Here is a 63062-nt window from a genome sequence, read left to right as displayed (position 1 = left end):
TAACCCTTGCTGCCTGGAAAATTAGAAGTGAGCGGAAGCTAGGAGAAGACAGGAAAGATGAAAAGTGAGAGAAAGACGAAGCCTGGAGGGATAGAGACACAGGAAAAGGGAACTACCGATTTCCCCCGGGTGGGTCAGCCCGGGGGTGCCGTCTACGTGAAGCAGAGGCCAAAGAGGTGTGTTGCCTCCGCCGGGGGGCCTTAAAGGTCCAAACACCCGGCATCGGCTTAACCCCCAGGATCCTCTTTTCCCCGGACACGGCTAAGCCGCGCACGGCTACACGCGGGAGGGTCGTGGTGTCGGGTACGTGGTGCTCGGGTGCTCGGAGGTGCTCGGGTACGTGGTGTCGCAACGCACCAAACGCCTGCTGACGCAGACGCCCCTGCGGGGTTAGTCGTTGGAGCTTAGTCTGGAAATCAGGTGTGAAGACAACGACATCTAGGTAGCACAAACACGTATGCCACTTCAGACTACGCAAGATGCTGTCCATCATACACTCGAAAGTAGCGGGCGCATTACATAGGCCGAATGGCATGACAGGAGGAGGAGGAGGAGGAACATTATTATTGGAGAAACCGTTGCGCGGTTTATTCCTGGGTGGTTCCCTCTGACAGGGCTCCACTGGCGATCGCGGCTCGCCGGGCCTGGTCGAGGGTCGCCAGTTGGCTTCCCAGGTCCAGTTCGGAGAGTCTCGCCTCCCAAGACCACGTAGTGAGTGTGTGTGTTGTGACTCGTGGCGAAATTGCGTCGCCCGGACGGTCGGTGCATTCGTGTGTTTTGTGCGCGAGTGTCGCTGTGTGGTTGCTGCACCAAGGACATGTTCTGGACGTATAACTGTCTGGGTAGATTGCGTGTAGACGAGACAAGTGTGGGTATGTGTTAGTTTGCAGGCGGCTCCAGTCCCTTGCCTGGAGTTTATTGAGAGCTTTGTGTGGGGGAGCGTATAGCGTTCTTCCGAGCCGTTGGTCTTGTAGTATTTGTTGACCTGTCATTAATAACTCGTGGCCAAACTTAGACATAGGATTTCAAACGTCACTAAACAGGCCAACGATTATGCCCTGAAGGTTCATAGGGACAATTGGCGCCCGTTCTGCGATTCGCTTAAAGGCACGCTAAGCACCAAAAAGACATGGAACATACTCCGCAGCATCATCGATCCTTCAAACACCAAAACAGAAACAAACACAACCCTACAAAAACTCGTTGGCGAATATCCGGGAACCGAGGATCAACTCATACAGGAACTCCAACAAACGTACACGGGAATTCGGACCGGGCATGCGAAACCATACCCTCAATATCCGGGAGCTCCGAACTAGATACTTGATGCACCCATCACGTATGCGGAGGTATACGCGGCAGCACAGAGCTTCAAGAAAAACACGGCACCGGGTCCCGACGGGATCACCAACGCCATCTTGAGAAACCTAAGCGATGAAACCCTGCGAGCCTTTACAAAGCAGCTGAACGAAGAAATATGGGCACCGGGCGGAACATTACCCGAGGAATGGACTACAGCTCACATAGTCCTTATACCTAAACCAGGAAAACCGCGCAGGCTCGATCAATTACGACCGATCTCGCTTACGTCTTGCCTAGGCAAGCTTCTTGAACGAGTTGTACTCACTCGAATGGAACAACACATGGAAGAACATGGACTACACCCCAATTGCATGTACGGATTTCGCAAAGGCATGTCAGCACAGGATGTCTTCCTCCTCCTCAAGGAAGAGGTCCTCAACCCACAACCGGGCAGCAACAACAACATACTCCTAGCCCTCGACGTAGAAAAAGCATTTGATAATATAGCACACGAAACCATCCTAGATGTCCTCACCGCCATAGGATGCGGAGAGCGAGTATACCATTATGTCGTGGCTTTTCTCAGCTACCGCAAAGCTCGCATCGGCATAGCAGGCGTACAATCGGACATATATGATCTACCGCAGAAGGGTACTCCGCAAGGGTCAATATTATCTCCTTTCCTCTTCAACATCGGACTTGGAAAACTTGCTTTACAACTGGAAAACATCCCAAAACTCGGATGTGCCTTCTATGCCGACGATATCACTCTATGGGCAACCAAGGGTTCATACGGCGACAGAGAAAACACGTTACTCACAGCTATCGGATACATCGAGTCATACCTAACCACAGCAGGAATGAGGTGTGCCCCACACAAGTCGGAGTACCTTCAAGTCCGGCCTAAGCAAACTAAGGAACATCGAGCCCCGCCAATACATCACGAGATTTCCGGGCAACCTATAAAGCGCGTCCCGACCGCACGCATACTAGGTATGCACATCCAGGAGAACAACGGCATAAAGCTAGCCTCAGAGAAATTAAATCACGTTATAAGAAGCACCGCATCACTCATCGCCAGAGTAGCGCGCAGCAAAGATGGTTTCACAGAGGACGAAACCTTAAGACTGGTACAAGCCCTCGTCATGAGCCGTGTCACGTACGCGCTACCGTATCAAGTCAAGCGCAACAGCGAGACAGAACGCATGGACACTCTTATAAGAATGGCGTACAAAACGGCCTTACAGCTACCTTCAAGCACAAGTCCAAAGAAATTACTAGCGCTAGGCGTATACAACACCTTTGAGGAGCTAGCAAGTGCCACGCTCATAGCGGAGAGGGAGCGCCTCTACAAGACTCAACAGGGAGGACACCTTCTTCAACGGCTAGGGTACCCGCTGACACCTCAGTACTGCAAAGAAGAAACACAACTCTTGCCTAACCATATAAGAGAGAACATTGTAATGGCATGACATTAAATTCGTTTAATCAGTCCGGAGTGACGAAGGCGGTTTTCGAGTGGTCAGCCTCTGCCATGGGGACTTGCCAATATCCAGTCCACAAAGCCAAAGAGGAAAGGAAATCGGCACCTTGCAAACAGTTAAGAGCATCGTCTATGCGCGGTAGGGGATATATGTGTTTGCGCGTAATTTTGTTAAGGCGTCTGTAATCTACGCAATAGCGAATAGAACCATCTTTCTTTTTTACGAGGACGATTGACGACGCCCACGAGCTATAGGACGGCTGAATCAGCGCCACGCCGACGCCTATCGCTCAGTTGGTCGTCAATGACAGGGCGTTGAGAAGCTGAGACATGGTAAGGACGCTGCCGGAGTGGGGCGTGCGAACCGGTGTGGATGCAGTGCGATAGTGTGGTGGTGCGGCCGAGATAATGTTGATGGCAGTCGAAAGAGGCGGTAAATTCGCGCAGCAATCTGATAAGTTGCGCGCTTTGTGTGGTTGTAAGATCGCCGGAGATTGACGGATGGAAGCACTCCTACCACGGTCGAGTGGCATTGTTGAGGGCGCCGAGGGACATCGAATGTGCGTCGTCGGGAGCATCGAAAAGCATTGAACAATCCATAGTTTGCGCGCAACCGAGGCACTCTCCGCGATGCAAAGCAATCGGCAGAAAAGACACGTTGTACACACACATGACACCACGGACAACGCTGAGGGCGAGGACGGAAAAGAACAACGGATGGGAACGGCGACGGATGAAGAGGTCACATGGCGTGAATAGCACGGTTGCGTCTCGTGCTGATGCGCAAGATACGGAGACGCGGGCGGCTGAGTGAGGAGGAATATCAGTATCTTCTTGCCACAATATCTTTTGTAGACGTCACAGGATCTTGGTTCATGGCAAGAAAAGACAGCTGCACCTCGACGCGGGCACAGTGAATAATGGCATTGTTTGACGAAAGGAAGTCCCAGCCTAGGATAACATCGTGGGAGCAGGACGGCAGCACAACGAATTGAACGACATGAAGCGACTCCTCGATGACAACACGTGCAGTGCAGACTCCCAATGGTTCGACAGGCTGTGCGCTCGCAGTACTCAAATACACTCCGGAAAGTAACGTCATTACCTTTCCTATTCGTAGGCAAAGTCCCGCGCGTAACACCGAAATTGCTGCGCCCGTATCGTCCAGTGAAAGTGTCCGAATCCCTTCAACGCATACCTCAATGACGCTGCAGGGGTTATTTCGAGGCCTTTCGCAAATCGAAGGGGACTCAGCTCTCGCCTCGGGAACTATGACACCTTGTTTATTTATTTTGAAATGGGTTTTATGTAGCTCGTTCGAGGGATCGCAGGTAGCTCTAGATCACGAGTCCTAGCGCTTCGCATCAACAACCCGCGCTCGTGTCTCGCGCCGCAGCGTTGGCAGTCCGCACAGTGCCACATGCATATTACCCGCTAGAACTTCCCCCGGGGCGAAGAGGAGCCATCCTGGTGACCTAAGGCGATGATACGATAAGGGGGTCGTGGTACGGCTTCAGGCGGCTGACGTGAACAGTCTCGCGGCCACGGCGGCGTTTGTCCGAAGATGGCGTCACCGGTTCGACCACATAACTCACAGGCGAAGTACACGCGACGATCCGGTACGGACCTTGATATTTCGGGGCAAGCTTTGGGCTAAGGCCTGGAGCTTGGAAGGGCAGCCGAAGCCAGACGTGAGAGTCCACGGCGAAGGACTGTGTGGGCCGATCGTTGTCGTGGCGATCTTTGCGGATTCCTTGGGTATCCGACGTGAACGAGCGAGCCAGTTGGCGGCACTCTTCAGCATGGCGAGCAACTTCGGAAAGAGGGGTGAATTCAGAGGCATCCGGGTGATATGGTAGTACGGTGTCGAGGGTAGTGGATGGTTCGCGCCCATAAAGAAGGAAAAATGGTGAGAAGCCTGTGGTAGCCTGAACGGCGGTATTGTATGCGTACGTCACAAAAGGGAGGTCATCGTCCCAATTGGAATGATCCGACGCAACATACATGGTGAGCATGTCCCCAAGGGTGCGGTTGAATCGTTCCGTTAGACCGTTAGTTTGTGGGTGATACGCCGTAGTGGTGCGGTGAATAGTGCGGCACGCGGCGAGTAGCTCATTAATAACTTCGGACAAGAAGACACGGCCTCGGTCACTGAGCAGTTCTCGCGGTGCGCCGTGCCGTAAGACGAAATGCCGTAAGATGAATGCGGCGACGTCGCGAGCAGTAGCCGAAGCAAGTGCAGCAGTTTCAGCATATTTTGTCAGGTGGTCTACTGCGACAATTATCCAACGATTTCCGGTAGCACTGCATGGAAGAGGCCCATAAAGGTCGATGCCAACCCGATCAAAAGGACGTGCAGGACACGGTAAAGGTTGCAGAGGGCCTGTCGTATGAGAAGATGTCTTGCGTCGCTGACAGGCTGCACATGACCGAATGTATTTGCGGACATAAGAATACATGCCGCGCCAGTAGTACCGCTGGCGGAGCCGCTCGTAGGTTTCCAGGACGCCAGCATGAGCTTGTTGTGGGTCTGCATGGAAATACGTGCATACGTCGGAACGCAAATGGCGAGGGATGACTAGTAGCCATTTGCGACCGTCGGGCTGATAGTTTCGGCGGTACAAGATGGCGTCCCGTAGCACGAAGTGGGTGGCTTGGCGACGAATGGCTCGAGGGCATGTAGACGTTGAAGAACTACTAAGAATGTCAATGAGAGACACAATCCACGGATCTTTTCTCTGTTCAGACGGCATGTCAGTAACAGCAAGCGTAGCAACCAGGCACTCTATGGATGAAGGTGGCCTTTCGTCGGATCGCATGGGCGCACGGGAGAGCGCATCTGCATCAGAATGTTGGCGCCCGGATCGATAAATGACGCGAATGTCAAATTCTTGGATCCGAAGAGCCCAACGTCCAAGACGCCCCGACGGGTCTTTCAGTGACGCAAGCCAGCAGAGCGCGTGGTGGTCTGTCACAACGTCGAACGGACGGCCATACAAGTAAGGACGAAATTTGTTTAAGGCCCAAACTATAGCTAAACATTCTTTTTCCGTGACAGAATAATTGGATTCTGCCTTCGTGAGAGCACGACTCGCATATGCAACCACATATTCTGGAAAGCCAGGCTTCCGTTGTGCAAGGACGGCCCCAAGACCAACGCCGCTGGCGTCGGTATGAACTTCAGTCGGTGCACTCGGGTCGTAGTGGCGTAGAACAGGCGGTGAGGTAAGCCGACGACGCAAAGTGGTGAAGGCTTGGCCACACGCCGGAGTCCAGTCGCGAAGGGCACCAGAGCCAGCCAGGAGCTTCGTCAGGGGAGCGATGATGCAGGCAAAATTGCGCACAAAGCGGCGAAAATAAGAGCAAAGACCGACGAAACTGCGGAGCTCTTTCACTGTAGTCGGCCGCGGAAATTCTGCGACAGCACGAAGTTTGTCAGGGTCGGGAAGGACGCCGTCTTTGGACACGACATGGCCAAGTATGGTCAGCTGGCGGGCTCCGAAGCGGCACTTTTTCAAGTTAAGTTGAAGGCCGGCGGTGGTAAGGCAAGTAAGAACATCGCGTAGACGAGAGAGATGAGTCGTGAAATCAGGGGAGAAAACTACCACGTCGTCTAAATAACACAAGCACGTCTTCCATTTGAGGCCTCGTAGAAGATTGTCCATCATCCTTTCGAACGTCGCGGGTGCATTGCAGAGGCCGAATGGCTTTACGGTAAACTCATACAGGCCATCAGGCGTAATAAAAGCTGTCTTGGAGCGGTCGGATTCATCCACTGGCACTTGCCAATAGCCCGATCGCAAGTCCAAAGAAGAAAAGAATTCGGCACCATGAAGACAATCTAGGGCGTCATCTATGCGCGGTAGAGGATAGACATCTTTTCGTGTAATCTTGTTGAGGCGACGATAGTCCACACAGAAACGAATCGAGCCATCTTTTTTCTTAATGAGTACTACAGGAGATGACCAAGGGCTGCAGGATCGCTTGATAACACCACGTTCAAGCATGTCTTCAACTTGCTCGGCAATGACACGACGCTCGGTGGATGACACGCGGTACGGACGCTGGCGTAATGGTGCGTGGTGTCCCGTATCAATGTGGTGAGAGACGGTACTTGTGCGGCCTAATGATGCTTGGTTGCAGTCAAAAGAGGCGTGAAAATCATTTAAAAGAGTAATAAGCCGCTCACGTTGTGTCGGCTCGAGGTCATCGGCAATAGAGCGACAAAAAATTACCGACGATTACGTTACTTCCTAATGCGAAATTTGAGCGCAGCAAAATTTGGCCTAGGCCTCGGCCGCCTGAACGGTAGAGTCTTCTCTGCGACGGCGATGAGCTTCTGCTTCAGCCTCGCTTACAGCTGGTTGCTCTCGACGGCGGCGATGAGCCTCCGCTTTTGCGGTGCGAACGGCAGGGTCTTCTCGGCGGTGGCGATGAGCTTCTGCTTCAGCCTCGCTTACTGCTGGTTGCTCTCGACGGTGGCGATGAGCCTCCGCTTCGGCGGCGCGAACGGCAGGGTCTTCTCGGCGGCCGCACTTAGCCTCTGCTTCGGCGACGCGTACTCCTGGATCATCTCGACGGCGGCGACGGTAAGCTTCTGCTTCGGCGGCACGCACCTCTGGATTCTGACGGCGACGGCGCTGGGCCTCTGCTCTGGCAGCTCGTTTAGCAGCAGCAGCAGCAGCAGCAGACGGAGGACTTCCATCGGTCGTCTCGCTCATGGCTCAGAAACAACTGGCAGATAATTTCGCAGTGGCGAACGGCAGCGGCAATTTCGGCTCGGGCGGTGCACATATACAGATCCGCCGCCACCGATCTGGCTCTCTGATTGCTACCGCACAGGGCGAACGGCAGCGGCAATTTCGGCTCGGGCGGTGCACATATACAGATCCGCCGCCACCGATCTGGCTCTCTGATTGCCACCGCACAGGGGTTGCATTGGAGGAGCGAAGAAAGGAATTAAGATCGAGCCGGCGCTTTGACAACCGGAGACTCGCAGGAAGAGGGGGGAGGGGGCGGCGTGTACACCCAGCGGCAAACGATGGGGGCAGAAGCGCGCGCAGCAAGCGGACAACACGATAAAGGGAGGAGGGAAGAGATAGCAGCGACTGACTGATGCCGCTGACGCCGATAGTGAGTCAACCCCAGCTGCGGAGTTGGTTTCAGGGACAACGCCGCCGATGCCGACAAAAACAATATGATACCGTCGCTTCCGCAGCGCTAAGAACCAGGTCTAGCCGTGGGAAGGTGGTCACGTATTCGTCGACGTGCCGGGGACTACGTGAAATAACCGGCGCGTCGGCAACTGAAGAGCACCCTATCCGCCACACAAGAACAGGGGGGGGGGGACCCTTTCCTCCTCTTTCTGCATGGCGGCGACGGTGTTCTATGCAGTCACGTTATCTTGACTCTCTAGCGGCGTCAGCGGCATCCAGCGGTATCAGTGGGTGGCTGCTAGCGCTGGGGGGATGAAAGGGGGGCGGAGCTGGTTACGAGGCCGACGACAACGCCGACGACGACGCGAAACCCAGGAACGGACGCCAAAGAGCTGCGCTCTAAAAAACATCCGGTGGTACTCGGTTACATGGCACATGGGGTGCCAGTGCTGTTACGTTGGCAGTATCCACGTCGTCGGGAACAGCGAAATGCACAATAACGTCAGCGTCCACAGTCTGGATGGTACCAATAGTCTCGCCACAGTGCAAAGCCAAAGTGTACGAATTTGGGTTAGAAATCAGTATTTCTGCAGCCCCATGGTGAACCGTGAGGAGAGCGAAAGGCAACAATATAGGCTGGCGGCGAATGAAGACGGCAGCGGGTGCAAACATGACCGTCGCTTCGGCAAGCGATGCGCATGAAAGAGGGACAAATACCGCGCTGTGAGGGGGAAGGTCAGTATCTGAAGCTACACAGATCCTGGTTACATCATGAACTTGAAAGTCGTGAGATGGCATATCGCACAGAACGGAGAACTGAACCTCAGCACGTGCACAGTCAATGACGGCGTGATTGCGCGACAGAAAATCCCAACCGAGAATCACATCGTGGGAGCAACAAGTTAGCACAAAGAAATCAATCGGATACAAAATGTCTCGAATCAACACCCTGGCAGTGCACATAGCGACTGGCTGAACTTGCTGTGCACTGGCTGTTCTAAGCAATAATACCGAAGGCATCATGGTCACTTTCCGTAATTCACGGCAGAGTTTCTCACTAATCACAGATACAGCAGCACCTGTATCGACGAGGGCAAGACATTGGATGCCATCAACAGACACTTCAATAAAGTTAGCGGGGGAAAAACGAGGACTTTGATGTTCCGACGATGACGCAGTTCGTGCCTCAGGAACTGCGGAAATCAGTTTTCCGCCTCAGTAGTACTGGCACTGGGCCTACGACGCATGGGTGAGAGTGAGCGCCGACGAGGGGAAGGTGAGCGACGAGTATTGTAGAGCTGTGACTGCGGTGCTGATATGTCATCAGCAGCGTAGACTTCCGGTGGTGGTCGCTGAGGCATACGTTATGGTCGGAAGCCAGAGCTGGGTGGTCGCGCGGTGCCCACGAAGGCCGGCAAGCGCCGGCGGCAGAAGCGCGCTACATGTCCCGGTGTACCGCAGGCATAGCATATTGGGCGGTTGTCAGGAGTACGCCAAGGATTTGTGCCTTGCTGCTGTGCGCTGAAAAAGGGAGCGACCTGCTGGCGAGGCGAGGGCGGATGAGAGAACACCGGCTGGAGAGGCGCTGAAGGCGGAGGAGAGAATCCCGGCAGACGAGGCGCCCGTGCAGCGGCTTCAGCATACGTCAGAGGCGCGGCCACGGGAGCCGGCTGACACGGAGGTGGAAGAGCTTCGGTCACTTGCTCTTGAATTACCTGTCGGATCGCTGGAGCCAAATATTGAGAAGGCTTCTCCGTGGTCGGCAAAATCGAGAGCTGTCGCGCGACCTCCTCGCGCACAAATTCTTTCATTTGCGTCAGCAAAGTTGTGTGGTTGTTGCCAATAACCAATGCTGCTAACGAATCTTCCGTAGGCGGTGGGCGCCGAGCTAAGATGCGTTGTTTCCGCAGCTCGTCAAAACTTTGGCACAAGTTGATAACTTCGGCCACGGTACGCGGATCCTTCGCTAGCAACATTTGAAATGCGTCCTCATCAGTGCCTTTCATAATGTGTTTTATCTTGTCCTGTTCCGCCATTGACGGATTCACGCGCTTACACAGGTCAATGACATCTTCGATGTAACTTGTGAACGTTTCACCGTGATGTTGCGCGCGCCCCCGTAAGCGTTGTTCTGCGCGAAGCTTGCGCACAGCGGGGCGCCCGAACACTTCTGTGAAACTTGTCTTGAATCTGCTCCACGTTGTGAAATCGTTTTCGTGGTTTCGGAACCAGAGGTTCGCGACGCCGGTTAAGTAAAACAGCACATTGTGCAACTTTGTGACGCCGTCCCACTTCTTATGCTGGCTCACCCTTTCGTAAGATGACAACCAATCCTCCACGTCATGATCATCGGTGCCGCTAAAGATGGCAGGAGCACGCTGGCGCAATGCACCGGAAACGATGACCGTCGGAGGCTGTGGTGCATCTTCCTGGGTGGTTTCGTCAGGCATGGTCGCAGCAGTCGGTAGCGTCCGGCTTCGGAGTTCCAGTTTTCGAGGTTACCCCGCAGCTCCACCAAATGAAATGGGGTTTATGTAGCTCGTTCGAGGGATCGCAGGTAGCTCTAGATCACGAGTCCTAGCACTTCGCATCAACAACCCGCGCTCGTGTCTCGCGCCGCAGCGGTGGCAGTCCGCACAGTGCCACATGCATATTACCCGCTACAATTTATTTGTTTAACAATGTCCTTACAGGCCTCGTATGAGGCATTGGGTAAGGGGGGCGTTACAATAAGATTAACAGAGTATGTAGAACATATAAAAACATAATAGACATACATTATTAATTGACAGTGAAAAACTATATGCCTATCTTATACAAGTATTAAAGCATTGTACAACATAACAAGGTCTGGAGTGTACATATTAGAAAAAAACAAACGATACAGTTTCTTTAATGAACAATGAAAAATAATGTTGCCACTCTAGTACAAATACTAAACAATACTAACGAATACAAGAAAATAAGCGAAATGAGCTCATAAAGAAGAGAGCACATAACGGGAAAAAAAAGGGAAAAAGCATCGTGCACTTTATTGAAGTTACGCGGTGGAATATGAAATGATGAGCTGGCGGAATTTATCGGGATTAGGTTCGGAGACGATGAAATCAGGAAGAGCGTTTCACAATCGAATGGCACGAGGAAGCGCCGACCAGTTGAATGCATGCGTGTTCCCGTAGATGCGTGTGAAGCTGAGGTGATTATGTAATCTGTGAGGTGTGAAAGGTGCGACTTCAAGCCGTAAAGAAGATTTTCTATCCGCATGAACGTACTTGTGAAATAATAATATGAGTGCAAAATCGCGTCGAGTGCTTAGTGGCTGAATTGAAACATCAAGTTTTATTTTTGAGATGCTTGAATTGTAAGTGTAGTTACGCGAGATAAACCTGGCGGCCCTATTTTGAATTGATTCTAGTAAGCTGATTAGGTTGTTATGATGGGGTGACCAGATTGGGGAGGCAAATTCGAGCTGGGGGCGAACAAACGTCTGATAAGCTAGCTTACGGCTGTTAGAGGGCGAATTACGTAGATTTCGGCGTAAGTACCCCAGTGATTTTGAAGCATTAGCACATATAGCAGTAATGTGATGGGCCCAGGAAAGGCTTGGTGCGAGATTAATGCCTAAGTATTTGTAGGAAGTAGCTACAGAAGTTGGCTTATTATTTACGTTATATTGGAAGGAAGAGATTGAGTGTTTACGGGTGAAAGACATTACTTTGTATTTAGATGAATTAAGATTCATTAACCAAGTGTTACACCAATCGAATATGAGATGAAGGTCGTTTTGAAGAATGAGGTGGTCATCGGGGCTGGTTATAGGGCGGTAAATAATGCAGTCATCTGCGAATATTCGCACTCGGGATGTTAAGTTATTAGGAAGGTACAGGGCTTGGCCGGCGTCTCATCGGTGAGATGGAGCGGCGGCGTGGGGAACGACGAGCATGCTTGAGGACAGGGATTTCATTCCGGCGGCACAGGAGAGTGTAGTTGTCCAAAGGCGTAATATGCAGCATACGGCGGACAACGTGTCCCGGGATACCACAATGGTAACAAATTGGGCGGTTGTAAGCGGTGCCCGAAGGATTTGGCTGACGTGGCAGCTGTGGTGCAGGCGGTCAGAAGGGAATCGGGGGCGGTCGCGCAATAGCTTGGAGAGGTGGACGTGAAGCGAAAGGTGGCCTTGCAGCGACGTCAGTGTACGTGAGGTGCGCCGCGACAGTAGGCGGTTCAGTAACAGCTGGCAGGCACTCCGCGACTTGCTCCTTGATTACGCTCTGTCCCCCTGGTGTCAATGAAGAGTATGGTTGCGAGTTCGTAAAGGGCGTCAGGGAAAGCTGCCGAGCAACTTCTTCTCGTACAAATTCCTTTATCTGGTGCATTAGAGGCAACTCGTCAACATCTAGCGTCAGACCTGAGACAGCGGCGAATTCTGAGGACGGATGTCGTGTGACTAGTCGCTGCCTTCGAAGTTCGTCGTAACTCAACACAGCGCAATGACGACAGACACTGTGTTCGGGTTTCGGGCGACCAACATATGAAAGGCATCGCCCTCAATTCCCTTGAGGATATGGCTGATCTTGTCGGCTTCCGGCATCGTTGCATCGATTCTGTTGCACAGATTAACGACGTCTTCGATGTAGCTGGTGAAATTCTCACCTGGTTGCTGGGCGCGTCCACGCAGGCGTTGTTCGGCCTGAAGTTTGCGGACAGCAGGACGGCCAAACACTTCCGTGAAGGTGGTCTTGAAAGCCGACCATGTCGGGATGTCGGGTTTGTGGTTACGATACCAGAAATGTGCAACGTTGCTCAAGTAGAAAATAACGTTTTTGAGCTTTGCCGTATCGTCCCAGTGGTTGCACGCGCTAACTCTGTCGTACGAGGCGAGCCAGTCCCAGACGTCCTGTTCACAGGTACCGGCAAAAATAGCAGGATCCGGCTGACACTTCAAACCGGGACAGATGACAGTTGGTGCTGTGAGTGCAGCTTGTTGAGCTGGATCGTCAGGCATGGTTCGAGAAGGCTGGGCAGCATTGTCCGGCATGGGCCGAGATGGTTGAAGGGTTCGGCAAGAAGAGAGAAGAGAACGAAGAGTTTGATAGGCCGGGCTGTGCTACGATCACGCTACGATTATCATCAATCGCCTGTAAATAAAACCATTTCTTCGCAACTCTTCGTAACAGTTGTAGTGGAGGTGTGGGGTAATCGACACCCGAAGACGGAGGCTGAAGCAGAAGTTCTTCGACGGAGCCGTCACCTTGCTGGACTCCCACCGAATCTACCGGAGTTAAATATGTCCCACGACGCAGACGAACAACGACCCATTCCAACAGCTGCGCCGACAAGTTCCGTTCTACAACTGAGAGTTGTAGAACAGAACTCGAGTTCTTCGCCGGAAGATAGGAGGAAGACGTCGAGGAATGGCTCATCCATTATCACCGGGTGAGTTCCGCCAACAAGTGGAACAGCGCTTCTCAGCTTTCGAACGTCGTGTTCTTTCTAACCGATACTGCGTTGTTGTGGTTCGACAATCACGAGGAAACGTGTACAACATGGGGAAGATTTGTTTCCGAAATCAAAGAGTGATTCGGCGACTCCGCGACGAAAAAGAAAAGCGCAGAACAGACGCTACTGCAACGTGCGCAAGTGCCACGCGAAACCTGCACGACCTACATTGAGGCGGTAATAAAACTGTGTAGGATGGTAGACCCTGGAATGTCTGAGGAAGACAAAGTCGGGCACATCCTGAAAGAAATTGCCGAAGACGTTTATAATTTCCTCATCGCAAAGGAAAACCTGGCATCCGTTGCTGACATCATTCGGCACTGTCGCACTTTCGAGCAACTGAAAACGAGGCGCATCACGCCGAAGTTTGGCAGGCTAGCCAATGTGACCACAGTTGCGAGCGTGGACAGCAGCCAGCCCCTCGATCTGGCATCAACGATACGACAAATAGTTCGGGAAGAGCTCAGCCTGCAGGCGCAAGTGACACATCCAGGCACTCATAGCTTCCGCCTACCATCAGATTTCGAGCCAAACGTGGCATCCTTCTCCCCGTATCCTGCAGCGAGGGGCACTGAGAGTTATGAACTCGCGCCCCGACAGCAGCCACGTCTCTACGACAGAGGCCCTACTTACGACGCTCGGCCACAACGAGAGCAGCCGCGTTTTTACCCCCGAGGCCCTGTGACTTCTGTCAGGCCGCGACAAGAACAGCACCGACCCTACTACCACGACGCGACTTATGAACGACATAACGGATTTCAGTGAGCAGCAGAGACACGTTATCCACATGACAACGAACTTTCTCACCGCCCGCAGCAGCCTAGCATTCGTTTCGAGGAAGATGCTTTGAACCGCGACCCTCCCGTGTGCTACAACTGCGGTTCCACAGGCGATATAGCTCGGTATTAGCCCCGAGAACGAACGCGAGCGGCGCTGCGAGCGCCGCTCGCGTGACGTCAGGGCAAGGACTCGCGCCTCTCGTCTGCTACAGTTCGGGCGTCGTCCGGGCGCTTTCTGCGGTGTTTTCGGATGTTCGCCCTCGTTCTCTCTGCTTGTATACTTATGGTGGTCGTCTCAAATATATTTTTACGACGTCCTCCTTTGCGAACACTTATTCAAAGAGCTAATTTCTTAGACAACAATGCAGCTGTCGAAGGCAACGCTACAGTGCCAGCCGAAGCGACGCAGACCAGCCCATTGCGGGTTTTTCATGCGCGGATAGACAATCGCAAAAGCATAGCCTATAGGAATCCAGTTATGATACCACACCTGCCGCGGTGCAACAAGTATGTCACAAAGCTGGCTATACATGCCTTCTACAGCAGTAACGTTGATTTTATTCCGCTAAAATAGGTTTGCTCACGACGAGTAGTTCATGGTATAGTATCGAATTTTTGCATTTCCTCACAGAAACGCTCGGCAGTAGCACGGGGACTTAACTAATACTGGAGCTTAGATTCTACACGCCTCACTTGCTTCTTTAACTGCCTGTCAACATTAGGCGGTTCTTCACGTGTTTATTTTTTTTAAGCGGCGGAAATTTGAAGTAAAGCTAATGAAGGCTTGCAGCGATTTACAGAGTACAAATAGGAATGTACCAATATATATTTCCTTTTCCGTGTTACACGTTCAACTCACCTCTTTAGGGCGCGTTTGTTAATGATTAATAATGTAAGTTATGTTCCTCTTTTTTTGTCTATATTACCAAGTGTATATCATTTATTTATTTCAATGCCGCAGTGTGTTTTGCATTGTTATTGTGGAAATATTTCACTGTTCTTTCATATATTGTATAACTGCAATGTTTTATGGCCACTATATAAATGTAATTTATATGGCGCTTGATGTGTTACCCCATGCAGCCATATTGTACCTAAGGGGGTGAGGTTACCTCAAGCCGCGTCTGTGCGACTTTTTTCCCTCATCCACCTCCACTTACCACTCCTCTGTACATGTGTGTGTGTAAATGGAAATTAATAAATCAAATCAAACTCACTTGAGAAATTTACTGGTGCTTGCTGCTTGAGGAATATACATGACGAATCTGTTTGGCGAACTGACACAGGCTAATCGGCCCAATTTTTTTAGTGAAGTATGCCTGCTGGACCGCATAGCTGCAGCCAGAAAGAAGTCGAAGCGTCAATGATTAGTAGTATGGGACATATTGAATATATCGAAATTCCCCCGGTGGAGGGTCAGAAATCAAGTGAAAGTATATGCAAGGCTTGTGGTGCTTTCTTTATGAATGTTTGCGATTGGATTGGAGCAAACTTAATTTGCCTGCAACGTTCTCTTTTATGTACCGACGAAGCGAATAGTTATCCGTTTGTATAAGTGAATAACGCTGGATCGAGACATGGTGAGACAGAAGGTGCCTGAATTTTCCTTTTGTATACAGGAAATCTAAGCTGCGGTGTAGTAGCTCGAGAATACTTTAGCCATTCCAGTTGGCGCTGTAAAAAACATGCTTTATGGTTTTAATTCGAAGTTGTAGTGAACTGATGGGTTTCGCGAACTAAGCGTGCCTCGCCATACAGACAGTCGATTGCTACCGTTACGTGATCAGGGGTGTGCCATATTGTCGATAAAGGCTACTGAGGGCCACTATGAAACATTTCATCACTTTCAATTGAGTGGCTCTCGATCTTAACAACGAAACTTTTCTCTCAGGTGGTTGCTACTATGGTGTTTGTGAATTGACTATGTAAATACTCTACCTGACGCGCCGTTGTGTTAGCAGCCATGACAGACAGACAGACAGACAGACAGACAGACAATGAACTTTATTTGATCCTGAGGAGCTTCAGCGGAGGCCCCTATCGGGGACCCGCGGAAGCCGCTGGCCGCGTCCAAGTCGGGGCAGGAACGCCGTGATGTTCCGCCCTTTCTCGGGCCCTCTGGATTGCCTCTAGTTGTGTCTGGAGCGATGGGCTCCGGAGTGCCTCTTCCCAGTCGGCTTCGCTGGAGAGAGGGCCGTTAAGTAACGCGGGGCATTGCCAGAGCATGTGCGCTAAGGAACAATGGATATGAGCAATTCGTTTTTTGGAGGCCTGTTTCAGAGGGGATGAAAGTAGCAGCAAACTTTTTCATAAGAAATGCGCGCATAACTATTTTTTTACGCATTAATGAATGGCCATATTTGAATAGAACAACACACCAGAGTAATAGGAATCATGATGAGAGCTTCGCTGGGCAGTGTCTTTCTAAAATCCGATAACATGTTGACGCCAATTACCAAATTTTTCTTCCACGTAAAATGCAATGCCTCTCATAGCTAAATACTAAAGGAATGTTAAATGTTTAGCGAAGCATCATACACAACTTCGCGCGTTGAATTTGCAGATATTCTTGTTTCAGTAAAAACTTACCGATAGACACCGCGCATATATGCGTTGCAAAACCTAGTAGACCCCTTTAACGCTACTTAGCTTGCGATATCCAAGCCGCAAAGTTTCTCGACTCACACGTTTTTGAAGAAGAAACTGTGGTTAAGGTATGGCAGCTGAAAGAAGCCGACGTATTCTTCAATACGTACAGCTCGAGCCACCCATACCCCAAGCATACACGAAGGGAACGAGCGCGCGCGGCAGCCGAGCGAGCCGGAGCGAGCGGCGTCCTGGCCGTGACGTCACTCGCGAGAGGGCGCCACTCCTAATTCTCGGGGCTAATTGTCGCCAAGGCCGTCAATCACGAAGGACACCACCGATGTTCTCGCCACCCAGAACCCATACTTCATATGACTTCCGGACGACCGATTTGCTTCCAATGGACCACTTCTCACACGCGACCAGTGGAGACCAATGGAGGGGTGGTCGCCGGACGGTCTTTGCAAGAAATACCTCTGCCTGTTGTCATGTACAAAAACAAACTGAATGTCTCGATTGACTGAATACCGACCATGGCGTTAGTTGATACTGGGGCGACTGTGTCTGTGATGAGCCTCGCTTTCAAAAACCGTCTAGGCCACAAAGTTATGTTTTCTTGGTACCACGGTATTACCTTTCGTGGAGTAGGCGGCGAGTGGCTTCAACCCATTGGTGTTTGTGCTGTGAGTGTTTTGTTGGCTGGGAAAGTGCTTGTGTCGGAATTCCTTGTTCTTTCTCGTTGTTCGCACGATGTTATTCTTGGTATAGATTTTCTTGGACAGTGCGGCGTTTCCGTGGACTGTGGTTGTGGCGAAATATCATTGAACAAGTTATTCATATCAGCACAGTCCGAACAAAGCTCGGGTGGTGAAGACATGGACACAGACACTCTCAGTGTTCCCCTATGAAAATGACCATTGCTTTTATGTTTCCTTTATGTTTCCTTCTTGTGCCCTATGTGACCTTTATGTTTCCTTGTCCTTTGTGTGAGCTCCGAGACGTCAACTTTGTGTGTACCACGTGTTTACTCATCCGAACGTATACCTCGAGGAAGGGACCTTTATTAGACCTCTAGGATGTGTCCTTTATGTTTACGGCAGGATGTTAACTAGATGTGCACTGTGTGTTGCCTGAGTGTGCACTTGAGTGCACATGTAGGTGACATAGAGTGCACATAACAACTGTTTGTGCATATAATACAGGCAGATCTATCTGTACTGCGTGACAGCCATTGATACACTCAGCAGAGTCATTGTAAGTACTAAATCTTGACTTATCCTTTCATTTGCCCCAAGAAAACAACCGTTATTAATATTCTTGTAGGATGTGTCGTTTGTGTTTACGGCGGGATGTTACCGAGGTGTGCATTTCAGGGCACACGTAGGTAGCATAGAGCATTAATCTATATCGTGCACTCTATGTTACCTACATGTGCACTTGAGTGCACACGTAAGTAAGAATGTGCGCAATGAGCATCTTTTGCAAATTGTGCAGTCAGGTCTATCTGTACTTTGTGTTAGTCACTGGTGGATTCAGGGAAGAGGCAGTGCTTGCCCCCTCACACTGGAGGCATGCCGACCGGCACTAATTGTGGCTATATTGTGTGGAAAATCGAGCATGCCATGAAATAGGATGGTGTATAGTGCCTTATGCCATGCATTCTCGTTATATATAAAGTATTTAATAGTTTTTAAACCTGCCATTCTCCAGTAGCAAGTCAGGTGCAAAAATCTGAAGTATTTAACCTAATATGCAAGAATTGCATGAAAGTTTTGTGACAGCTAGGCTATGAAATAAAGTTGATTGAATGTTTAGGACGGTTCTCGTAGCAAGGGTCCTTCATGTTCATCGCAGGAGATCGCCTGGATGCTCCGCTTCACCTGCAGTTTGTGAAATAATCTACTTATTTTATATATCTGGCTTCTGAAAAAGTGCAGACATCAGGGTTTTTGTCACTGGGGATGATTGCAAGTTTATTGTGTGCTTGCTGGTACAAGAGAATGATTTATTTTGCTGCTAGCACAGTGCAGTGCGACTTTTACCACACAGCTACACTCTTAAAATTTTCACACCCTTATGGGTGTAATGCGGGTGTATTCATCTTTTCACCCTTGTAAACACCCTTGAAACACCCTTTTTTAACGAAGAAGGGTGTTCAACAAGAAACCACCCTTGGAACACCCCAGTCTTTCTAATTTACACCCTAATTATAAGGGAGTAAGTGAACAAGCTTACAGTATATGATAAATGAACATTGCCAGTTAAGGCGTTATATTGGCTATACATGAAACGCGCGCTACCTGCGCTTGAATCAGATAGCTGGAATGATTAGATCGGGTCACCTAGGCAGCAGCGCACTGGCTCCGAACAGTGGTCAAAAATGAAGTTTCCCATGAATGTTGATATCGAACGGATGACACTAACGCGCAGACTTTGCATAGCCAGATATTGCAAAAGGCTTCATATGATCAATGGCAAAATATTTACAATGCTATCACTGAATACTTAAAGGTGTGCAACCAGTTAGACTGGGAATGGTTAGGAGTGAGGGCTAACGGTAAATAGCTCCCTAACTTACGGTTTGTAGATGACATTGGCATACTCAGCAACGCTGCAGACTATTTGCAACAAACGTTTGAGGAACTTGTCGAAGAAAGTGTAAGTCGGATTGAGAGTTAGTATGCAGAAGAGAAAAGTAGTGTTCCGCAGCCTGGCGAGAGAACGAATGTCATGGTCGGCAGTCAGCCTCTAGAACCTGCGCAGAAATACGTTTATTGAGGTTAATTACTCGCAGGGGCCTCTGATCAAGGAAATTAACAAAAATAAAGCATTAGCTGGAGAGCTTACGGCAGGCATTACTAAATCATGACCAGGGAGCTTAGTGCTAACCATTGCTTTCTACCGTTACTAACGTATGGGGCCGAAACTTGGAAGTTACCAAAGAAGCTTGGGAAGACGTTGAGGACCGTGCAACGAGCGATGGAATGAAAATTATTAGGCATGATGATAATAGACTGGAAGACAGCGATGTGGATTAGAAAGCGAACGGGGATAGCTGATATTCTGGTTGACATTAAGAGGAAGAAGCCGTGCTGGGCAGACATTTCAATGCGCAAGGGAGAGAACTGCTGGTCTACTGGAGCTGCAGAATGGGTGCTAAGGGAAGGGAAGCACAGTCGAGGACGGCAGAGAATAATGTGGACGTGATGGAATTGGGAAACTTGAAGACACGTGGAACCAGTTAGCACAAGACAGGGGTATTGGAGATCGCTGGAGAAGCTTCCGTCCTGCGATGGACGTCAAAATAAGCTGCTGCTGATGATGATGATGTGATGACATCCATGACATCCATCCTCGCGGCATGTCATTCATGTTATGTTATGCATGCGTGTCATGGACGTTCTGATAGCTCGATTTGCGTCGATTGCGGGAGCGGGGGGGGGGGGGGTTGTCTAGTAGCGGCGTAGCAAAGTGGGGCACGCCGGGCGCTTGTAACGCTCACAAACAGTAAAATTTCTGCTGCTATGGAAATGGCCCCGCTTCTTCCCGCTCCACGGTCCATTGGGACTCCCCCCCCCCCTTACACGAAAAAGTTTTCTGGTTACGCCACTGTGGGGAGGGGGGTGTAAGATTGCTCTAGACCCCTCCCCCTAACTTGTCAACGGAAACGGGGGACGGGAGGGCAGCTGCCGCCGGGCTGCAAACCTTAGGCAGCCCAATTACCGGCTGCATTTCCCTTTGGACGTGAATACTGCTCTAATGCCATTACACTGTAGGATTCGTGGCGGTTCGAGGGCATGCGACAATAAAAAAAAACACATACAGCCATCAGCAAGTCTTATCTTGAGCAGATCTTTGGGAGCTGGGCAAGACTCTCACACACACACACAAAAAAGCTTGGCACCCCTCTTACAGGCATTGTCAACTCTGGGTTCCACCGTTAACTGTAGATTTCCAGTAAAAAAATCACACAGCAACTCCTCTCGGATTTGTCTACGTGTGCGTAAGCATTGTGACTCTTCCTCATCTACACGCAGTCCATGTCGTTATCAATGTTTTGAGACTTGATCCGACAAGTATAAGCGACAGCGCTGCGGCGACACGAGCTGCTCTGGCCGGCGGCGCAAGCGAAGTACTGCAGGTGGCGGGGCCAGGCGCGCTGGTGACGTTCCGTTCGTTTTGAGCCGTTATCGCTCTTTAGCCCTCCGCATCCGCGACGAACCATTATCAACCGTTCTCCGGCGGCGGCTGCTTGTGGCACGGCCGCGCCAACCGTATCTTGAAAGCGAACTGCATTGTGGACAGAGTGTTCCCACTGCTGAAAACTTCACGCGCTGTGTTCTCACCGCTTACTTCGCTTTGAAAACAGACGCGCGGACACCTATCTTGAAAGTGATCTGCGAAAAGCGCATAGTGCGGCATAAGCTGAAAGCTTCGTGAGCGCAGTGTTCTCGCCGCTTCGGTCGCGTTGAAGCGAGAGCTAGCATGAAGGTGAATTCACTCGCTGCTGCGGGTTCTATGTTGAAAGATATCGTGCTGTACGGACTGACGGACGGATGGTTTTTCTTGTTGGGGAAATACAGAAGTGCTTACGTTACAAAAAAATTGCAGGGTTCGCGAATTTCGCGATAAGAACCAACACCAACCTACTCGCCCGCTGAGCGATGCCCTCTTGATCACCCCCTCCCAACCCCGGGAAAAGGGGCACTACCTTTCTATCTCAGTTGAAGAAAGGATGATGAAACGTTAACAACGACCATAACGGCATCTCCTAACGAGTTGTCTTATGGCCTCTGAGATTTGCGCGCGAAGCTGGCGCGCGCGAACTTGAGAGGCCATAATTGGCCGCCTAATAGCATAAAAAGACAAAGACAATGCCAAACGACACAGCTAAAATTCAAACAAAGAACTGATCTTAGCTATACTGTTTGGGGAAAAGAAATACAAAATTAGACAGCCGCAACACACGCCACTAAAGCCGCCACCGCCGGCGTAACGAGGAACCAACAGTTGGCAACATTCATTCGCGCGTCATTGCTTCGCTTCGTCTCCGCAACAAGAGCCGCCATCTTCTCGCGCCTAACGCATGCCTAACGTTTCGTATGGTTTTGTTCTCTGCAATCCGCGCACACAGCGCATCGGTGGCTGCACGTCTGCTCGGCGTCGCAATGCGGCCTGCGTCATTTTCTGGTGCTCGCGCAATCGGTGTGAAACACGTCGCATGTGAAATGTTTGATAGAAGTGCCTCACGTCCAAGTCAAGCCGCCGTACGGGTGCATGGCTGTGCGCCCCGTTCTCGGAAGCGTCGACGGGTTTCCGGCATGCGGATTTCAGGTACGTGCAAATGCGTTTCGCCCTCCTATTGAGCTCCGGAGCAAAGCGTGAAATATTTCATGTGAAAGATGCAGTGCCCGTCATCATGGTGTGAATTTCGAGCGGCAAACGAGAACTTTGGCACTTAGAACACACCGCGGCTGCTAAGTCAGCGTGGAAATTGTTTTTCGTTACCGCAATGTGTTGCTTTCAGTCTAACCTGCGGCTTGTGGACAGCTAGCCCATCGACTTTTGCTTGTGGCTGCGATAGGTATGTAAATGGAAGCGGTAATAATTTTCGAGCGCAGAGAGTTGTTTCGCTCGATGTTGGTCGTGTTCATGGCGTTGTGAAGGCTAGAAAACTGGCTTGATCGTGCTTAGTTCTGACTCGAAGAGGCGTAACGTTGGCGCTGGATGTGTTTGTTTTCCGTGCCGCGAGTACCAGTTTAATGCTTTTTGTTGCATGAGAGTGGTTGCTGCTACATGCCCTCTGGCCAGAACACACTAAAAGCAATTTCCTCACTTATATGTATGCAATGTGACGTAACAAAATTTCCAGCGTTTTATTTGGAGCGTAAATATCCAGTATAGTTTAGTAAGAAACTCACATTCTGTCTTAGCTTAGTAGGCGTGAAACAAGTGAAACTCTCATTCCTTATTGAATTGTTCGCCCACACCGCACCACCCGCAGATGCGTCATCGGGTAATTGACAGTAGCTTCGCTACGTGAGTTGTTTTATGCGCCAATATTGCCCGGTTAAGTATCCTGTTAATTTATGCCGACGCTCGTTCATCTTGCTTTTAAGCGGGTACTACCCTATTGAAAAAATATGTATGAGAATTTCACGAGAACTTCTGTACGCTATTATTGCTCCGTAGACTCGACGACGTCGTACATCACATGTGTACGAGTGGACATCGTCAATGAGCGAGATCGTTCTCGTGTGGGTATATTAAACGAGATTATTCTCGCATAGCTGTGCTTGACGAGATAGTTCTCGCACGGCAATGCGAAACGATATCGTTCTCGTTTGTGTATGCTACATGAAAATGTTCTCATTCAGCTATGCAAAATGACACCATTCTTGTTTAGCTGCATTCTACAAGTGTTCGCATTTGTGTTGAATGAGTTCTTTTGTTCATGCAATATTTTTGGTGAAGTTCCACACAGTAACACATTCTGCCAACATTGCAGCGATTAATTTCGATCACGTGAGTCGGCCGATGTGCCAGCTCAGAGACAAAGAGGACACTTTTTAGGGCCCACAATTAACACAAACCATCTTTATTTTGTATTCCGAAGCATCGTGGCCAGGTGCTTGTTCAGGTCCTTCAGCCTCCTTGCCTCCGTATCCACAGTGTTCGGCGTTTTTGAAACAGTGCTCGTATGCATCTGCACAAAAATGTAAACAAAGCAGCCGGCCCTGTTAGATTACAACAAGCCATTGGAACTGACATGCACAATAGGTAGCTCCACTGCATAACTGAGTTGGCTGGTTCTTGCATGATATTGTGTGTAAAGCGTGAACATCTCACAGAGAAACAGGAAAAAGAGAACACGGAGGCTCATGAGTTTTCTACCTACGTAAATTGATATTTCAAGATTAACCACAGCAGTTGAAAGCAAGTGCTCGTCCTCGCATTGTCTTGTTCTCGTCTCTGTTAAATGTTCGTGTTTCACAAAGAATAGAAATGGCTGCAGAATTGCAATACAAGACCACTGAAATAGTCTAATACTTTTCCACAAGTATTTTACATTAAATGAACAAGTATAACCAGCACAATGCGTTGGCGGGCTAGTTGGTGCGAATCCATGAATACTTTGTTTAGCGCGAAACGACACACACAAGAAAGACGACAGGACAAGGCGCTACTCTGAACTGACAGCATTTTATTGCGTCACTCCTTTATAGACCGCTCGAACCAAAGGAACATGCGCAGTGAGCACCATGCGGTGCAGCCACCAACAACATCCGATCCAAAGAGCGCACTCATGTGACAGAATCCAAAAAACCAAATTCAGCGCTGTACAAAGTTAAGGAAAGCACACTACTGCACTGCGACTCCAATGACTTAATGAAAAATGCTTCCGATAACTCTCGGGCGGTGGTGTCACGGCTCTTTTTCAAGATCGTGGTATCAGAAAACATGGGTTTGCATTTGGACGTTTTACAATGCTGAGCCAAATGGGAACCTTTGCCTGTTGCTATGGATCATGTATGGCTTATGTTCTCTAAGGCGCTCGTTAACACAGCGGCCTGACTGCCCTACATACACTTTGCCACATGACAAGGGAATCTTATATAAACGACACCGACGCTGCATTCTACAAACTTCACATAGTTCTTTTCACAATCAGGTTTTTTACTTATTTTAGAAATACGGCAGCACAACATTGACAGTTTCTGAGGAGCGGAGAACACTACCGGAATTTGGTATTTAGTGGCGACATTATTTAGATTGTGAGCCAGTCTGTGGCAATACGGCACAACTTCAGGCCTCTTCTTTTGTGTGATGCAGTTACTTTTGTGCCGCTTCCCTTTCAGTTTCTGAAGCAATACTTCCGAGACTGATGTTACCACCGCACTTGGGTAACCAGCAGTCTGCAGCCTATTTAACTGTGCAATGAAACTCATGTTCGCAGAGTGATGACAAGATTGCATTAAGGAAGATTCTAAACACATCAAAGCAATGGCGCGTTTCACAGTCTTTGAGTGCGCAGACGCATAAGGTAAAAGTTCCTTACGTGCGCGTGGCGAGTAGATCCGACAGGCGTGGCCTGTTTGTAAGGATAGCTGCAAATCTAAAAACTGGAGTTTACCGTCCCTAGATAGCTCATGTGTGAAAGTTAAACCTTTGCCATTGTCATTGAAAAGTGTTAAAATATCAGCTACCGTCACGGAGCATTCGTTATTGGTCTGTTTTATCACAACAAGAAAATCGTCAACATATCTAAAAATTTGAACCGAGTCATTGTTTAAGGCACTCTTAAGAGTGCGGTCGACAAAAGATAAAAAAATATTACAAAGAGCAGGCGCCACACATGAACCAATACACACACCATTTTTCTGGATAAAAAGGTTATTTTCGAACAGGATAAAAGTTGCACTTAAATAAAATTCAAGAAGGGACATGAAACCTTCTGAAGACAACCCGGTGGCATTGCAAAAATCTACCTCGCCACTTTCTTCGATGCACGTCATCACACTGCGAAATAGCTCATCATGCGGTATTGAATAGTAAAGATCTTCGACATCAACAGAAAAAATGTCGGCTACTGAATGGTTGTCTTCCAGAAAGGAAACAACATCGAAAGAATCCTTTATGCCATAAGGATCATCAATAGTTAAATGCTTCAACTGTTTTTGCAAAAAGCGGCTAACCAAAACCTGCCAATAGTTGTTTTCACTGACTATTGTACGGAAAGGCACATCCGGTTTGTGTGTTCTTGCAGTGAAAAAAAAAACATCTAAAGCAAGTACCTTACATTGTTTACCATCTTTCACAATCTTGGTGAGGCCTATATTTTCCAACAAAGAAATGGCTTTGCGTTTTACCTTCTGAGCTTTCTCATTTGCCAGAATGAAGTGTTTGTTGACAGCCTCAATGGCTTTTTTGTTGAAGACAGCAGACGGAGCTATCACAAACCCGCCCTCTTTGTCACTCAGTAACAGCCGCAGTTCATTGTCTCTAAAGAAAGATACTGTCCTTTTGATCACAGCTGTCGAAGGTGGCGCGCTCCCAGTGGCGGTCCTACGAAGGTTGTACACCCTATCGAGGAGGCACCACTCCTGGTCCTCTAGTTCTGCTTTCCTTGCGATGCGCCTGTTCAAAGCCAGTAGCTCATGTGCAGGAATTCTTGGTTCCGTGCTGTACTTCGGCCCATTCTTTAGCAATGCAGCAACTTCGTCAGGAAGCCTGACGTCACCGAGTACCTGGAAACCAGCGGTGACCGGTTGCGTTTTTTCCTTTCTGCACGGTAGTCTGGACCGGAGGAGTAGCAGCAGCTGTGTCCACCAGAATTCTGTAGTCCAAGTTGATAGAAGTCTGTAGAAACGAAACTTCTTCTAGGCCACAATAGGTGCATCGCGCGAGTAGCACACAGCTCTCAACCAGTCGTACAGAAGGCGTACCTACCCCCAAATTTCAGAACGAAGAATCCGACACATTCGCCGCACGTGACCGACGGAAGGCCTGACGTTCCCGAAGAGACTCGCCACATCTTGAGGAACATGTCCATTCTTCATGCAGAACGTAAGCATCCTTGCACGGCACACAGCAAAAGCTATGTGACTGACCAGAACAGCAGGATCAGGAGACAAATATCAGTGGGCCCTGATATTTGTGTGTCTGTGTCATAGGCCTCACCAAGATTGTGAAAGATGTAAAACAATGTAAGCTACTTGCTTTAGAGGTTTTTTCACTGCAAAAACGCACAAACTGGATGTGCCTTTCCGTACAATAGTCAGTGAAAACAACTGTTGGCAGGTTTTGGTTAACCGCTTTTTGCAAAAACAGTTTAATCATTTAACTATTGACGATCCTTATGGCATAAAGGATTCTTTCGATGTTGTTTCCTTTCTGGAAGACAACCATTCATTAGCCAACATTTTTTCTGTTGACGTCGAAGATCTTTACGATTCTATACCGCATGATGAGCTATTTCGCAGTGTGATGATGTGCATCGAAGAAAGTGGCGAGGTAGATTTTTGCAATGCCACCGGGTTATCTTCGGAAAGTTTCATGTCCCTTCTTGAATTTTATTTAAGTGCAACTTTTATCCTGTTCGAAAATAACCTTTTTATCCAGAAAAATGGTGTGTGTATTGGTTCATGTGTGGCGCCTGCTCTTTGTAATATTTTTTTATCTTTTGTCGACCGCGCTCTTAAGAGTGCCTTAAACAATGACTCGGTTCAAATTGTTAGATATGTTGACGATTTTCTTGTTGTGATAAAACAGACTAACAACGAATGCTCCGTGACGGTAGCTGATATTTTAACACTTTTCAATGACAATGGCAAAGGTTTAACTTTCACACATGAGCTATCTAGGGACGGTAAACTCCAGTTTTTAGATTTGAAGCTATCCTTACAAACAGGCCACGCCTGTCAGATGTACTCGCCACGCGCACGTAAGGAACTTTTACCTTACGCGTCTGCGCACTCAAAGACTGTGAAACGCGCCATTGCTTTGATGTGTTTAGAATCTTCCTTAATGCAATCTTGTCATCACTCTGCGAACATGAGTTTCATTGCACAGTTAAATAGGCTGCAGGCTGCTGGTTACCCAAGTGTGGTGGTGACGTCAGTCTCGGAGGTATTGCTTCAGAAACTGAAAGGGAAGCGGCACAAAAGTAACTGCATCACACAAAAGAAGAGGCCTGAAGTTGTGCCGTATTGCCACAGAGTGGCTCACAATCTAAAGAATGTCGCCACTAAATACCAAATTCCGGTAGTGTTTTCCGCTCCTCAGAAACTGTCAATGTCGTGCAGCCGTATTTCTAAAACAAGTAAAAAACCTGATTGTGAAAAGAACCACGTGAAGTTTGTAGAATGCAGCGTCAGTGTCGTTTATAAGATTCCCTTGTCATGTGGCAAAGTGTATGTAGGGCAGCCAGGCCGCTGTGTTAACGAGCGCCTTAGAGAACATGAGCGATCCATACCAACAGGCACAGGTTCCCATTTGGCTCAGCATTGTAAAACATGCAAATGCAAACCCATGTTTCGTGATACCACGATTTTCAAAAAGAGCCGTGACACCACCGCCCGAGAGTTATCGGAAGCATTTTTCATTAAGTCACTGGAGTCACAGTGCATTAGTGTGCCTTCCTTAACCTAGTAAAGCACTGAATTTGGTTTTTTGGATTCTGTCACATGAGTGCGCTCTTTGGATCGGATGTTGGTGGTGGCTTCACCGCATTGTGCTCACTGCGCATGTTCCTCTGGTTTGAGCGGTCTATAAAGGAGTGACGCAATAAAATTATGTCAGTTGAGAGTAGCGCCTTGTCCTGTCGTCTTGTGTGTGTCGTTTTGCGCTAAACAAAGTATTCATGAAGCATAACCAGCTCATGCAAGTGAATACACAGATTTCACAGCTTTTTGCTACCGCACTGCGGAATATGCAGATGGAAAACACTGCATAGATGCCAGTGCAGAATTGTTTATAGGAAAGATTAATGCACCTTTAATACCACTATAGAAACTAAATGACAGTTTTTGTTAGCATGTTAGAGCACTCAATATGACCAGCTTCTATTACATAACATTTCAGCTGCTGTCTGGCCCTGCTCCCGATACTGCACTGGTCAAACATAGGTGCAACCACACTCTTCAATGGCTTTTTGTATTATTGCGTCAGTTTTTTAAGGCTAATTTTAGCCCCCCCCCCCCCAGTTATCTGGGAGCCGTTGCATCACAGTGACGACAGCTGAGACAAGGATCTGTTTGTACGACAAGGTTAATCTTCCTCTTTTGCTTACTTAAACCTCCCCTCACTTTACTAATTATGTGGCACAGCAACACAATTGTTATATGCCGCCTCTTTAAAAATGCCTAATTTATTGTACAGGCAGAAATAGCTTCGCTAACCGCAGCACTACTCAATTTTCATTAAAAAGAATATCTTACTCCTGAAGCAGTGCAACAACTACAGCTACCAAACTGGTTGTTTGCTGGTGCAAAATATTAATAAGCTTACCGGCTAATGTAAAAACTACAATATTTTTATCGTCATATCAGCATTCATAGTAGCCATGCCATGTGTCGCATTCGCAGTTGTGCAAGCAACATGCATTGCCGATTTATCTGTTAGCATTGCCCTTTCGCTTCTCGCTTGATATTGCTGGGCAAGCAGTCAAACTGGATAGTTAGACACTGCCTGTCACCTCCTTACCTTCCTTATGAATTGTGCATTAAATGAGGATTTTTTCTTGGTGAAACAGTTCTAGTTTGAGGCCTAAACAAGCTCCAAGGGAGTTTGCATTTAAGGAGTGTAACCATCCTCTGAAAACATGTACATGAGGAACACTGCAGAAAGAGCACTTCAAAAAAAAGAACACGAGTGTATTTATCCCCAAGGCCAAACCTTGTGTCTTCTTAAATATTTATCAAGTCAAACTCAAAATTGGTACTGAGGTGCAAGGTGTCCACAACATATTACCTTGTGAAAGCACAGTGGTGCCTGGATGTTGTGGGACCAGCTCGGACGTGGAGATCAGCACTGATCAGCAACACTGCAGTCTCCTTACAGCTTTTCTGCAGGCCCAGCCACACCTGCAATAAAACAAGTGAGCTTGGTGCCACAAAGTACTGTATTTACTCGCATAATGATCGCATTTTCTTGTAAAAAAAAATGGTCACAAATTCAGGTGTGTGATCATTATGCCGGTTAAATTTCCCGCAAAAAGAATTTTTTTCATCCCGCGTTTGCTGCGGGATGGCAATAGGTCAAGAAATAAGTGGCTGCCACTGTATGTAGTGCGGGACACCGAAACAAAAGTGGCGGCCAGCATAGCAAGCTGAAAACACCAAATGCGCCAAACGCGATTTTTTTTCTCTCGAGTACATTACTTGCATTGAAAGTTTCTTCCATATCAGTAATGAATAATACCGTTAATATCGGTAAGTTTGTGGCAATAACGTCGCCATGTCCACTATGAGGGGGCAGAAACAGATGGGCACGCTTAGCTGCCAGTGACATAGAAAGACACGGCGGGCATGCTGCAGAAACTGCGGCATTTGTCTTCACTACTATCCTAATACAGCACGTTTGTGCTAAGGGTGGGCAAATATCTTAGCTGTGTTACAAGTGTCGGCGTATGGATAGGGTACACTTCTAACGTATCAGTGTAAACGTGGCTGCTATTGTTGCCGCTCGTGATTTGTTGCGTGCCCACGAGTGCAGATGAGAAGAATCGAAAGGCATCTTTTTTGTTGCTGTTGACCACAACCATTACAAAGCCTACACATAATAAAGGCAATTTTGGTTGTAGCTTTTTTGTCATGGAAGTGCGGAAAGTAATGAAAGGAATGAAAACGAGCATCTGCTTAAAAATGTTTGGTGCGTGCAGACCACTTGGTTTATCTTGAAGAGTTGTTCGCGTAGCATTCGACAGATGGTAAGCGCGATCATTAATAGCTAGACTTGGCACATGACATATCGCTGCAGCAAGTTAGGGGTGCAATCATTACACAGGAAATAAAAAAAATCGAATTTGGACGACAAAATTCAGGGCTGCGATCATTACGTGAGTGCGATCATTATGAGAGTAAATACGGTAAATATAGAAAGTGACACTGTGAACAAAGCAATACTTATTAGGTATGAAATGCTGATATTCGCCCGTAGAAAGCTTTAAGTAACAAAGCCTGCAAGATAAGAAAAATGCAATGTATGGGCCATCTGTACAAGAACATTAATCAAAGGTCCCTTCATTTTTTAGTCCCTTCTCCTCCTCATGCATAGATGGCAGTCAGGTTAAGTAAACTGGACCAGATTGCCACATAGTGTAAGCAAAGGTGGTCACTTTCTGGGCCAATTATGATACAATAGCACAACATGCATCCCTACAGTTGTTTTAATGTGTTCCGTAATGCTAGCCACCTTGTAGGCCCTACAGTGTCAAAGCACCCATAACTTTAACAGCGTTACCCAGTAGGGATAACCAATAAGTGTCCACAGCAGCACAACTCAGCATATCTATCAGGAGGCTTTCGTTACACTTTTACAATTCTCCTCTTATGGCTTCATCCCAATTTTTGTCAATACAAGCTTGAAGCCTCTGCACAATCTGAATGCAACAGGGCACTATAAAAAATACCACATCTTCCTACCCAATTCCATGCTTAATATAAGACTGGAAAGTTCACTATCATGTGCAGAACAAGCCAAATTGTTCTGGAATCAAGTAATCTTCCACTACCTGTGAAAAAAAAGCATGCAAGAAAGAGTACGTCGAGCACAGGGGTGTTGATGGATATTAAATACCACTGTCGTGCAGTAGACACCACGTCAACAAAACAGGCCAATGTATAAATGACTGGATCTGCAACCATGTCAACTGAATGCTCAGGTCATTTGGTGGTGCAAAGCTCACTTGCATTATTTTGTTTGAAAACTATGCAACTGTGGCAATGTGTTACAAGCATAGGGCTGGCAAGATTTGTGAGCCTTTCCTTACATGTGTTACAGAGAATCTGCGAGTTGGCTCGCCCTCCAGTGGATTATCAGATAGCAAGACTGCTTATTTATCATTGTAAAACAAGTGTCATAGTAGCCATGCTTCTTTTCGCAGTTGTGTGAGCAACATACATTGTGGATTTATCTGTTCTTGCCCTTTCACCTCTCACTTTATATTGCTCTGCAAGCAGTAAAATTGGATGGCTGTTAGACTGTTATGTCCTGTCACCTCCTCACCTTTCTTATGAATTGTGCATTAAATAAGGCTTTTTTCTTGGTGAAAGAGTGCTACTTTAAGGCATAAACAAGTTCCATGGCAGTTTGCATTTAAGCATCCTCTGAAAACATGTACATGAGGAACACTGCAAGAAGAACGCTTAAAAAAAAGAACACGAGTGTATTTATCACCAAGGCCAACCCTTGTGTCTTAGCATATTTCTCAAAACTGATACTGAGGTGCAAGGTGTCTATATCATATTACCTTGTCAATGAAGCAAAGCACAGTGGTGCCTGGATGTTGTGGGACCAGCTCGGACGTGGAGATCAGCACTGATCAGCAACACAGTAGTCTGCTTACTCTTTCTGCAGGCCCAGCCACACTTGCATTAAAACAAGTGAGCTTAGTCTCACAAAAGTATAATATAAAAAGTGACACTGTGAACTAAGTAATTCTTATTAGGTATAAATAGGAATGAAATGATATTCGCCCATAGAAAGCTTTGAGTTAACAAAGCATGCGAGATAAGAAAAGTGCAATGTATGAGCCATCTGTGCAAAAACATAAATCGAAGGTCCCTTTTTTCGCTTCTCTCCTCGTTTTTGTGCATAGATGGCAGACAGGTTAAGTAAACTGGACCAGACTGCCACGTAGCGTAAGCAAAGGTGGTCACTTCTTCGGGGAGCAGCCTGTAGGCTGCTTCTTGAAAGAGTATTAGAAAATGCTAATAATGCATATATGCATTATTCACAAGAGGCCTTGTTTCTCTCAGAATGCCACAGCCAATCACATATGTCAAACTGACCATTTTAAAATGCATGAAAAGTACAGCATAGCTTTGAGGGTACCCCAAACTACTGAAATTCACATCAGCCAAGTTCAGCAGACAACACCATAATCAAGCCTCTAGAAGTTGTGCATATTATTGCAAGTTGACAGAATAATGAGGAAGAGAAGGTGAGGGAGATGGTGCCACTATAGCATAGTTCAAACTCTATCCCACATCATGTGCAGAAGGGCAAAGAATGCGCAGCTTTCAGTTATACTCTCACCTGTGACAACTGCACCAGGTTTACTGACATGCGTAACAAGCAGTATATGATACCACGTTATTGCATCCTGCAACTGATGTGACATCAGAGATCAGCTTGAAGCTTGACGCTAAGCTATACTAGGGACACATAATGAACTGGCTACATTAAAATCTAAAGCAAAAGTGTTGAACATTGTTTGCCAGCCTGTGCACTTCATATTTTACAAAAATTCTAGACAGAAATCCTGTGTTGGAAAGACAGCACGCACTTTCCTAAAGCTTTCTCTCAGCATCCACACTTTTCTATGCATACATTATTAACCATTATTTACCTTGACACACTGTACACAAGCAGCACACTTGGAAAAGCAGAAACTAACATGTTTTTAGATCAGTGAGTTTTTCTCAGTGCTTTTGTTGCTGCAAACTTAGCCTGCTTCTGGAACGTATCTTAATGAACTTACCTAAAGCATGTGTCCCTTTGCTAATTTTATTAGGGATTTTTCATTGCTAGCAATTAAGAAAGCAAAGCGCCAGGACTATTTTTTACGTGCATTTTCGCAATCCTATGCCACCCCATTTCTCAGCAGCTTTAGAACATCTTCACTAATAAAACTTCGTTCTCATTACTTAATGGAACATTAGTAAAATTGTAGAATAGCAAGAATTTATAAATTGCATGAGAGACTCAGAAAAGTTGACAGGTGCCAAATACACGAACAGACCCTAGAACACATAAATGGCTGTGACCGTTTAGTACGTACCTTGTCAAAGCAGGCAGATCAGATGCTTTGTCGTGCTGTTCAAGCTGCATAGTGCCGCAGCCTATGTGGTGCAGAGATGCCTCCGTCTCAGGAAATTGTGACATCCCTAAACAATAAATGTTCAGTTTATTGTAATCACTGCTGAAACTGCAAACTTGTGATTTGACAACATCGCGTCAAATTGGGGAAAGCTCTCGTACAGCCAGCTACATGAAGCTGCATCCGCTTAGAGAAATTAAATATTTCATTCTTACATCACAGGCGGTTATTCAACGTGTCAAAGGCACGAAAACAAACAACACTAAACACAAGAAATACAGGTTGCCTTGGCGACAACCTATAAGCATCAAAGCTTGCATCCAAGCTAAAATCTTCTCACGAGTCAGATCATTTGGATGCCGTCGCGCGTTAACGTTAGCTGTGAAAACATTTGCGCAACACATCAACGTACTTCTAGAATTGTCTATACGATTTCTTGCTGAGAAATTACGTATAGAAGCAGTGACATTTCCTGCTTGAATTTTTTTGCCCGTTCAGACGAAGCGATGACCCGGCGCTAGCATACTTCATAACAAAAAGAAAATAAACAATAGATGAAGCACTTAGAACATTAACCTCGGGGTAATTTTCGTGAAACTTTTTGCTAAATGTGCACTCCGATATCGAACGAACATTAGGAAATCACTGTTATTGTTCTTGTAGCTGTACTAATCATCTTCTGCTGCGCATGACAAGGTACAGTGCTCACGGAATGAAACGCGACACGGAGCATTTAGTAAAGCCTTGCAAACGTGCAAAGTACGCGAGAGGACCATGTCATGTCGCAAGGAATTTGGTGACCAAAGGTGACGAGGACTCCGATGTACGTGTACGCACCAAAATTACGTCGATGTGACACGAACTACAGCCGGTGAAAACGAATATATGCGCATTACTAAGCCCTAAATTGACGCGTTTCATTCCGTGAGCACTGTACACTACATGAACCATAAGAAGGCGCAAGGCGCCGGACTTACCGTCTGAGGCGAGCGCTCCTTTGTGTCCGTTCACGCCGCATCGACTGCACCAACAGTCCGTCCAGCGTAGTGTTGAATTGCGGTGAACTACAGCACGCGACAGCACAACTATCAACACATTCTTCCGTGCACTGTGACCCGATGCGGGAGCGGCGAGACAAAGAAGCGCGAATTGACCGCACTACGATAATCAACAACGGCGCACCGCAAGAAACATACAGCGAGCTAATAGCGTTGCACAGGCCCCAGGGCTTAGTGATCGTTATTTCACACAAAAAAAAAGGAGCACATGTTCTCTAAGCACCGCGTAAATATGATCAAACGATCAGCACCACATCGGCCGCCCGCCGCAACAACGCCTATGGAGCGATGGCCTATAGTCCTCTTTAAGTATCCCAATTCCTCGGCTATGCGCACCATGCAGCCCGTTGCCGTTCCCGCCACCGCAGCACTGCCATCGACCTCCACGCCAAGCATCTGAGCGTCGTCTGCTATAGCCTGGCACAGTTATGGTTGTTAGTCGCGGCACTCGGCATTTACATGGTGCTCGCTGAATAAAGCAGCCGTTATTTCTTTCTGTTGTTGTTTAAGCTGAAGTATAATATTCTACAGACACCATACCTGAGAGTGCACGTCCGAAGAAAGTGAGATGGAAAAAAAGGTGGGCCTACAAACCAAAGTGCACACGCAATGTTAACGCTTGGTGACCCACACGTCGCCGGTACTGGCGTCTCCATGAGCGCAAAACTTGGACCGGACGCAAAAGACCTCGACCGCCAGCCACGTGCCCGAGGACAGTTACAAGGCACACGCAATGAGAAAATAAAATCGGCTACAGCACAAGAAGCGCAAACACCCGCAAGTAACGTGCACATCTCAGCAGAGCAGCGCCGCTCACTTGGTGCAGAGCTCGACCGCAGCGCCCTCACAGTCCCCGGAACAAGTCGCGCCCTGCTCGAAAGGAAGACTCGCGCAACTGAGAAACTACTTCGGTCCGAAATGAAGGGAAATGACGTCGTTTGTTTACTTCGCCGTCTGTGGTTCCGGTAACTGTGATCGCATGAGTAGCGTGGGTAGTAGAGGCGTATTATTTCCATGTTTTTGCGTGTTTTAGGCGGCCTTTTTCAACAACTTTGCTGACATTGCTTTCAACAGTGAGGACAGCCTGTGGAGCAGCCCTATCAACCGGACAGGGCCGTAAAATCTGTTTGAAGTTCGCAGCACATCGTCGTTTGGTTTGTGAATGTTAGAAGGTGTTCTTTTCTCAGCGGCGTAATCGACGACGGATTTGGCGTCGAGTGGTGTGCGCTTTGTTCCGGCTTGTGCGCCGTTCTACGGATGTGTACTGTTAATGAGTGGTGCTGTTTGTGCATCGGGAAATGGTGCCACGCCGGTGGGATTTGCTTTTTTGTAAAAACGTCCGTGCCGTCTTTGTCGAGTGCTTCCGGAAACTGCTCGCCTTTTGTGCGTGCGTGTGTGTATGTGTGTATGTGTGTGCGCGCGCGCGCGCGCTTCTGATATGCGTGGAACGCGTAGGAACGTCCGTACAGTCTTTCGCGAGTGCTTTCGGAAACTGCTCGCATTCTGTCTGTGTGCGCACGCGTGTGACATTCGTCGTTATTGCGATTTGCAAAGGTGTTTTTCATTTGGTGACTGCGTCTGCGAATGCCAGGATGCGATACACGTTCGTCATTTAGAGACGCTGCTTCAATGTAGGGTCACTTACATTTTGGTTTCTTGGAGGTCAGCTTTCAACGCATGGCAAGGCATTGCAGTGCGCTTAACCATCATTGGCACACGAACTGCTTTGTTATTTCTCCTTTAATTTCAAATTCAGTTTTGTGTAGTATGTAGGGAGATAATGGTCACCAAGATGCGACGCTCATCTCGTTTTTTGCCACTGCTGTGCACATATGAGGATTTTTTACTAGGTCAAGCCCTCTCAGCAAGTTGTGAAACACTTAGTGCAAATAATTTTTCACAGCAGTAACTGTGATCATTACCACAATTGATCACATGACATTTTTAGAGATTGTTATTTAATTACAATATTTTTAATTTATTTGTGACAAAGTGCGATGGATTTTGACTGCTATTTTGGCTATCTGTTCACCAACCTATTTATACTGTCTTGTGGTTCTGCTTTTTATTTTTATATGTGGGCATGCATGGCCAATCGCACGCTTGCCTTCTACAATTGGACATAAACAGGCACTAACATGCTCTTAGCAGATTAGTATTTGACACTATTGTGATTGACGCACTTGGCTATTTGGAAAATATGCAGGTTCAAGTTCACCCTTATACTACCTCTGACTGATATATCTGATGCAAGCAATATTATTAGGATGTGACAAAGTGCATACATAATTTATCACTGATCAAACTGCTTGCAATAAACTTTGCCAACTCGTCCTTGTTTGAAGCATCTCCAAAGTGCTATAATCACATTTCCAGATTATTTTATTGCGTGCACAAACAAACATGTAACATTTTATTATGAAACTTTTATGGTACCTGACTCCTATATTGCAATAAAATCTTAGGCAGATCTACTCTCTGTACTAGGGATTCAAACTCTGCTGATAGCTTTTGACAATATCATAGTGCTATCCAGTGCTTACTGGCTGGTCGAGGAATGCGTCATGCAAAGGCAGTAGTATCGCCATAAGTGTTCATCCGAGAATATGTCCCCAAGTGAAAATCATTGCATCAAAAGTACCGACACCAGCTTTGATGGGGATGAAATTCCAGAAGTTGAGCTCTGAACGTCTTATTTCCTCTGTAGTTTATGCTGGTATATATGTGTCAGAATGATTCAATGTGATCATACAGCACATTGATCACACTCTTGCATTTACTACGAACAGCTCATAAATCTGACTGTCATTAATGAGCTTTTGTATGCACTACGACTTAAGTGCACACACTTTTTATACAATTCAGTCATCTTCAAAGATCAAGTTGCTCATACGACTACAGTGCGTACACATCACATGCCACCTCACACACGTCATACATAATCTCGTCAGGTCTACACAACTCATCGCACACATGTCACTCAAGCTCTATGCATTCATATCGCACATCGCATAAATCTCGTGCACTTCGTAAATGTCTGCGTAGCGCATCACACAGATCTCGCCCGTTTTCTCTGCGAGTTCGTTCAATATGCATTTCATATCGTTCTTTTCTCGTCAAATCTGTGCGACATGTATCCATCTCGTTCTATTTCTCGTCAAATCTGTGCGACATGCATACATCTCGTTCTATTTCTCACACAAATTTTTCAATAGGGTATCCCCGAGTACCGGACGATGCCAAACTTGTGAGGTGTAGCAAACGCGGGAAATTCAAAGTGGCGTGGCTGCAAGTTCCTGTTTTTACGTTTCTTGCATTCAAAGCCAACAGGCACAGTATCACTGATTTATTTTCCATTTCTGCTGTACTTGATCAATCTAATGTGACAACTGCATTTGTTTTTTAATGTTCTCCATTGACTGTGTATTGAGCTTGGCTGCCGCCCTCTCTTCAGAGGATGCCGCTGTGATAGCTCTTTCGTATAGCACATGCCTCTAGGCCCTTGTGTTTCAAGGGCTCTGGCGAGGCAGCAGTGCTCCAAGTAATTTTACCATCCTATATATTTTCTATTTTGCATCATTCTTCCACGATGGATTTTAATGTTCATATTATTCGTCATTAGTCATCGCCATAATTTTATAGCGCGTAGATTTTACGCACTTTACAGCGACAATTTTAGGCCAGTTTACAGCCAAGTCACATCTTCCATAATACATCAACATTACCACTTGTCATGGTGCTCTTTGGCCAAACCTGGCCCTTGCGCCATAAACTACCACACATTATCATCATCAGCTTGGCTGCCAGAAAATGCTTGAATTTCTTTCAGTATCCAAGTGACGAAATATTTCACTGACGGCAGTGTGTGAAACACGCAAGATGACAAAACTGACAGCAAAATGATTAGATATTTCTTTTATAGCGTTTGGACTCGACTTTTGGTGAGGATGTCGATCGACCTTGGGCCTGGTGACGGCACACCCGACATCGCCAAAGTTCAGCCTATCAGTTGAGTGCCCCCGAATGGACCATCAACATCGGAAAATGAAGCAGAGCCAGGTAGGGGCAATTTTACTTTGGAACAGAACACTGACAGCTGCCTCCTTTTTTTAAGAACTAAATAACATATTTACAAACCAATCCTTTCTCTTTGTGCAGCCTACATAGAATTGTTTTTTGCTTGTTATACAGACCTTCAGAAAGCAGTTCTTCTGAACCATTTTTGCATGCACAAATAGATAAAGAGTGCACTTTCTGAAGAAATTGATGCACTGAAATGTGTGTTCGACACACAGTGAGATGCAAAATAACCAACAACTTTAAAGCGGTAAAAAAAAAGTTTGAAACATGTTCTAACATCATAACCCGCCTTGGTATACGGATCTAAATAAAACAGCAACATAGGTGCATGCAGAGAAGTGTTTGTAAATGTTTGCAAGATATGTACATTGTCTAAGAAATTGTTTTTATTTACTTGGAGCTTCTTGGTGCCATGGCAGTGCAGTAAAAGCTCAAAATGATGCCCCTGCTCCTAATAAAGCACCTTTAGATTTTAAAATAAAATTATGGGCTTTTACATTCCGAAACCTAAAGTTTTGAGAACCTGGCTTCTTTTATGTACACCTGAATCTAAGTGCATAAGCGTTATTGCATTTTACCCTAATTGGAGGGCAGCTGCCATGGCCTAGATTGAAGCTGGGACCAGCATGACTGAGCAGCATGGCATCATAGTAAGTGGGCTATAACACCAGGTCAAAATGAGAAATACTGCTTAGAACTACCGACTTCTTGGCTCACAAGCACTTTGCACTAAGTTAAAGGAGTATGCAGTACTGACAGCGACTGTTTATGTACCAATTTTTTTTTAGGCTGATTCCATTATTAGGGTGCGAAGCTTCAATTAGTCAAAACCAGTTTGAATTACAGAACCAGCTCAAAACACACACCATGTATAGCTGGATTTGGACATGCAAATGGAGTCAATTCATGTCGCCGAAAATGGAAGTGGCAGTCACACTATTTGATGCATTTTGCCTAATACATAGTCAATAATAAATAATCAATTCCTAAAATATTCTTTTCAAAAAGTTTTTTTCAAGCATGAAAGGAAGAGCCAAATGGTGTTCAGGTGCACAAGCGGTTAGTTGAACGGTACTTCATGCATGTGTTCACTGGCTTCTTTCAAGCTTGAAAAAAAAAATTTGTTGCACCTACTGAGCAGTAGAAAGCTGGATTGCGAATTTTTCAGGATGCTCTACAATTTTCGCACTGACACTTTTGCTTTGAATAAAATATTTGATCAGTTAAATAATTGTTAATAACTAATTACCTTATTACGAAAAATGCAAGAATTGGTTTCACTTCCTCAAAACGATGGCAAACGACATTACCTTGGTGCTGTCTAGCTACGTGGCACTTATACATATTTAAAGCTTGCGAATGTCATACAGACCACCTGGTAATTACAAGGCATATATAGAATTGGCTAAGTTGTGTGAGCCAGCCATGTCTAGCGAATCATGAGAAACAGCCATGTTTCTTTGACTTAAGGGCATGATAAGATTTACATGCTCGACACCTTGTATCAGTGTGCTCTAGGTCTGTGCGTAGTTTAGCTGCTACATAAACAATATTTCTCCACGTGTAAGCTAATATGCATCTTTCAAGTATATTGCCTCGTGTTTTCCAAAATAAACCATCTTCGTGCTTCCTTCATTATGTCTTCATCTGTTGCTGTGCTAATTTTGTAACATGCAACTGCACAAATTTTCATCTAGTTTTCATATTTCCTCGTTGTTTGGTGGCTTTATTTCTGAACAAGTTGTTTTCGTTAAACCCTGTTGCACACAGCAGTACACAGCATTTCTGCCTAGAGTGGGAATTGTTTTTTTTTTCATATGGACATTAATACACCTTGCCTGGGCAATGTAAGGCATCCTACATAACACGGCCCTGCAATAATGTTTTATATTGCATTCCAGCATCATGCAAAACTGTTTACTTACCAGATTAGAATATGTATAAGTGTTGGAAGTAACAGAACTGGAAGAAGCCAGCAGATAATGAGGCCAAGGAAAGCATACAGGAACATGTTTTAAGTTTTTTATATGAAGTATAGAAATGATAAATTCTAGGTAAGTGAAAGTGGATTAAAAGATATCCACCTGTGGGTGGGGAACGGACCCATAACCTTCACATTACGCATGTGATATACTAACCACTGTGGTACTACGGCCGTGTTCGAGCGTCGACAATCTGAGGGGCCATTGTGGACGGTTGAATGCTGCCTCGGTGGTACAGTGCTTAGTGCATCGCATGCCTAATGCAAAGGCTGTAGGTTCGTTCTCCTCCCATGCCTGGTTGTTGTTTTTTTACCATTTTCCTTTCCATTTATCATTCGCACATTTAAATAGAAAATTACAAGTAAGTTTCCACGTGCCTACCCTGGCATCTTCCAGCTGTGATTCAGAAAAATTTTGACCCTCAGTATCCTTTCTTCTCGTTTGGAAGAACAGGAGCTTCATTTAAAAAATAATGAATTCACCTTGTTCAGCATCTCAATGTGGTCTCAAATCTTATCACAGCATGTGTATGACTAATTGAAGTTTTTGTTAAGATGATGATATAGCATGGGACCTAATTGTGTGGTCCTTTGTGGGCCTTTGTGTACAGAATATGACTAGTCTAATAAATAGGAGGACTTTAAGAAGCACTTCTAACATGGTCTGAGCATGTGTTTAAAAAAACTAATCTAGCATGATTTCAGGCATAACTGTTGCCCCTGAAAAATATTTGGATCATCTGCATTGGCATTGTTTTTAGAGAGCACCAATACTGTTTGATAGAAGTAGCCTCGTGGAACATGAAGCATCGCTTCTTGCTGAGTCAAGGAAACATTATCTGCATATCTGAGGTGCATGTGTCATATGCTCGAATGCTGTTTAAAGGCTGCTAATAAGAAAATTACTTGCCTTCCAGAGATTGCTTCAGTAGTCTATGCTACTCGATCATAAACAATTTACCATAGTGAATATTCATCGCAGTTGGCTTTGCAATGTTTATGCAAAATACCACAATTGCCTACTAGACATGTGACTGCACTAAAACTTGGAATTAATGACCAGTAAGATTTATGGGACAGCAAAACTTAGTTTATGACTCCTGTTTCTGCCATAGTTTCTTACAGTAATTACTAGAGGGAACTCTTGTGCTGGAGTCGTACCACAATGGGAATGATGGGAAGCACATGGATTTGTCTGATATTCGTGCTTGTGAATTCACACGTTCTTGTGGCTTCGTATATTATACGCTGTATAAATCTTATTGTCGTAAATTTAAGCGCAGTCTATACTCTTCGAAGTGCAGAAGACGCCGCCAACACGCACAATTGCTATTAATTGCAACGATTGAGCTTGTCCAGGTAGCCAAATCGAAGGGCACCAAGCGTCTCAAGGCACTAGTATGCCCGCGATAAATTCATCAGGGCGTTGCACTCGCTTGTCGTTACATGCCTCCGTCGCTTAATGGTTTCAATATCAAACTTATGTTCTAGAGTTCCTGTGTTTGAATCCTGTCGTCGGACGATTTTAATGTTTATTTATTTATTACACAGTATATTGTTGAAAATGACTAGAATACAAAGTCACAAAGCCGTTTGAAGCCAAACAGACGAAGTTTAGGCAAATCCATGTACTTCCCATAATTTCCATGCTGGTACAGCCGTTCTTGTTTCATCTCCTGTGGACACTAACGTCAGAGTTCCCTCTAGTAATTATTGTATGAAACTCTGATTTCTGCGCCTCGCTCGTGCAGAAGCGGCACCACACCTGCTGCGTAAACATGCACTACCTTTCGGCCGAGTGCAGGGAATGCTGTGAACTCGCCATGTACATAGCCTGCACTAAGTAAAACAAATCACAACGTGCAGTTGCTACCACGTTGAACTGGTGGAATGAGTAGTGAAATGCAGTACCTCCTGAACTAGTTCAGAAAGTGCAGGTTAATCAAGTGGAGATTATATAGCAACAGAAGTTGAGTGATTCTGCATTACATTCACGAAATATACTTCATGATACTTTTCCATTTATTTCCTCAGTTATTAAGAATCCCTTTTGCATTGTTGGACAAAACTACAGAATGCCAACATATTTTCCAGCATTCACTGGTAGCAAACATGTCAAAACATGTTCTAGTGTCTGGATTGCCGCTTTAGCTGTTAACCCCCAAGCTAATTCCGGAAAATGTACCAAATGTTTTACGTACTCAATTTTCGGTGTCATTCTCTTTCTAAAAATATATTACTTCATTGGTCTCTGGTCAGAAATAACACAAAAATAAGAGCTGCTCTTGAGGGCAGCTTTCCCTCAATGCCGACTGTAACTCATCTTTGACAACAAGAGCAGCATAACGTCGGGCAGAAAGAGTGCAACTAGTCATTGGCGATATTGGTACTACCTCCAGTCACTAGTACAGCTTGTGATCAATGGTTAAAGGTTGCGACTTTGTTGCTGCCCAATTTTAATTCTGCAGCTGTTACACTTGGGTGTAGCATGTGTACGTACGTGTGCATGCATTAAAATGACTTCACGCTAGAGCAAAGCAACTAGTGCAGAGAGGCATTAGTCATCTTTATATATTTGCTTTGTAAAGATGCACTAACATTATCTTTTGCAATATAGACTTGGCGCTCATTGGCCAAAGATGCCCTTGTGCTACTAAAACCTACCAATTAATTCGCTTTTTGCAGTAGCACGTGCTTATTCCTTTTTCAGGATCGGTCTGTGAGTTCTAATTTGTTTTTCTTGAACTGTGCAATTCCCACTCACAGGACTGCATGTCATCTAAGGTGTTCCTTTTTCAATCAAGAATGTTGAGGCTGTGTTTGTGAAACTCGATTTCTTGCCTCAAACGAGCTTGTACAAACTGACCAAGCGGATAATTCTACCTGCTTATATAATAAATGTGTTGCGGTTATGAACCCTCATAATGAATGACTTACAGTATAAAAATTTTATCTAATAAAACAATTTCATGAAAATTTTCATGTTTTTCGCGTTCGTGTTCACTTCTCTACTCTCGTGTCCTGTCTGCATGCCTCACCTCTTTTTTTGCATATTAAATATCGTATAAACTTAACCATGCTTTTTTACCACAATGCAGGGGGAAAAGGTTCCGGTAACACTGCATTCAGTATGGTGGCCCAGACGTGTATGCAAGCAACCTCCTTCATGTGGACCAAGAACTACTCTGCAGTGTCTCACAGACTTCCATGCGAAGCCCTCAACATTCTCGTCTCAGTGGAATGGCTGCTCATCTATCTGTGTGTCCATCACCAAGATGGCCAGTTGTAAAGCTCCTGTACCCGTTTAAGACAGCTTAATGATTTTTTTATTTAGCTTTCATGGTTAGCCGTAGAATCTTAACATTTTTGATGTTTCTAACGTTTCTATCTGGCCCAAAGTGGTGCAATAACTTTAAACCAGTGTAATGTATTTAAGTGATGCTCACTCTAATGCCTATCTGGTTTTGTTCGTGTTTAAGAAATTTGAATGTCTGATGAGGTAAGAGGATTTAAACTTGTCATCGTGGCTCTTTTCAGTAAGCTGCTAGGAAATAAGATGCAAAACTTATCACACGCCAGTTGTAGCATTTTTGTTTTCAAGACTAAAGTATACATGTTTCAAAAGATGGAAAGTGGGGAAAAAAGCCTCAAGAACATAATCATCCTAGGATTGTCATGTCCTTACAACTCTGCAATGACTAATGCCTCATACATCTTGGGAGCACATTGGTCGCAATGCCTACAGGTATACTTGATAAGAGAATAGCTTGCACTCAGATTTGCCACGCAGTTGATGGCTGATAGCTTTTGTTTGTGGTCTTCATGTTACTACTATGTATTCAATATTCATTTACATGTGCTGCGGTTTTTTGCAGTCACACACACACACACACACACACACACACATATATATATATATATATATATATATATATATGTATATATATATATATATATATATATATATATATATTCTTCGTTTCAATAAAAATTTAGTTGAGAGTTAGCGCTCATCCTGTCTGCTTCTAGTCTGTGTCCGTGTCACTTCGCGCTACAATCCAAGATCAGGTTACTGTACCAACTTGCCCAACTTTTTATCCTTGTGTTAAAGACACACTCAGACTTGTTCTTACTTATGTGACCGGTTATTTTTGTGCTTTATAATAAGATGCAGTGCTTTTCAAATGAAAACATGTGATAGTTCGTAGTGAGGTTATTTAAAAAAACTGTTCTGCTTAAAATTTAATTGAGCAAGCCTGTGCCATTATTCGGTGCTTATGTCCTTGTATTGGTATGGTATTACTCATCTTCCTTTTTACTTTTAAAATGTGCAAACATTATTATGTAACCATTTCTCTTGAATGAAATAAATATTTCTGACATTTCGTCACAAATTTTACAATGATTTTGTTCAATTAGGTAACCTTAGACTAGCTGATTGTTATTCTGGTAGCTTAACTTACAATGCCTGTAGAATATTCAATGCAAACACATGGTGAAAAATACACTAAGTTATTGGGTATAAGCAGGTCACTGTCAGTAAATGGAGCATACGTATATTTCAGAAAATAGTGCATGCTTGCATATTGAACAGCATGCACAGCTACACATGCTGTTTTGTTCGTAAATGCTGAAAGATTATTCGACGTGGAAGCACTTTGTTCTTGGGCTTTCAGTGCTACCTTTAAGTCATATATGTGAAGGTACTAGTAGAAGCATCCCGTGGAGATAAATGACAACTTTGATGAATAGAGGTATAAAATATGTGCTTAAAACGGCAAAAAACTGCTTGACAGGCAAACGTATGCTTCTGTAGTACTGCACTTGTTACCGTCGCCAATACATGCATTGCTTGCGCTCTATTGCATTCAATATGAGCTACAGCAGCGAGCTGTGGTGTCTTTCCCTCCTGGTCGAGCTGGTGTTGCGAAAATTTTTGACCAAGAAAAGGAGGTTTTTAATCATTTCTGAAATGCATGTAACTATGCTTTTGGCTGTGTGCTGTTTCCACGGAGTTATAAGTACTGGTGCACCAAGGTGCGGGAGATCCTGTGTCCTTAGTGCAGCGCGCATTGTTATTGCGCTCTGCATCCTGCCGGCAGTGTACTATGACTGCAGAGGACGATTACGAAAGCATGGCGTGTGTGCCTTGCTGCAATGGCGAAACCTTAAATTGTTTTCCTGAAAGGGCCGCACGTTATGCTACCACATGACGGACCAGAAGCGCAATATGACGACGCCTCACAGATTCTGGCTCATACTGAACAAGGTAGTACCATAGCTAAGGCTAGGCAGCATTCACAACAGCTAGTCTGCCCATTAACTACGTGGCTGTAGTGAACGCTAAAATACTTGCAGGGATAACACCCTTTTGGAAGGGTGTTGTCACATGCTACACCCATATTGAAAGGGTGGTTGTCTGTGTTACACCCCATATAGAAAGGGTGTTGTTTGCTTTACACCCATAGGTGAGGTGACGTCATATTAACACCCCTTCTTTTGTGGGGTGTTAATGTGCACCCTTTGCTTGGGGTGTAGCAATACACCCAAAAAGGGTGTCACCCATGGGACAAGCCATTTACACCCTCAAGGGTGTTAAAATTTTTAGAGTGTAGGCACTAGCACATCTGGCACGGAGCGCACTGTGGCTTATGCAGTTGTTAAAATTCTTTTCCTTGTACCCTTCATGACATCACCTTTTTCAGTACAAGAAAGCGAGCATTATGTCTTCTAGTTGTAATTAATATTATCACAGAAATATGAGCACTATGTTACGTGTCTTACCAGCAGGATGTTACCTGTATGTGCACTCTATATTACCTGGCTGTGTACTCTCTCGAGTGCACACCCAGGAAACAGAGTGCACCCAGTAAATATCTTTTAACACATGCTACAGATAGCTCATCTACCTGAAAGATTTATTAGCTACTGGCGTATCACAATAAAAAGATGAGGGGGGGGGGGGTGGCGCCCGCCCTATCTATATTGGAGGCATTGATGGCGACGCGCCATCAGCAGTACATACGTACATCAAAGCCTCATGCAGCGAGTAATTTCTCACGACAAATAACAACTGCGCGGCGGCTGGAGGCGCGGTGGCACGACGCGCAGTTTTGGATGGCTTGCGCTACATGAACCCAAAAAGAGGGGGGCCCTCCGGGGCCAATCCGCCGCTTTGCTGCGAGCGTACATGAATATACAGCAAGCATATTTAGCGCCACCAAACAAGGACGGAAGGGAGACAATAACATGTCTCCCTTCCGTCCTTGTTTGCTGGCGCTAAATATGCTTTCAATTTACCAACACGCCTAAGAAATGGTAATGAATATACAACCTACCAGTTAAGTAGCCGCTGGCGGTGTTATATTGGTTTCATGAAAGCCTCATTACACGTAAATATCTGATAAGTACGTTACGATTGTCTCTATATAACGCTTGTAAGATTTCTTTGCAGTCGTCAGCGGGAAATGCAAGCGCTGCCACCTCCAAAGCTGAACTGGAGCTGCCGCTCACTTTCAGAACGCCTAGTTCGAAAGAATCTAGTGAAATTGAATATCTGTAACACTTCTGATACTCTAAACTGAAAAAAAAAACTTGAACATTGGGAGACGCTGCCACGGCTCCACTTCAAAACCGTGGTCTTCGAAGCACTTTGTAACATGTTGCTTTTTCTACGCTATTTCTTTTTTCAGCCGTCGGCCTTGTCATGATATGTTTTCTCTACTACTCACGCAAATTATACACAAAAGTTCGCTCACTAACCAATGCGGAACCTGCGGCCGATGCTAAAAGTGCCTTTCTTTTCAAAACTGCGTGCGCTTGCCGTTGAAAGATAGCAAAGTGGGCGAGTTCGTTACGATTCATCGTACTTTTAGCAACAGCGCAATAGCAACGCGGAAACAAGGAATAAGCACTCCGAAGAAGCAGCGCCGTGTTGCTGTGTTTCCTCCGTTTGTCCGTGTCGCTTTCACGCTGACCACAAGTACGAGTCATTGCTTTGTTTTAATTAGCAGGGGTAGAAGTAGGGCAGCGCGGATCCTGTAAATGCTTGCTTGGGCGTACAACTGAATAATTTATAATTGTCAGTTGGCTGAGTATGAAAGCTGTATGCGAAGTATGGCCGTATTTGTTTGATTACGCGAGCGTGCGAGCAGTACGCCTGTTTCACTTTGGGCGAAGTTGCGCTGCCGCTGTAAGCCAGCCATCGCCACGTTTTGTCGCCTTTATTCCTTACGCTACGAGGAAATGTGGTTCCAACTATTCAAGATAAGGCCTCACATTCTCAAAAACACGCCACTGGGCGCCATAAGAAGCGTGTATATGTGTGGTGATTCGGAATTTGTGATCGGTGGGTATCGCAGCTATCGCGGCTTTCCGTACACCCTCCGCCATCCTAAGCAGACGGAGCTGCACATGCTGCGCGCTGATGGGCGTCTTGCGCTGGAGTTTGAGGTATAGTAGCGGCGCCTGGTGGTGGCGCGGGAAACGACATCAGGGTCGTACCAGCTTGGGTCGTATTGAGCCCTGGCTCTGGCGAAGCACGTGTCTAGGCCGAGTTCTGCTTCGATTCGCACCTTTTTATGCCCTGTTGCGAGTGCGAAAAGGCTCGTCACTTCTCACAAACCACGCCGACCACGCTACGAGCTCGCCGCAGCCTAGAGTTTAACGAAAACGGACTCTCCGTGTGCCGTGGGACGCAATGCTGGGAGCAGAAGGAATCGGTGACGCCGATCCGGAGAGACCTAGCCCAGTCTCGAAAAGGCGTCACCGTCATTACTTCTGCGTCGTGGGCTGCCATGAACGAGAAGGCCTGAATCCCGACATCAGATTCTACCGTTTTCCTCCAAGGCCTCACGAAGTCGAGCGTCGGGCGCGCTGCATAGCTGCAGTTCGTCGCGCTGAGTAAGCGAAAGTTCGCGCCATGCTGACTGCTTCGCCTGTCTTGAAGCTTGCTTGATTATCTGCGTTCTAAATTTCGGTCTTTTGCACCAACAGTCCCGACAGCAGACCGACATAGCAGTAGGCATGGCTGGTATAATTCACAATTCGAGACCCGGCCACAGCGACAATTAACAATTCGACCGATGCGAAGTGGTGAAGTGACCAGGTGTGTGCAAATGAGCACAAATGGTCGGGCTCATTCGACCACAATTCACTACTCCACTACGAGTAGCACAGGTTAAGAGAGTTAAATGCGCTCATCCTTGATCTCAAGCCAGCACGTTGAGGCAGCGCAGCAAGGCAGTATTGATTGCAGCACATCGATGTTCGAGCGCTGTCATTAAAAGCTACATAAAGCGAGCAGCGCACGAGCTCGCGCTGCAGCGAAATTCGCACGTACGTGGCAGCTCATATGCATTGCATCAGTTATTACCAGTTACTAAAAGGGACAGATGGCCGCTACTACAACGCAGGCAAAACTGCTTGTTTAGCGACATGCAGTCAATAAAGATTAGGAGGGCCGCCGTTTGGCGGCATGTCGAAAGACCGCTGCCGTCGCGGCGCGTACGATCGTGCGCTCGAGCAGTTCGTACATCGGGGCGCGTGCCGTCGTGTGCTCGAGCAGTTCCGTACGCATGATGTCTGCTTATTGCTGCTGTGGATTCATTTATAGCACGCATTTCCTCGCGTTTGTGCGCCTGAATCTAGCAGCTAGCGTGCAAACTAGTTCCACTTCGTACGCGACTCCCTTCACTTGCGATTGACACAGTGCTAAGCCTTCGCCGCCTAATTCTTGAACGGCGTTCACGTATTCGGCACTGCATAATTTCTTGCCTTTACGCAGCGTGCCACCCCTGAAAAAATCTTCGGCGCCCGATATTCGCTGCAGGCCGTGCTACAACACAACCGAAAGTGGCGGGTCCATATTGTAAACGTGCTTTCCGAAGCAGACGACCGGTGCTTGGTACGACCCATTTTAGGACAGAGGGCGCTTTTTAGCTCCTTTTTCGCAGCGCCCCCTGGGCAATGCAAGAGCCCCATCTCGATAACCGCCATCGAAACTGACGGTCGTCGATTCCATTCTTCATCGTGGACTTCTTTCTCATCGGCACTAAACTCCCTGCACCACTTGCGGATGTGTTGAACGGACATATACTTGTCACCAAACACCTCTGTCAACTGACAATGAATATCCACGGGTGGAGTCCCTTTGGAGTGCAAAAAGCGAATTATGGAATTAATCTCGCACTGGGCTGGATCAACAATGGCATTCTCCATATCGTACGACTGGTGATCCAAGAATTAGAGGTGCAGCGAAGCGTGGCTTGGAGGAATTGACAGTGGGGGAACAGCCGCACGCTGCAGTGTTGTCGGATTTCGGCTCGCACCTTCCTGTGTGGCTGGAGCTCTTTCGGAACCTTATTTCTGTATCAACCCTTCTACAAATAAAAATTTGCTCAAATATGTACAGGACTTGACACAGCATAAGCAAGTTATTATTGTCTTTTTCTTTAGATATTTAAATAATAGATAAGGTTGCCATTGAAACTGTTTAACGGTGTGGAGTAAAAAAAACAGAATTGGGACATCCAAACATTGACATATTATTCATCAAGCAACCATGCAGGCAAACCGATCACTGGTTGTGTAGTTTTAGGCTATGAATAATTTGTGAATCAACCAACCGGATAACTGGTATTGCCAAAGGTCTGATTTGATAGTGCTTCTGTAGTTTGTAAACTACCATTGGCAATACTGAATTAAGTGGCGTTTGTAAAAAGGTTTCATGTGGATAACTTCAAAGAAAGTCTGTGAAAATGCACTGCCCGCCGACAATTTTCGCGTGCGTGCTGCTGCTAAACCAATTGTTCTTTGTCTTTAAAAAATATATCCTTTTTTTAAATTTCAGATCAACCCATGCATCACCTGTGCTGTTCAAATAAAGGCACTACGAGAAGAGAATAAATAATTAAATGATGAAGTGGAGCGGATGAAGCGGCTGGCAGAAGAGCATGATTACATTTCTGGTAAAAAGCCTTTCAACATATGTTGCCACAACATTATACAGTCACCCCATGGCAGCTATCCTGACCTTGGTGCTTGACCACGTGCCATTGCTTTTAAAGAAGTTGGAGACCCTTCAAAATAAGAAAAAAATTAACTTATTAAACAAGTTTTTCAACAAAAAATTTTTTACGTCCGTTATTACCGTGTGAACTTGGTCGTAAAGTGCCAAACTATATGTCATAAAAAACGCTGGCAAAAACAATCTTCTTTTGTTATGAGAGCCCACCAAAATTTTGGGGGACAGTGAAGAGAAAGAAGCTTCGCACCATAATGCATTCGCTGATTATCAGCCTTTTCTAGAATATTTTATAGGCCATCAAAAGGAAGTAAAATGGTCTGTATTTAGGATCTTTCCAGGAAACGCTTAAAGTTTGCATGAGCCAAATGGTCAGGAGCTGTACAATGCAAAAAAAAAAAATGCTTGAACGAAGTATGGTCGAAGTCGTCACAGAAGTGACGACCATTCAAGAAAGCGGATACGGTCTGCTAATTTAACAATGAATTGGACCAAAAAAGTATGCAATACACTGCCTCTTCCGATAGCTCATTGCATTGCTAATAAACTGCGAGAGCTTTAACGGAGTAATGTTTTTGTTTAAATGAAGAAAAATAATATTTCCGGTCTAGAAATTTACAATACATCTAATCACTTCAGGAAGCCTCTTGGCGCCTAAGACAGAATGCATGGATACAGGCGCTCCTGTGCCAATACATAGAGGTTAGTCTAAGGTGATGCTTCATTGCCAGGGTGGTTATGACCCTCTTCAGTCAAGCAGAGGTGCTAGATTATATGTGTTTATCCGCATGGCACTGTCTGCTAATTTCCTGCTCGGTGCCCTTACAGAGCATTGGGAACTGCATTGATACCGACGTATTTGCTACCTGACTACCTGTGCCAAACTAGTTAGGATTGGGCAGAATGCAATAATTAACGAATATGTTAATTGTATTATATTCTCGGAAATATCAAACAATTTGGTGTGAATATGCTGCCCAGTACTTTGTAAGGATGACGAACCAGCCATTAGTAGACAGCGACATGCTGGTAAATAGATATAATTAACAGCGCTGCTTGAATAAAGAGGCTCGTACCACCCCAGCACTAAAATAATCAACGTAAAATCTGTTTGCACTACCCTGTACTTATGGAGCAGTAACGCTCGTGTTTGGAACTACAAGCACAATATATAACAAGAGATCAAAGGACGAGAGAAAAGCAATAAAATGTGCATGCATCCACTCGCACGAAAACTTGGAAAGGGGCAGCAGAAAGCACCATGGAATGAACGAAGTGGCAAGTGGTTGCTTGTTCATTCTAGATAACTTGTGCATTTGTCCACTGCCAATTTCATTTCACATGCTGTCATGGCTCAGTGGCTGCATTTTGACTGTGACAAATCCAAAAGCGCCTGTCTGTTGTGGTATACTAAACAAATATAAGTTATTGCTTTCATAATTTCGTAACCAATTTATTTTGCAGAGGCTGCCGCATTAGTGCAAAGACACAAAAGAGTACTTGGTGACGTGGAAAATCAAGCCGAGCAGACAGCTGGAGCCTTTGTTGCTTGCCCAAAGGTACATATATCTATTGTATCCTCTGTCTTAGCTAGCGTCATAAATGCATGAAATGATACTGTCAGAAAAATGAATTTTTAGCCCTATCCTTAAACGTGTTCTTTGCAAGCACCAAGTCTCTTCAAGTTGAGTTGAAGGCAGGAACATGCACATCGGTATAGCAATGCATCATCAGCAGTTGCTCTTTATTTAAAAAGCGAGGGAGCAAGAGGACCTCTCATTGCTAGGCTGCATTTTCATATCAATTTTGTCTGTGACAGCACACATTAGGATTGATGCCTGAGAAAACTTGTGCATAATTACTGTGAAGACAATGACTTTTCTTTCTGGCTAGAAACTTCACGTATAGTCCTAATATAATGCGTGCTGTGTAGCATCCATGTCTGAACCTATATTTACTATTGTCAAAAAGCACTCATCCTGTCTTCCTTTCTCATCCGTGTTTTAGCGCTGTTTTCTTCAATGAATTCATTACAATGGACTGGCGTTCAAACCTTTTTAAGCCACTTATAACTTCCACCATCACCAGGCAGTGACTTTATGTCATGAGATTGCACAATTTCACTTGATAGATGTCACTTTGGTGTTCCATGAGAAAAAAAAGTGACCCGATATTGAGGGCTGTGGTGGTCACCAGAGTAGTACTCAGTTGAGCTTTTCCTCTGCCTTTATGATATGCGTAGAAATGATGAATGGATATGAAAGTGCCAGAAAAACCAAACTGGCCTCCGGTGGAAGCCGAACGCACAAACTCTGCACTAAAATTGTGCTACGGTGGCAACTGTTCCAACTTCTACATTCTTGCGTATTTATGTACGTGTAACCCTCGGAGAGTTGATGATGATGATGATGTATGAGGTTTTGTGGCGCAAGGGCCAGGTGTGACCAAAGAGCGCCATGTCTGTGCTAATGAGTTTGCGGTGTAATTATGATTACTATGAAGTTCGTGTGAGGTGGCTGTAAAGAGGCCTTAAAATATACGCTCTAAAGTGCGTAAAATCTGTATGTTAAAATCATGGCGATGACGTATGACTTGCACTATGAACATTTAGATGCATTTAAAAAGAATGATACAATAGGTAAAATATATCTGATTGTAAAAAATCCTAGAGCACTACTGCCTCCTTAGAGCCCTTGAAACACAAGGGCCTGGAGGCATGTGCTATGCAAAACAATTATCGCAGCGGCATCCTCTCTCGAGAGGAGGCGCTACGAATTCATGGGACTAATAACATGTAAGACCACATCTTTCAGAAAACCTAGCACTGTGTCTGTATTAAAAAGCGGTTCTGGACCAAGAAGCATTGCAGGATGAAGAGGAATGTGTTCTCGGTATGCTGATGAAAAATGTCTTTTTCTCTCAGATTCGGCTTCCCAACACTCCAGGAGGACGTGGAGTACGGTCAGCCTCTCCCCGCATCTACCACAGGTTGGAGGCTCACTTCCGGTGAGTAGAAAATTATGGGTGCCAAACGTGTGTCCTACTCTGAGACGACAGAATAGAACATCTGTTCGGCGCGATATTGTAGTAGAGAGCCAAAATCCTAACTGTGGTTTTATCAGGTGGAGCCTATTATCCGTTTCCGCATCCCACATGTGTTGCCAGTGATCTCGCAGCCTCCTTCGCAAGAAAGGCCTCAGATGTGTGACAGGCACCGCAGCGGTAGGGTTAACCGCTTTCAATGTGATTGACGTGGCCATCTCGTCCGCCAGAACGTTACCTTCGATTCCCCTATGGCCAGGGACCCAGCATATTATTATATTCTGGTTAGATGAGTACGCTTTGCACAAGACCGTATATAGTTCATTAGATATGGGATTTTTATGTTTGCTGAGTGACATTAAGGCCTTCACGACGCTGAGAGAGTCTGTATAGATCGCTGCTTTTGGAAGTGCCGATTTTGTTATGTGCTTTACAGCAGAGAGTAATGCGTAGGCCTTGGCCGTAAAGATACTTCTTTCCGTATGCAGTACATCGGATTCCGAAAACGATGGGCCGACGGCTGCATAGGATACCCCGGCATTTGACTTCGAAGCGTATGTGTAGAACTCTGCGCAGGAGTGCTTGTGCTGGAGTTCTAGGAAATGCATTCGGATTTCGGCCTCAGGAGCGTGCTTTGTAACTTTTATAAAGGATATGTCACACTGTATCACCAGCCACTCCCAAGGAGGTAAGAGCTTGGTTAGGTGCATTAAGCGATGCTCGAGGAGTGGGACATGCATTTCATCGCTAAGCTCCTTCACACGCAGCGAGAAAGGCTGTCTTATAGAGGGACAATTGCTGAAAAGTGTAGCGCACGTCATATCGGTAACGGTATCAAAACATGGATGTTCAGGATTAGAGCGTATTTTAAGGAAATATGTAAAGCTGATGTATAATCTCTGTAGGTGGAGAGACCATTCATTTGATTCTACATATAGACTTTGTATGGGACTCGTTCTGAAAGCGCCAGTGGCCAGTCGGATTCCTAGATAGTGAACTGGGTCTAGCACCTTTAGCGCGCTCGGGGCGGCAGAGTTATATACTACAGCACCATAATCCAATCGAGACCAAATTAGGCTCTTGTATAGGTTCATAAAACACTTCCTGTCACTACCCCATGTAGTCTGGGATAGAAGTTTCATTACGTTCGTTGTTTTTAGACATTTTTCTTTCAAATATTTAATGTGTGGAATGAAAGTGAGTCTGTAGTCAAGTATAATACCTAGGAATTTGTGCTCTTTGCTGATAGGTATTCGTTGTCCACACAGTTCTAAGGAAGCATCCGGAACCAGGCCTCTCTTTCTTGTAAAAAGAACGTAAGAGCTTTTGTTAGGATTGATCTTAAATCCATTCTTGTCTGCCCACACTGAGACTTTGTTCAGGCCATGCTGTACCTGTCTCTCGCAGACTGCGAGGTTACAAGATTTGAAAGCTATTTGAATGTCGTCCACGTAGACAGAGTAAAAGATGGCGGGTGGTAATGAAGCACGAAGCGTGTTCATCTTCACGATAAAGAGCGTGCAGCTGAGCACGCCTCCTTGGGGTACAGCAGTTTCTTGCGTAAAAGGCCGTGAGAGTGCATTGCCGACTTTTACCCGGAAAGTACGATTTGACAGATAGCTTTCTATTATATTAAGCATATTACCGTGGATGCCCATTTCTGACAAGTCTCTTAAGATTCCGTAACGCCACGTCGTATCGTACGCCTTCTGCATATCGAGGAATATGGATAAGAAGAATTGTTTGTGTACAAATGCGTCCCGGATATTTGCTTCTACACGTACTAGATGGTCAGTTGTGGAGCGCCCTTCTCGGAAGCCGCACTGATAGGGATCAAGTATTTTGCTCAGTTCAAGGAAATGAATGAGTCGCCGATGAATCATTTTTTCTAACAACTTACAAATGCAACGTGTGAGGGCTATCGGGCGGTAACTTGCCACTGAGGAAGGGTCCTTGCCTTGTTTCAAAACAGGGACCACAATGGCTTCTTTCCATGCCGTTGGAAGGTACCCTGCGTCCCAGATAGTGTTGAGAAGTGTAAGTAGTGTTACTTGCGTGTCATTGTGTAAGTTTTTGAGCATTTCATACGTGATTCTATCAGATCCTGATGCGGAGCTGTTGCATGCGTTCAAGGCAGCTCTCAATTCGGCAATACAAAAAGGACGCTTGTAAGGCTCATTCTCTCGACCTTTTCTTGTTAATGGCCTCCGTTCTTCTGTTTGTTTGTATTTGAGAAAGCATTGTGTATAATTTGTTGGACTTGAGACGCTCTCAAAATATTCCCCAAGTGAGTCTGTCTGGTCTTGCAGTGTATCGCCCTGTGTGTTTACCAGGGGGAGTGAATGTGTTTGCCGCCCTTTAATCCTATTAACTCTGTTCCAGGCTTTGGCCTCATCCCTAAACAAGTTAATAGTCGATAAAAACTTCTGCCAGCTTTCTCTTCTGGCCTGTCGGCGGGTTCGCCTGCCTTCGGACTTTATTTTTTTAAAGTTCATAAGATTCTCTGCAGTGGGAGAAGCACGTAGCAACTCCCACGCCTTGTTCTGATTCTTACGGGCAATCCTACATTCGCTGTTCCCCCACGGTACCCGTCGTTTGCATGCTAGACCACTCACTTCGGATATGCACTTTCATGCTGCATCTATTATGAATGATGTAAGATACTCCACAGCAGCATCAATTTCTAAAGAAGATATTTCGGCCCATGAGATGTTAGTGAGAGTTCGAAATTTCTCCCAGTCGGCTGTGTCTATCTTCCACCTAGGAGCTTGCGGAGGATATTCGTTTTCTTTAGATGTTCTTATCAGTATAGGGAAGTGGTCGCTCCCGTAAGGATTGTTCGTAACTTCCCATTCGAGTTCGGGCAGCATGGACGGGGAAACTATGCTAAGATCTATTGAAGAAAAGGTTCTGTGTGCTAGGGAGTAATACGTGGGTTTTTTTCTTATTCAGCAAGCACGCACCTGAAGAAAAAAGGAACTGTTCAACAAGACGACCTCGCGCGTCTGTACGAGAATCGCCCCACAGGGACCTGTGCGCATTGAAATCGCCCAGAACGAAATAAGGTTCTGGCAATTGATCTATATAGGATTGAAATTCATGTTTCGTTAATTTGTAATTTGGGTGTATGTAAAGAGAGCTAATGGTGATGAGTTTGTTTAGGAGAACAGCTCGAACTGCCACTGCTTCGAAAGGCGTTTGTAGCTGTAAAAGTTGACACGCAATGCTCCTATGGATAACAATGGCGACACCGCCCGATGATGCGACAGCATCATCGCAATCTTTGCGAAAAGTTATGTACTGTCGGAGAAAGTTTGTGTGTTTGGATTTTAGGTGCGTTTCCTGTAAACACAGCACTTTTGGATTGTGTTGGTGGATGATTTCCTGCACATCATCAAGGTTTCTAAGAAGACCTCTGATGTTCCATTGTATGATTTGTGTATCCATACTTAAAGTAAGTTGGTGCTGCGTGTACGGAAACGGAACGATGCCTTAGATTACAGAGCTCTTTCGAGGCCCTGTAATCGGGGTTTTGGAGGGGCGTTCGAGTGAGCCTCGCCGCTCCTTAGGCGCTTGGTGCGCCTTGAAGGTAGGTGTAGTGTCCATTGCCTCGTGTGAGGCGCCGGACACGTGCTCTTGCGAGCGAGAAGTTACTAGAGAGGGTCCCGCCTTGGAGGGCAAGACAAGGGCAAGCAACCCCTGCGCCCACCAGCCCGGAGGTCGATGGGGCTTCCTGAGGGATTTGACTGCGCCGGCTGTTGCCAGAGCAGGAAGGGGCCGGGGAGGCCGGGGCAGCTTCGGCTGCGCCAACCTTCGGGGTCGATGATCCCTCATTCAGGGTTGACGGAGCAGCGCTAGCTGCAACCACCGCGGGGGAAGATGGCGTAGCTGCGGACTCACTGCCTGTGGGTCGGACAGCCGCCGGAGGCCGTTGTGACGCTGCCCCCTGACGCGACACTTCGGCAAAGCTTTTCTTTGGTAAGTATGCTACCCGCCTGCGTGCCTCTTTGAATGATATGTTTTCCTTTACTTTGATTCTGACTATGTCTTTCTCTTTTTTCCAGGACGGGCACGACCGCGAGTATGCGGCGTGCTCGCCTTCACAGTTTACACAATGGAGAGTGGAGAAGTATGTTCGTGGACACTGCATTTCGCACAGGTTTGATGGCCTCGGCAGCTCTGCGAACTGTGGCCGAAGCGTTGGCATTTGAAACATCTAAGCGGATGTGGCACATATGGCCTCGCACGGAGCTTGATGTACCCGGCCTCTACAGACTCGATCGGGCAGAATACTTGAGCCGAAAGTCAATATAAGGTGTTTGGTCTTGATTTCTTTGCTGTCACGCCTGATCTTAATTCTTTTAACATTTATAACGTTCTGGTCACTGAAGCTTTCCAAGAGTTCATCCTCAGTGAGCTCCAGCAAGTCATCGTCCGAGACAACACCGCGGCTTGTGTTCATGGTACGGTGCGGGGTTACTGTTACTTGGGTCTCCCCAAATGACACAAGTTTCGGCAGCTTCTCATACTGCTTCTGATTTTGGAGTTCCAAAAGGAGATCACCACTTGACATTCTCGACACCTTATATCCTGTACCTAAAACTTCGGTCAAAGACTTGGAAACAAGGAACGGTGAAATGAATCGCACTAGTTTGTCTGGCTTTTCTGAGTGAATCACGTGGAATCGAGGAAAGTTGTGGACTTGTCGTCCGAAAAATTGAAAGAGATCTTCGGTGCGCCCTCGTTTCTGAGGGCGATCAGGAAGTTTGCGGAAAGCAGTTTCCATGAAAAAGTATAAAAATTAGGCAACAGCGCCGACCGCCCACCACGGAGCCCAACGAGGGGACGCGGCAGAGCTTGCATGCAAGTCTGCACGACGCCAGCCGTACGCCGCCACTATAACCAAATATGGTGTACCCAAGATTGGATAGCCACACAAGGTTAACCCTTGCCGCCAAGAAGGAAGTAAATAGAAGAGAGAAGGAGACAGTAAAGGTGGAAAGTAAGGGAAAGACGAAGTTTGTAGGAAGAGAGAGTCAGGAAAAGGCGACTGCCGATTTCCTCCAGGTGGGTCAGTCTGGAGGTGCCGTCTATGTGAAGCCGAGGCCGAAGAGGTGTGTTGCCTCCGCTGTGGGGCCTTAAAGGTCCAAACACCCAGCATCGGCTCAACCTCCAGTATCCCCTTTTCCTCAGACACGGCTAAGCGGCGCACGGCTACACGCGGGAAGCTCGAACCCTCGTGTGCTGAGCTCGCATGAGCTCGCGGGATCAAATCCCGGTCACAGCGACCGCATTTCCATGAGGACGAAATGCAAAAGCGCCCGTGTACTTAGATCTAGGTGCACGTTAAAAACCTAAAACACGGTGTCTTTACGCGTCTTCCTTTTGTGTGTGTTCAATTGCGGTAAAAAAAACGTCTTTTAACGTTAAAGAACCCCAGGTGGTCCAGATTATTCAGGAGTCACCCACCACAGCATGCCTTATAATCAGATCGTGGTTTTTGCACGTAAAACAGCATAATTTAATTTTTGTTAGATATGTCATTGCCAGCAAATTATAAATATCTTGCTCTGCAAAAGTTAATGGGCTGTACAGCTCCGAAATGACTGAGTCGGGCAAGGTACCCTCGACAAACTATGCCGAGCTTGCAAAAGTAGCTTTGGCAAATTTGCCAGGGCTCATTTGTGGAACGTATTTACCCCAAAAGAACTACGGAACAAAACACTCCTGGGTGGAAGGCGCAACATCCACTTGAACCAACCACTCAAGTAGGCCTTCGACTCTGTTCGTGTCCAAGCTGTGATTGGTATGTATGTCCGTCCTAGTGGCACAACTGCAAAATGCAGTCTTGAACATTATTTTAAAAATTAGCAGCTCCTCATCCTATACTTAGCAAGAGATATGCGCCAGCATAGGTGGGAATGCCTTCTGGTGTCTATAGGTGGCTGATTACATTTTTGCAGTTTGGCATGCTTATTGTCTTTGTACTATCTTCTCAACATAGTTCATTCCTTACATTAATATGAACAGCAACTGTTCGTAACACATGCTACCTGCTGAAATGCCGCACAAATCATGCCCCAGTACATGCAAAGACATCATTAGAAGTATTTGCACTTTTCAATTATTCTGGTGTATGGCCGATAAACCTCCGCACGTGTTCTTTAGCTACTTCCCCACGGTAACATTATCAAGGGTGTGAAGCCGTGGCAGCGCATACACTGATAGTGCACAGTGCATATCTGCAGTCTTTCTACACATGCAGTGAAAGTACCCGCCGTGGTTGCTCAGTGGCTATGGTGTTGGGCTGCTGAGCACGAGGTCGCGGGATCGAATCCCGGCCACGGCGGCCGCATTTCGATGGGGGCGAAATGCGAAAACACCCGTGTGCTTAGATTTAGGTGCACGTTAAAGAACCCCAGGTGGTCAAAATTTCCGGAGTCCTCCACTACGGCGTGCCTCATAATCAGAAAGTGGTTTTGGCACGTAAAACCCCAAATATTATATATATATTACATGCAGTGAAAGCGCGTTGAATGATGAGGTCATCGCATTTTCTCCCCTCTGTGTGCAGTGTTGCGACAGAAGGGGCACGGTCATCGAGTGAGATGTGCTCACGTTTGCCTGTGTGTGCACGTGTGACATGATGCTTGCTAATTTAATTAATAAGCGAATATTTCCTGCCATTTATACGGCCGGTAAAACTATGAACTTCCTCAATTAAGATTGTTTGAGCACATTGGTCACGGGGACAAGCAAGTAGACGAGTACAAGCGCCTGCTTCAACCAGTGCGTTATTAACAACAGGTGCACAATTTTGTATGCATGTAAATAACGTTCAGAAAATAGTTCTTTTGTTGACAACCTGTGCATGCTCACACACTTCACAATTCATCCTGCAATCTTAAAGGGGCCCTGAAACGATTTTGACGATCTTGTACAAATGTAATAAGTTGTTAGGGTTGCCCTTCTGATCCTTAAAAGAAGCATTTAAGCAGTCCGTGTAAACTGTGTAATTTATTATAAAGGTTGAAATATGCACATCGCTCCCTATCGCAGTGGCGTCACTCCTCTGAGTGTTTAGCCACCCCTGGTTAAGTCACGCGTGATGGCCATATGACGTCAGTAGGGCAAGCTATCTGATTGGCAGGCCAGGGTGCGTCATTTATAATTTTTCCAACAGTACGGTGAACAAATATTCATTATAGTTGGAGTGTTAGTTAATGTTTTAATAATAAAACTAAAGTATCAGAAAAATAATGATCATGGACAGTTTATCCCTAGACTCAAGCACTTCTGGCACACAGGAAGCGTCATTTGCTTGTGTTACAATGTACTTCGTGTTGACGCAAGCTGCGTGGTGTGCATTGATCTTGATATGTCATTTCGCGAGCACCATGATTCGTGCTTGCCTGGTCGACTGCAACGTAGCAATCAGCGACTTGTAGAGCTGCAACATTGTGTCCCTCTGCAAGGCCAACATGCGATAGAAGTGCCCTGAATAGTACAGCCATTTGGTGGTACATAGCTCAGCCAAACGCAGAACTAGTATAGCGGCAATCAAGTGTATTTTACTTTGCTGGTGGTGTAAAATTTTGGCGGGAGTGTAATCATGAACATGCTTTCTTTAATGTCTAAAATGTTTTGCAGTTAGGACAAGATTAGCTTAGTTTGACTGGTTAAGCTCACCACCACCATGTAGCTGGACCGTACAGAGCGATCAAGCCGCTCACGGATGTCTACGCTAAAGCTCCTTATCACAGCAATAGTAATATGGAGAGGATTTAGTTTACTACTCCACCTATCCGTCAAAATGTCCAAAGCTTGCCTGTGGTTAATTGATTGATGTTTGATGTTTAATGGCGCAAGGGCCAGGAATGGCCAAGGAGCGCCATGCTAGTGTTACAGAGTTCGTCCTGGTCTGATGGTTACTGTGAATTTAATGTGACGTGGCTGTAAAGGGGCCTAAAAGAGTTGGAGTAAATTGCATAAAATCTACGCGCAATCAAATTATGGCAATGATTATTGAAGTGTAATATGAACACTAAAATGCAATGGGAAAAGAATGGTACAATATACAAAATATGTGAGATGCTAAAATTTTCTAGACCACTTCTGTCTCACCAGAGCCCTTGAAGGCCAAGGACCTAGAGGCATGTGCTATACAAAGAAAACTATCGCAGAGGTATCCTCTTCAAAGAGGATGCACTACGGACTTAATGGGTTTGTAACGTGTAGCACAACGTCTTTCAAGAAAGCCAGGTCAGCTTTGGTCTTAAAAAGCGGCTCTACACCAAGAAACATGGCCGGATGCAGAGGGACGTGATGACTGTATGCAAGAAGGAAACGTTTCCTCCTGTCTCTTCCGGTTTCCCGGCAGTCCAGGAAAACGTGGAGTACGGAAAGCCTGTCGCCGCATCTACCACAGGTTGGAGGCTCGTTACCGGCCAGGAGAAACTTACGAGGGCCGAATGTGTCCTATTCTTAGTCTAGTGAACAGGACTTCTGTTCTTCGTGTTTGCGTTGTTGGGCGCCAGAAACCTAACTTAGGCTTAATTAGGTGAAGCTTATTACTCGTTTCTGCGTCCCACAAACGTTGCCAGTGGCGTCGCAGTCTGTTTCTGAGGAAAGGCTTCATGTCTGTGGTAGGGTCTGCAACAGAACGAACACCCTTCGATACCATTGATTTGGCCGTCTCGTCAGCAAGCACATTTCCCTCGATTCCTCTATGGCCAGGAACCCAGCAGATTACTACATGTCTATCTGATAAGTAGATGTTACATAAGTGTGTGTAGAGCTCAATAAAGACAGGATTTGTATACTTTTGTAAAGAAATGAGTGCTTTTACAAGGCTTTACGAGTCTGTGAATATGATTGCTTTGTCAAGTTTCAGTTTCTTTATACGTTTTACTGCACACAGAACTGCACAGACTTCTGCAGTGAAGATACTTGTTAGGAAGTTCAACACGCCACATTGAGTAAAAGAGGGACCAGCAGCAGCGTAGGACACGCCAGCAAGGGATTTGGACGCGTCTGTGCAAAATACGGAGCAGGAGTACTTCAATTGAAGCTCACGGACATGCATAGCAATTTCAAAGCTCAGGAGCGTGCTTCGAGACCTCTACAAAGGATACGTCACATTCTATCACCTGCCACTCCCAGGGCGGTAATAGATTAGCTGAGGCCATTAGGCGATGTTGGAGCATGGGGACATCCATTTCTTCACTAAGTTCTCTTACGCGCAGTGACAAAGGAAGTCTCATAGAGGGTCTGTTACGGAAAAGTGTTTCACACGTCAAGTCATTTTCTGTTGTGAAACACGGATGTTCCTCATTAGAGCGCACTTTAGGAAGTAGGTGAAGGTGATGTATATTCTCTGAAAATGGAGTGACCACTCATCTGACTCTACGTATAGGCTTTCGACAGGGCTTGTTCTAAAGGCGCCAGTGGGCAGGCGGATGCCCAGGTGGTGGACGGGGTCTAACATTTTTAGCGCGCTCGAGGCGGCAGAGTGAGAAACCACGGC

General features: G+C 46.2%; 2 long non-coding RNA genes across 2 annotated transcripts; one reads left to right on the top strand and one right to left on the bottom strand.

Annotated features, from left to right (window-relative positions):
- The first annotated feature begins 21919 nt into the window (after positions 1–21919).
- LOC139047555 (uncharacterized) lies at positions 21920–44358 on the top strand. The gene is made up of 3 exons (XR_011507209.1): positions 21920–22142; positions 38332–38468; positions 43569–44358. It is a non-coding gene; the product is annotated as an uncharacterized lncRNA (long non-coding RNA).
- Positions 23391–34630, bottom strand: LOC139048102 (uncharacterized). The gene is made up of 5 exons (XR_011507505.1): positions 34329–34630; positions 33313–33418; positions 31780–31897; positions 29280–29392; positions 23391–23514 (listed from the first exon to the last, which is right to left on the bottom strand). It is a non-coding gene; the product is annotated as an uncharacterized lncRNA (long non-coding RNA).
- Positions 44359–63062: the final 18704 nt, after the last annotated feature.

The sequence above is a fragment of the Dermacentor albipictus genome, chromosome 7 (assembly GCF_038994185.2).
Source record: "Dermacentor albipictus isolate Rhodes 1998 colony chromosome 7, USDA_Dalb.pri_finalv2, whole genome shotgun sequence".
Taxonomy (NCBI): domain Eukaryota; kingdom Metazoa; phylum Arthropoda; class Arachnida; order Ixodida; family Ixodidae; genus Dermacentor; species Dermacentor albipictus.
Note: the sequence above shows the minus strand (reverse complement) of the source record. Positions and strands in the feature narration are given on the sequence as shown.